The 72,089-nt window shown below is 40.2% G+C and overlaps 1 pseudogene; it reads right to left on the minus strand.

The window, feature by feature from the left end:
* Positions 1-26,292: 26,292 nt before the first annotated feature.
* LOC131352066 (uncharacterized) lies at positions 26,293-50,279 on the minus strand (annotated as a pseudogene).
* Positions 50,280-72,089: the final 21,810 nt, after the last annotated feature.

Consider the following 72,089-nt stretch of genomic DNA (forward strand, 5'->3'; position numbering starts at 1 on the left):
CTGTGACATTTTCTGTACCTGTCATCTCTCAGCCTGCAGTTAGAGACTTTCATCAAACACTCTTGCACGCACGCACACACACACACACACACACACACACACAGGGTTTTGCCTTGAAATATGTCTTCATATGTCCATGTGCTGCAACTAATACCGGTTTCCTCCAAAAACATGCCAGTAACTGGACTGGTTAACACCAATTGTTCCCCCAATTGGTAGTATGTGTACGTTTAACATAAAAATATATTTAACTAGCTAGTTAATTTAGTTGCTCAAAAGTCTTTTTCTTTAGAATTCCTTAAAATTGTAAATTGGACAGATTTTTGGTAAAAGAAATTAACAAAAGCAAGAATATCAAAGTTTAAAGATTACCAAACTAACAAAAATATTTAGCATGTTAAACGTTCAGTAATTAATTTTAAAAATGAATTGCAAATTTGCATTCATGTGCTTAGGCTATGACCAGGCCAGGTCAGCTTTTGTAAAAAGACATTTGAAAGCAAAACATGAAAACTTTAAACCCAAAACCAATCAAAAATTCCATGGCAATGTTGTCATGATTTGAACAGCAGAAAAAAGCACCCTCTTGTCCTATTATGTGGTGTCATGAAAGTGCAACTACAGTGACCATATGCCAAGGTATGCTTGGTGAAAATCAAACAAAGGAAGAAGGTATCTAAACTACAGCTGTTTGATAAAACACTTACTAGGAGAATATCAGAAATGTCACTTGACATGGAATCTAACTGATAAAATAAGAAGAACATATAGTATACATACACTGCAGGTTGATGAGTTGATTCATATGGGGAATCAACCCAACTTTAGTCTTTATTTATTTCAACTGAAAGCATGGGGAACTAAGGCTGTTGAGGATTTTTGATGTTCTTTAGTTTTTCACACAGAACTACAGGGGCAGAGATTTTTGAAACTCTGCCTCAAATGGTCTTCCCTGGGAGAACTGTACTGGCATGTGCGCAGACAGAGCTAAGGCTCTAATAAGAGATTCATTTCAAAAGCAAGAGGCACCTAATATTGTAGCAACAAAAAATGTTTTAGAAACAGAAATATTTATATCAAAATGATTATGCCCAGATCTCAGTTGTTAAGTAAATTCACAGGTTATTATTTTTATGATTTAAAACTTTACACCAAGAGCAATTGTTTGAGATCATTTTACATCTTTATTGTGATATAGCAACAAAGTAAAAAAGTAAAGGAAAGGAAAAAGAAAAAAAAATACAATAATTAACCACTGACATTTAAACACTTGTTTAAAGATCATCTATATGTATTAAATTGATTTTGATTAACCCTGAATAAAGATTAGCTGTTTCTGTTGATTTTCTTGAGATTTTGATTTCATTCACCTTGACTTCATGTGGACAGCAATGCCTTATCTTGATTTCAATTTTTACATAAAAATGCCAAAAGGGGTGTGTAGACTTTTTATATTCACTGTATATATCTGTATAAACATAACATAAACATACAGTTACAGAAAATTAAACACAACTTTCTAACATCAGACTCAGGAATTCAACAGTACTGTCATAAAATTTTACTTGTCATGGGGTGTTCCTGATGTAGTTTATCATTTGTTACAGAGAAGCTACTGTATCAAAAACTTTGCCAAACTAGTGCATATGTAGATTTTGGTAACATATCACTGATATCTCATAATAAATAAAGACATGATGATTAATAATATCATATAATCTGCAATAATATGTTTATGATATAAGGTTCATCGTAAGTGTTCACTGTTTAGTTTATTGGTAGTAGTATTACCTGATTAGAAAATGTCAAATGGCATGGATTTTGAGTATGAGCTGTCTTAACTCTAAAAAAAAAGAAGAAGAAGAAGAAGAAATATTTTCTTTTGACCCAAAAGGAAGATTAATGTCTGAAGTTTATGTCTATTTCAATGTTTGTTTGTTTGTTTATTTATTTATTTATTTATTTATTTATTTATTTACCGACTGTTCTCATTAGTGTGGAGAAGGAGGACTGCTCTGAAGTTGTTGAATGTGGAATGACAAAAAGTTATGTCTTTGTGTCAGTTTTTTGTTTAAAATGGTCCATTCGTGAGTGTACCCTGTGGAAAACATTTTAACCTAAAAGATCATGTCCACTTGGAAATAAGGTGACTGCTCAAACATTTCCTTTAAAAAATCCTGAACGATTGAAGCTGAGGATGCTCACTCTGCACCTGAATATCAACAAATTCATACATTTTTGTTGTACCTTTTTGTAAGCAAAGAGCATTTGACTTATTTGCACTTCCTTGGTCTTTGCACGTTCTCTTTGTATACACTGGGTCTGTAGTTCCAACTATGTCATGTGTGACCTTTTGACATGATTATATAGTACATTGTGTCGCAGACGTGCATCCCAGAGCTAGTGCTAGACGAGTAAAAAGTATACAATTTTTTATCTTTCTAAGAAAATGTCTGATCGTTTCGCTAGATAAGACCCTTCTTCCTTACCTGGGATCATTTAGAGCCCTTTGAAGCTGCATTTAAACTGGATTTTGAAAGTTCAAACTCATGGGCACCATTGAAGTCCACTATATTGAGAAAAATCCTGAAAGGTTTTCCTCAAAAAAACATAATTTCTTTACAACTGAAGAAAAAAAGACATGAACATCTTGGATGACAAGGGTGTGAGTAAATTATTTGTAAATTTTTGTTCTGGAAGTGAACTTCTCCTTTAAGTCAAGGGTTATTGCTTTACATCAGCCAGTGGTATTATATATTCAGTGGTAAAATAACTCATGTGTAATTGTAAAAAAAAAAACTATGGTGGTCTTTAGAACTAAACAGGAAAGCAGCATGAGTCATAAATGGTCAGATGTGTAATGCACAAAAATTATTATTGAAGGCCATGTCCTAAACACCATTCCTGTCAAGGCTCCTTTTCAATTAAAATGTTGGTCCCTTTAAGTGAAACAGGCACCCTCATCGAATGAAGCTATCACTCAGCTGGCATTGTAAATTATTACTTGTCCTTTCTTCAATTGGTGTGTAACTTTGTTGCGCATTGTCCCAACAAAAGAAATTTGCTCTCATGTGGGCTTGACTGAATGGTCGGCTCTGAAAAGTCATTCTGATGAGCTTTACAACATTAATTTGTTATTGTTTTGTAAAGACATTAACTTGGTTACAGTTGCTGTAGTTTAGATGTTATTAATTTGATTATAGGCAACAACAAAGAAAAACAAACCATAGAAGTGGACATGATTCATTAACTTTCTGCTGGAGCTGGTGGGTCAAAATTGGTCAGAATTCTGTCAGGAGTAGGTAGATGTAGGATTAAATGAGTAGCCACATGCAAAATTCTAGTATTCATGATTGCTCAAGGTTACAGTGGAAGCTGTGTGTGTGTGTGGGTGTTACTTCCCTGCTTTGCTTGTCTTTGCAGTCCCTCAAACCTTGATTGTTGTGGAGTGGCCAACTGGCTGTATTTTGATTCCAGTCATGCTTCATGAGTATCATTTTAAATACTAGATAGCAATGCACATATACTGCCACCTACAAGTGACATTTGCTGTTTCCCTTTCTTTCTATTATTCTTTCTCTTCTGGAGAACACTCATCATTCTCCAGGGGAAAAAAAAAGATGATTCTGCTGACTTAAGGCAGGTAATAGATCTGGTTACTGAATGCCATTCCTCTGTGCTATGAGCCCTTCTTTGCTTATTTCTATATATTTCTATATGAAACCACAACTTTTGTTTGTTCATTCTGAGCATAGTCCATGTTGTGAACTCCACCTGATACCAGTAGCACTTGTTTTATTCATGCTAGTAAAACATATATCATCCTTTTTATTGAAAACATTACAGCATACAATGCAGACTATATGGCTAGAAGTATTGAGCATCCCATCATAGAATTAGGCTCCTTTTGCTGAGCTCCACTTTTGTCTAAAAACCTTCTACTAGATTTTAGAATACGGATAGGTACAGGGACTTGTGCCCATTCATCCACAAGAGCGTTACTGAGGAATAGCTCTGTGTCAAAAAAGGCCTGGCATGCATGCCAATTTAACACAAAGGTGTTCAAAGGGTTGCGGTCAGGGCTCTCTACTTAAGACTACTTCAAGCTTGACAAACCATGTGTTTTTGAATTTCAATTTGTGCACAAGAGCATTATCATGCGGAAACATGTATAATAAATGTGATGTAAGGTAGATTACCTTTCTGGAGCACTGGATATAGTCAAGGCATCACATACAGCATTTAAAGGCTATGCATAGTTAGTTTTCAGAACTAACAAGATCAATTAACAAGATGCAAGATAGCGGCACGGCAGTGTCATGCAATGGCCAATCTGGATCCAAAATGCTATTGTGTGTTTTAGTCCAAATTATCAAAGTGCTTGGATACCAAATCCTGCAATTATCAAGCTGCATGATGATGTACTTGAAAAACTTGTTGCAAAGGCCAGGCCTTCAGTCCTCTGCATCGACCTGATGCCAGTGGCTGGGAGAAAGAGCGTCGAAAGTGGTGCTCGAGGAAGCGGAAGCACGGAAAGTGGACGGGTGTCTGTGCTAGGCTTAAAAACAAACCCAAACGTTTGCTCACTGGACAATAAACTGGACTGCATCCGACTCCAGCGAACCACACAGTGAGAGTTCAGAGACTGCTGTGTCTTTGTTTTCACAGAGACGTGGCTCAGCGAGTTCCAGATGCCGCCATTCAGCTAGTCCGGCTCACCTCGTTTCGTGTCAACAAAAATGTAGCTCTGTGCAGTAAGACTCGCAGTGGTGGTGTGTGTGTGTTTACATCAACATGGAATGGTGCAAGAACTCTGTGCTTGTTTCTAGTGACTGTTCATTGCTAGAGGAGTTTGTGACTGTTAGATGCAGGCCATTTTATTTACCACGTAAATTCACCACTGCTTTCATTGTCGGAGCGTACATTCTCCCCAGCGCTAATGCTAAGCAGGCTCTATGTGAACTCTATGGAGCTATTAGCAATCTGCAGAATGCTCACCCTGATGGCCAGAGATTTCAACTATGCAAATCTCAAAACAGTAGTCCCATGTGGACTTTGTGACGAGAGGGACGAACATGCTGGATCTTGTTTACACAACCATTCCTGGCGTGCACCGTGCGGAGCCCCGCCCCCACCTCAGCTACTCTGACCACATCTTTTTTATGCTAATTCCAGCATACAGACCACTCATCAGACACTCCAAACCAGTTATGAAACAAGTTAAAACCTGGCCAGCAGGAGCCACCTCTACTCTTCAGGACTGTTTTGATTGCACTGACTGGCACATGTTCAGGGAGGCTACAACCAATGGTGACTCAATCAACTTGGAGGAGTACATGGCATCAGTGACCAGCTACATTGGCAAGTGCATTGATGATCTGACCGTCTCCAAGACCATCACCACACAACCCAACCAGAAGCCGTGGATGAGTGCAAAAGTGCATGCTCTGAGACTCAAGAGACTCTGCCTTCAGAGCACTGGACAAGATGGCCTTAAAAACAGCAAGGGCCAAGCCATCAAAGAGGCATGTGGCTAGAGAATCCATGGCCAGAGAATCCACTTTCAGGACAGTGGAGACTCCTGTCACATGTGGCAGGGCTATCACAAACTACTAGACCACATCACCTGCCTGTGATAGTGATGCCTCCCTTTCAGATATGCTGGAAGACATCAACACTCAGTTTGAGGTACAGAACAACATAGTGGCAAGGAAGACCATCCCTCCTCCTAATGACCAGGGGCCTCATGTACAAAGACTTGTGTTGAATTAATACTAAAACACTGTGTACAGACAAAGCTGTAAATGTGCATATGCAAAAAAAAAAAAAAAAATCAGATGTATCAAACTCTGCGTATGGAGAATCCCATGCATATTCACTTTGTACATCCCAGTTAACTTGAAATTGAGCGCACATGCATGAGCACCAAACCCCACCCTGTCTCCTCCCTCAAATAAATTCATTTAAATATGTAATGAGTCCACTTTGGCAAAATCAAACAGCAAGAAAATGGCAATAGCAAGCAAGAAACGAAACTTTACAGAAAGTGAATTGGAGGTGCTACTATCAGAGGTAGAAATGAGGAAAAAAATCTTATTTGGAACATTGTCCTCTGGAATTAATAACAAAAGAAAAAAAAATGAGTGGGAGAGTTTGGATGACGCGGTCAACGCGGTGGGATCTGAAAATCGCACTGTACCTGAGCTTAAAAAGAAATGGTCTGACATAAAGGTGGAAGTTAAGCGGAGAACTGCTGCGCACAGACAAAGTGTGGACAGAAAAGGCGGTGGTACAGGGGTCGATGAACTTACACCTTTTGAGCAAAGAGTTGCCTCTATTGTGGGCGACATTTTACTCTCTGGAATAGCTAACCAATTTCTCATTTATTTGCTTAACTTTGGTAAACATAGCTTACCAGTCTGCATTTAATTTTCAAATGCATGCAATGTAGCTGACCAATAGTAGACCAGAGATTATAAGCTACATATCTATTGCATTTATGGAAATGCGTGAACCCATTAATAAGAAACAGACTGAAATCAGTTAGCATGTGCCTGTGTTTATTTGTACTTAGATGGTGCAATAGCAGGAACGTCCACTGGCATGCACGCAGAGTCCGCGCCTCCTGAGCAGCTAGTGCCTATTGTGTCCAGTGTCTCCGGCATTTCTGCTGCGCCCCCCAGTGCTGAGGCCCATCGGTCTGGCCGCATCTTGACCCATGCTGTTCTGGAGTCACAACAGCAAATTGGTACGGCCATTGGGGAAATTAATAGTCACCTGAAAAATATTACTGATGCACTCACAGACATAAGCCACTCATTAAAGGAATTGGTCAAAAAATGAACTTTGCTTACCAATTATATTACCGCAACCACACATTGACGGGCCTGAATGGCTTGTTGGTTGGGCTGCACATACACTGGTTCTGGGTCGGTTCATCTGGCGGTGCCACAGCTTCACCAAGTGGTATGCCGTGTCTGTGCACGACATTGTGCAGCACACCACAGGCCAGCACGATGCGGCACACCTTAGGGCGGTATAGCAGCATCCCCCCAGTCCTATCAAGGCAGCGCCACCGGCATTTCAGCTGCCCAATTGCCCACTCTACAACTGACCGTGTGTGAGAGTGGGCATCATTGTATCTGGTGAGGGGGGTTAACAGCCATATCTTTAATGGATAACCACGGTCTCCTGATAGGCAGTTGAATAATTAAATGCACAAAAAAATAAACACAACACTTAAATAGAACCATCAACACATCACTCACCAAGAAGCCACCCATCATGCACCCTGCCAGCTTGGAGCCTCATCCCAATTATGCTGTTTGTAAGGATGTATGAATCATGCATTGACCCAGGCCACCTTGCCACAATATTTGTTAGGCGCATTTGTGCATCACATATTATTTGCACATGTATTGAATGGAAATGTTTCTGATTCACATATGCATATTCTTCTTCAGATGGCGCCTAGCAATGTGTGTACAGTTGATCGCTCCGATTACATTAAGAAAACTGGCTATCACTGCAAATTGCGCTTTAATGTTAGGCTGGTCAACTGCATCGTACAAGAACCTTATATACCTGGTAGACATGCAGATGATCCCGTCCCATACAGCTGGCATTGAGTGGCTCAAAGACGACTGGCTTATTCCTGAGTGGTCTGCCAGTTCCCTTTGGAAAGAACCAGTTGCCAGGAAACCAAGTGTTCTCAGCACCTGTAAGGTAATGGGTAATGCGTGGCTCCTTGCTGTCTGTCTCTCCAAATTCGGACCCAACTCAGCACAGAGCTCCAAGAGGATAGCCCTTGGAAATCTGAATTGGCTGATAAGCCAGTCATCATTGTGGTCCAGAAAATCACTGTGGTCTCTAAAAACTCGTTCTCTTTGGATTCGGCCACTGATGTCCTCTAATAAGGCCAACACTGCCATTGTCATAGACTAAGGGTTCTTTAAATTTGCACATGCTGTTATATGTTCTTACTTAATTGCATAATTGAAGCATATGATGTCAATTAGCCTATTTTATCAATTAAAAATTAATAGGAATGTTTCTCACAGGTGTTGGTGTGATAGACAGTATATATACATATATATCTGGAAAAAAATAAGAGACCACTGCAAAATAATCCATTTCTTATGTTTTTTTTCTTACAGGTGCATGTATTTGTGAACTGCTGACAATATTTCTCCTAGATTCAAAATATAACTATTGTTATTTAGAGTGTATATTTAAAGGAAATGACAACACATCAAAATAACCCAAGATCATGCAGTATTTGCAGAGCTTAAATAACTCAAATAAAACAAAATGCAAATAATTTCTAAACAAATTGTGTTAATGCTTTGGCTAAATAACATAAAGAAATATTAGTATTTAGTATATAGTATTTGGAATAACCCCAATTTGCATGCATTTTGCCATGCTCTCCAACAGTTTTTCACATTGCTTTTTTGAGGTAACACTCTTTTTGCAAAAAAGCAAACAGCTCAGCTTTGCTTGATCCATCTTCCTCTTGATGACATTCCAGAGGTTTTCAGTAGGGTTCAAATCTGGAGATTGGGCAGTGGTGTCTTATTTTTTTCCAGAGCTGTATATATATATATATATATATATATATATATATATATATTCCCAAAAAGTTAAGGATATTTGGCTTTTGGGTGAGATTTATGGAAAATGTAAAAAGTTCACGCTACAGTGTTTTTATATAATGCAAGTAGGTCATTTAAGTAGTGATTTCCTCATCTCAAACTATTTATTGAAACAACAACAGTGGTGGTTATACCACAATAAAAATGTCAATGTCTCAATAATTTGTCATGTGCCCTTGACCATGTGCTTGACAACGACGTCTCATGCTGTTCACGAGTTGACTTATTGTCTGCTGAGGCTTGGCTCAGGTTCTGAGGTTCTGGGGTGCAGGGTTACAACTCAGCTGATCCCATAGGTTTTCTATGGGATTCAGGTCTGAAGAAAGTGCAGGCCACTCCATTTGAGGTACCCGAGCCTCCAGCAGCCATTCCCTAATGATGCAACCTCGATGAGCTGGAGCATTGTCGTCCATGAAGATGAAAATAGGCATGTGTTGTTCATGCAGGGGCACAATGACTGGATTAATGATGCTATTCAGGTAGTATTGGCTTGTCACTGTACCATTCACAAGATGTAGGACAGTTCTGTATTGAGTTGAGTGGCATACATCATCCGGTTCCACAGGGCACCGTTCACAATGAAGTGGGATCAACGTGGGATGACACTCTGTGACACTCTAAGTTCAGTGGCCACTTCCCTCTGAGAACATCCTGTTTGAAGCCTTGCAATGGCGAGGTATTGTTGATCAATTGTCAGGTGTCGTCATGATGTCAAAATGTGAACAGCTTGATGAAGAGGACTGTTTAAATACCAATTCTAATTGAACCAGAAAATGTATTGGTCGATTCCTGGATCAAACACCAGTTGTGAATTTTGCCGTTAAGCACCTTGTTAGAGAACAGCAAGTTATGCAAAAAGTACTGAAACACTGAACAGTTGGACATGTGCATTCAAAAGTGTAGAGAAGGTCAAATTAAGTTCACCTGTAAAGGTTACAGTGCATTTTAGCTGCATCCTGAAATTCTGAAATTTCACCCGAAAGCCGAATATCCTTAACTTTTTGTGAGTAGTGTATATATATATATATATATATATATATATATATATATATATATATATATATATATATATATATATATATATATATATATATATATATACACTACTCACAAAAAGTTAATATATATACTTTTATACATACATTTTGTTTTGTTGAACTTGTTTTTTCGGCGCTATGTGTCCTGTCTTGTGTTGTTTTTTGTCTTGTCTTTGCACTGTTTGCACCTGGTTGCACATGTTGCACTTTATGTAACTGGACAAATGTCTGTCCCTAGCTCATTGTTGTTGTTTTGTAAAATGGTACATTTTCATTGTTGTTGTTTCAGTAAAATGGTCTTTCTCTATCAATCTATTCAGTCCTTGTCTTGTTTTTAGAAGTGTGTATTCCTTAAGAAAGTCATTGATGCAGACATCCTGTGTTACTGAGAGAACAAAAAATTCACTGAGCTATGAACATTTCTCTGAGAGAGAATTCCTTTGGTGGTTACTTTTATTTCTGACTAATAAAACAGTCAATGAAATTTTACTTAAAATCTTAAAACTCCCCAGGATAATCCTGAGGCTATTTCATTTCCATCTTTAAGGAACCTCCACTGCTCTCCTACAGATGGGACAAAAAGATCAAAGATAACTGTCTTGACTAAATCAAGTAATCGGCCTACTAATAACTTTGGAACATTCAAGATGTTCTCCTTGCAGCTTTGTTAACACAGACATTAAAATCACAATACTCAAGATAGTTGTTTATACTCTATTCTTTAAAAGATGCAATCAGCTACAAATTGGAGAAACCTTTATACCATCAGGTTGAATGAAAGATTTATCCTTTCCAATGGTCAGACACATCAAATCTAACAGACATACTATCAATAAAATGGCATTATTAACATTGCTTCTTATTGCTTTTCAATCACTGAAGGAAACCTAAGGGAGAAAGATCACTTCAAATATAAAAAAGGGATTCCACATAAAACCAAACAGGATTCAGCCAAACCACCAAACAATGCCCAAAACCTGATGTAGAGAAATTAAGACGAATTGATGAAGAGGTTACATTCATGTTGTGAGCTTAATATACTTGCATATGTGTTCCCCTTAATATATACTATAGCTTTTTTGTTGTTCACCACAATAGAGTGACGTTTGTTTTCTAAAGCCGTTTTCCAATTCACAACTTTACATCAACTCTTTAGATGTAAACTCATATTTAACAATCCTAACTTCAAAACAAAGTTGTTGGTTGTGCATTCAATGTGACCTAATTTTATATTAATAAGGTTACCAAAATAAACTTGCTGATAAAAGTGAATGAATAGAAGACAATAAAAAATAGACATGGAAAACAGTGCACTATATAGTCCCTGTACACCTATAAGAACAGCAAGCTCATTATTTGCTTTTTATATGCTTGGCAGTAAATTTACACAATACTTACAATTTCAGAAACAACATGTAGTTACCTTAAACTGAGTGAAGTTTAAGTGAAGTGTTCTGCTATGCTTTCTAATATGTTTCAAACCTTAATGTACATGTAGTATGGGTGGTGGCACAACCTACTGCAGCTATTTCTGTGTGTAATCTTTATCTTTTTGCACCTGGAAATAGTACATTTTGTAATCCAATTCTACAACAGTTCATTGTGCCTGCAAGGTGAGAGTCTGTTATTGCCGAGGTGAGAGTGTGTTATTGCTGAGGTGAGAATTTGTTATTGCAGAGGTGAAAGTGTGTTATTGCAGAGGAGAGAGTATGTTATTGCAAACTGCTTGGAGCTTTTAAAAAAGTGGCCCTAGGTAAATGGGAAATTATGACTATGTCCAATATGCAGTCTGTATGGACATATTCTACTGAATAATGAAAAGAATACCACACTATTTTACACTCTGCAGACTTGATTGTGCATATTTGAAATAACTAAGAAGCTGCTAAAAAGTGTTTACTTATCCAAGCAAATTGTGAGCTAGTGATAGGAGGAATCAATCAAGTTTAACAAAGGGAGTTGAACATCTGGAAGTTGTTGCCTAATTGACAGTGTGGTGCATGTTTGGCATATCAAAAACAGATTGATGCAGCCTCTCTTTCTACCACTGCTTTATCATCCCTACTGCACTTGAAAAATAACACTTCTTAAAAAAGACTTTGTTGTGATGCAAAATGATAATAAATTAAAATTACTGACTCATTACATTTCTGTGGAATTCCACCTGTGCCTAAATTAAATAATAAAATAGTGATTTAATAAGCCAAATGACAAAAATAAAAAGGCAGATTCTAAAATAAACAATCCTATAAAAAGTGCACCAATACAGTACTGAAATATTGCAAGCACCAATTAATGGGATCAATCAGTGTTTTGCCCCCAAAAGACCAGAAGACCTTCAGCACTATTGTGCGTCACAGTGGTCATCCAAATTCTGTGATGACTAGACAACACTCTATGAAGAAGAAGACAAAAAAACCTTTTAGGATACAATAAAAGAAAAAGCCAATATGAAGAAAATTAACATTATGGTATCAGTTGAAAATACCATGAACCAAAAAATCAGTTAAAAATTATATATTGAAATTTGTGAAAACCATTAGTCATGAGTAAAACATTGAACAATATTACCATTAAACATTACATTTATGTTACATTTATATTACATTTATAATTTATATTTATAAGTTATTGTACGGCGGCACAGTGGCTTAGTGGTTAGCACGCTTGCCTCACACCTCCTGGGTTCGAGTCTCGCTCCCACTCACTGTGTGTGTGGAGTTTGCATGTTCTCCCCGTGCTTGGTGGGTTTCCTCTGGGTGCTCCGGTTTTCTCCCACAGTCCAAAGACATGCATCTAGGCTGATTGGAGTCTCTAAATTGCCCGTAGTGTGTGATTGCGTGAGTGAATGAGTGTGTGCCCTGCGATGGGTTGGCACTCCGTCCAGGGTGTATCCTGCCTTGATGCCTCCTGAGAGGCTCCCCGTGACCCGAGTATAGATCGGATAACCGGTAAAATGAAATGAAAAAAAAAGTTAATGTACTACATACATATTGGACGGGTGCTTGTCTAGCAGAAATAGTTGTCATATACATCTATAGAGCAGCAGGGGCTAGCCTCACCGATAGGCACTCTAGAATTCCTCTGGGAATTGCATCACTCCAGGTGGCGCTGTTTGCACCATAATAGGAGGACCTCCTTATCTGTGTAGTTTTCTAGGAATAACCAGAGGGGACAGTGTGTCGATTTCTCTGGGGCAAACAGATCTACTTCTGCTCAGCTGCACCTACAGTCAGGGAGGAAATGTTTCTATTCTAGAAAGCACCACCCTCATTTTCAGGCAGCTTATGTGCCATCAAAGTTAATGGACTTCCCAATGCCATGAGCTGTGCAATTTTCCACACACTAAAGCGCTTGAGACCAGCCCATGAGAAAGGTGGCCATCAGAAGTTAACTGCTATGGCAACATGCTCCATGCATGGGACTCATTGTTAGAACTGGGGTCTTCCACACATGAAGGCCTAGACAATGTAACCATATGCCCTAAAAGGGGAGATTCAGATACTGAAAACCTCTGAGCCTTTCAAAAGGTGAGCCTCTTCCATGCGATGAAAGATGAGGGGTGACCGTTTAACTCATATGAGTGGGGAAAATGTGGCAGCATAATGGTCGAATCTCATACAGCAGGTCCTCGGTTTACAACGTCCTTGACCTACGGCGTTTCGTAGTTATGTCGCCATCTCCCATAAATTTATTAAGAAAGTCTTTTTCCATCATTCTGACGTACAGCGTTTGTGACGTTAAAACAAATTTCGCGCGGGAACTAGTTGGAGCAGATGAATACGTCGTCACGTGGCGCTATACGAGGAGGACGGCTTTGTTTACATTCGCCGGCGTAGGTGAGTGACATAGGTACTTATGTACAGTATGTGAGTTCCAACTTATGATGAAAATCGCGTTACGTTGCGCCGTAGGAACGGAATTCCGACGTAAGTTGAGGACCCCCTGTATTATTCAATTCAATTTCAATTCAATTTTATTTGTATAGCACTTTTAACAATGAACATTGTGTCAAAGCAGCTTTATAGAACATAGGAAACAAAAAAACATACTGTAAAAAGTCCTAGATGTTAGACAAAATCATCCCTAGTGAGCAAGCCTGTGGCGACTGTGGCAAGGAAAAACTCCCTTAGATGGTATGAGGAAGAAACCTTGAGAGGAACCAGACTCAAAAGGGAACCCATCCTCATTTGGGTGACACCGGAGAGTGTGATTATAAATTATTCTAAACACCGAAGAGTGTGATATGAACAATGTCCTTTCTGCAGTTACGTACAGTGTACAGTGTGATGCAGATACAGCATATGTATAATGTTAATGTTTACTAGTTAGGAGGTTGTTGTCATCCTCAAAGTCCACACAGGGCTAGCAGAGTTGCTTTGATATACCCAAATCCTCACGAAGCAGAATCCAGCTGAAGTTGGTCCATCTCTGGATGTCTCAGGATGCTCGCAGGGTTGGCCTCTGTCTACTGGAGCTAGCACAATCTCCTGATGCATCACATGCCCAGGACTACACCGCCTCGTGTTCATATAAATGGTGAGTCCTCCTCCTTTCCGCTTCCCGCAGGCTTTAGTGTCTCTGTCCGCCCTGACCATGCTGAAGCCGGGTAGCTCCACATTTCACAGAAGCACAATAAACTGTACTCTCTGTAGGTTTTGTCGTTTTTCACCAGTGCAGCCAGCTCGTCAATCTTGTTCGGTAGCGAGTTCACGTTTCCCATGATTACAGAAAGTACCAAAGGCTTATATCGCCACTTCTTCTCTAGCCACTTAGCCTTTAGCTTAGCTCCAGCTCTACAGCCGCGATACCGCCTCCTCACCTCATCAGGTAAATGGGGAACCATGCCGGCGGGGGACTTTTTCAGAGGTAGAAGTTGGTGTCTCGAATAAACGAGTTTTGGCTTGTGAAAATCCATATCCATAGGATAGATAATCAGATGCACACACAAAAGAAAAAGAAAATAAAAAAAAATATATGGAAGAAAATAGAAAATAAATAATAAATAGTAAGGCACGCATGGAGCTGCTGGAAAAGCTGCCACTCGCTCTGGCACCGGAAGTCAATACTCTGGCGACACATGATGTCAGCCACTGGCTGAAATATGATTGAATAAATAATCTTATCATAAATATACACTACTGGAAGCAACAACTAACAGAAAAGCTATGAAATGTAGAGAATAGACTACTGGGAATAATTTAATACACATTCATGGAAAAATGTATTAAATATATTAAAATGCAAGTCAGTGATTCAGATCACTGCTGTTTAGGCCAGCAGAGAAGGCCTTGCTGGCCCTGACGGCCCACCACTGATATACAGCTCTGGAAAAAAATAAGAGACCACTGCAAAATAATCAGTTTTTTTCTTACAGGTGCATGTATTGGTGAGATGAACAGTTTTGTTTCTATTTGTATCTGTGAACTGCTGACAAAATTTCTCCTAAATTCAAAATATAACTATTGTTATTTAGAGTGTTTATTTAAATTATAACACATCAAGTATAAGAAATCAGTATTTGGTGGAATAACCCTGATTTGCATGCGTTTTGGCTCCATGCTCTCCACCAGTTTTTCACATTGCTGTTGGGTAACTTTATACCACTCTTTTTGCAAAAAAGCAAACAGCTCAGCTTTACTTGATGGTTTGTGACCATCCATCATCCTCTTGACATTGCAGAGGTTTTCAATAGGGTTCAAATCTGGAGATTGGGCAGTGGTCTTTTATTATTTTCCAGAGCTGTATATATGGTGTGACAGCCTGAAAATTGTGCTGAAATCCGGGTTGTTAAGTTTAGCATGTAGTAACTAAAATCAAATCTTTATTAGGCACAATTAAGTCAGACTAACTACTGAAATGAGTGGACAATACCTTTTTATCCCCAGAGCTGAATATTGGCTTCCACAAAGCACAAAACATTGTGGTTCAAAGCATTATAAAAAGACAATTATCTCTCATTTTCATAACTGTCACCATCCTGTGCATATTTCCACATGCTGTTAGACAAAATATTGAACATTTAAAATTACAGAGAACAATGTGCCACAACAATGTAAAAAACAATTTAAATACAAAATACAAAGATACAATATAAAACAATAAAAAAAATCAAATCAAAACCCTAATCAACAGCTTAATCATGATAAACAATTTTAAAGAGGTGGGTTTTCAAAAGTTTTTTAAAACTACTTAGAGTAGGAGCACTTTGAACATTCAAAGGAAGCTCATTCCATAACCCTGAAGTGGCAGGAGAGAAGGCGGTCGGTCCCATAGTTTTTAATCTGGAGCGGGGCTGATAATTCACAAATATAAGAAGGAGCCAGTTTATGCACAGCTTTATAAGTTAAAACAAGCGTTTTAAACTCAATACACGACTGAACTGGAAGCCAGTGCAAATTACAGAGGACACCACTGATGTGCTGCCATGAGGCTGTGAGTGAGAACACATGCTGCTGAGACTTGAATATATTGTAGTCGTTTGATAGATTTTGCTGGTAGACCAATGTAGAGAGCATTGCAGTAATCAAGTCTTGAAGTAATAAAAGCATGGATGAGCCTTTCCGTATTAGGTGTAGAAAAGAAAGGCCAGATCCAAGCAATATTTCTAAGATGATAAAATGCTGATTTAATAACGCTTACTGTGAGCCTCCAATTTTAAATGATTATCAAATATCACACCAAGGTTATGAGCTTGTGTACATGGCAGTACAAAGCTGTTATCCAGTGACAGTTTAAAGCTGCTACATTTGCTGATGGTTGCTGGTGTGCCAATAAGTAGAACCTCAGCCTTGGAGCTATATAATTTTAGAAAGTTGTGAAGCATCCATACCATTATGTCTTGCAAACATTCAGAAAGGATTGCAGAACTAACTGTAACATCAGACTTTGAACTGACATATATTTGGGTATCGTCAGCATAAAAATGATACCCAAGACCAAATTTCCTAATGATTTGGCCCAGAGGAAGCATATAAATGCTAAATAGTTTGGGCCCAAAAAAACAGAACCCTGGAGGACACCATATTTGACCAACAAATCAGACTAATGTCTGATTTGTTGTTTCCCAGAACAACAAACTGGGTTATATTTGTAAGGTAGGATCTGAACCATTCAAACACAGTGCCAGAGATACTGAGCCCACTCTTTAGTTTATCCAGTAATGTAGAGTGACATACTGTGTCAGATGCTGCACTCAGGTCTAACAAAGCCAAAATGGTAGAGGCACCAGAGTCAGCTGAGACCAGGAGGTCGTTCATAACATGAACCAGAACAGACTCAGTACTGTGCCCCGACCTAAACTCAGATTGGAAAGGCACTAAAAGGTTGTTTAATGACAAGTGAATAAAGATTGTAATTGTGCCATAACAACACGTTCCAGCACTTTAGCCAGAAATGTAATTGAGATGAGATGTATCACATCCAGGCTTTTTAAGTGGGTCACTGTAACTAACTGTGTTACCACACAAAACCAGAATACTAAAATAGTCTGACTCAGCACTTGGACATTTAAGAACATTCCATTTATATGCCTTATGAAGCTCTTGGGTTAATTGTGTAGTATGTTTAGTGCCTTTATATCTATGTACTATGCTGCACCATCCTATACATTTGGCAGCATTTGACTGAAACTGAGTAGAAAGTATAGATCAGAATTCATCCTGCTACTTCTGTCAGTAGTCACATCATAAATAAACATCAATGACACAGCTCCATTAGCATCCATACGTTATCTGCTCTGCTCTTGAGTCTTCATTGTAGACTGTGAGAATGATAGCCCTACCTCTTCAAGGGTGTTCAGAACCATTATTCCACTTTAGTTATGCTCCCTGGTTTTTGAGGCCTTTTGATTTTTGTGCAGTCATATCTTTTTCTGACCACACCTGGTCATGAAAATGCTTATCAATCAATTGCCTAATTATTTTGGAAAATAGAGAAAATATACAAAAAATGGTCTCTTATTGCTCTCCTACCAAAAGTCACTCTATGTGTGAATGCCCCTTAAGGTAACAATACAGCTTTCATTTGAAAAGATCAAAGAAAAAAGAAAAAGGGAGAGAAAGCTAATATGGATTTTCTTTTAATATGTATACCTCATATCACATTTATGTCCACGGTTGTTCACTGCATACAAAATACTGTGTTCAGTGAAAAGTCAAGGCCGGTGTGATCTATAATTTTAGTAAGAATCTCACCTGTAAGTTTCCTACATTTTGTGTATTGCTGAATGTATCTGGACACCTGACTATCACACCTATGTTTGCCCATTTCAAAACCACTGGGATTAGTATTTCATCCAACAAGTGCAATAGTGAGGTTAGGAACCAATGTGAGGAGACCTGATGTGCAGTGAGCATTCTGATTCATCTCAAAGATGTTTGGTGGCATTAGGTTAGGGCTGGGCCACTCAACTTCTTCTACATCAACCTTGGCAAGACATGTCTTTTTGGGCTTTATTTTGTACACAGGATGATTTTCAGGCTGAAACTGGTTTCAGCCTTTCAGTTTAATTAGTGAAGGGAAATCTTAAGGCTACAGCATACAAAATTATTCTTGATAATACTGTGCTTACAACTTTGTGGCAACAGTATGAGGAAGGCCTACATATGGTATGATGGTCACGTGTCCACATACTTTTTGCCATACATTGTAAATGCTAAAATGCTAAGGGTTTTAATCCACTGAGTTTCTGATAATGGAGCAGGAGGTAAATTATCAACTGATACATTATTATAATAACTATATAGAGATCTTTGACCATGTAGTTTTTATTACATTACTGTAAGCAAGTTTTTTTTATGCTATTATATGGTCTTATTTAATATGTACAATCTTTAGGGTTGTAAAAAAATGTTTTAAACAATCTGAAGCAAAAATTCTATATAATAATAGATGCTTGATTATGTCAACATAAAATGAAGAAAAGACACAGAAAACCTATTTTTAAGTACTTATGACTTCTTTTAAAAATATCAGCACAGTAGGTGATAGAACATAGTTGGCTGGGTACAGGATGACATTTATAACACACTCTCATTGCACCCAAGCTCCTAGTCCTTATAACTCTCTCGCCATTTGGCATGTTGACATTTTAACAGGTGAAGCGTGGGCAAACCAATGTGGCTACATAACTGACTTTTTATTTGGTGCTGGAAACACTGTCTCAGTAATGGAGAGAAAAAGGACTTTTTTTATAAAGAAGAAATAACTAATTATAATCATGTTGTTCTCATTACATTCATTCTGATGGAGGTAGTCCTAAGGTTAAGCTATTTATATGACTAAAACTTGTCTTTAATTGTGAATTGAAAAAAAAGAAAATGGCTATTACATTTAGCCTTTTAATTTCCTCTATTTTATGTATGTATCTTCATGAGGGTGGTTTATAAGTGACATATCGTAACACATACCAGAACTAATAAAATGTGTAGTTAATGCCACTTCATGCTTAATTCCGATAAATGACGTTGAATAATATAACATGAAGTGAACAGTACTAATCCTACATTACAGTCTACAGTAGGGTTCTACCACCCTCCTAAATCTCTGTAGCAGCTATTTTGAAACTGTCTCAGGTTATGTATGTAACCGGATTACCTTCGAAGGGAACAAGACTTATGGCCTGATGCTATGGGAACCTACCTCGCAGAGCCAATGCCTGAGGCCTGTGTGAAAACATGGCAGTTTATTTGTCTGAAGAGGATCAGGTGGCATAGCGGTGCATGTCAGCAAGACCATAAAAGGGCATCTATGTCATGTATCCCCACATTCTGATGAGATGTTCTCTTTCGAGGGCTTGATGCTATAGAAATGCCAATACCAATGCCACCACATGAGGGAGATATGCCTGCCCTTCAAGGCCATGTTAATTGGCATGGATGACAGAGGCACAGGTGAAATTCAAGCTCATATTTCCTGAGACCCTGGGGTCATGTCTATATCTAGACTGTAGAACCTAATGAATGTGTGGGGAAGACCAGTCTGAAACAACACAAACAACCAGCAGTGTGATGCCCTTGGCTAGAGCACTGGACGAAACTACAATACAGAATCAGAGTTCGCCCTGATACTAAGAGGTGACGCCATTATGCACACCTCATAGTAGCGGGCAATAGCATCTACATCCCAGTGAGACAGGTGCTGTTTGGTGACAGGATTTCCCCTGTTGTGGCCACCATAGTAGATGAAAAGTTGAGGTGACTTAGGCCACTGGCCTGAGTGGTGGACATAGATCCTGAGTGCCTGAACTGGGCACAGTAAATGCAGCCTATCTTGCCATGAAGATTCATGAGGTGGAGGAAAGAAGGCTTATACAATGGCCAGCTGGCGAATTGCAGAGGGCACCTTTGGGATATAAATATTTTAAACCATCCCAGGATCAAAGTCCAGGCAGGAAGATGCTACTGATAGGGCCTGCAAGTTTCTTACTATCCTGAGAGAGGTTAAGGCCAAAAGGAGAGCTAGTTTTGGGTCAGAAACTTGTCTGAGACTGAAAGATCCAAAAGGGGCTTCTGATATCCCCTCCAGGACCACAGAGAGTTGAGGAGACTTCCACCTGGCCATTCCACCCAGCCATTCTACCAGGGATTGAGAACACAGCCCACCCTGATGATTGATGTACGAGACCACTGTGGTGTTGTCCATGTTAACTGCACATGGTAGCCCTTGAGCTGTAGGAGGACGTTTTTCAGAAACACAACACTTATCTCAAGGCAGCCATAAGAGATGAGGGCTCCCCTTTGCCATGGGCAGAGTAGCCATTGAGAACCACACCCCAGCCTGTGAGAGAAGATCAAGTCAAGCCAAGTCAAGAAGATTTCATTATCATTTCAACCATATATAGCTGATATATAGTTTCTCCAGGACCATGGAGCTACATAAAACAACATAGAGCTACATAAAACAACACAGAGCTAAGGACTTAAAGTAAATTGTCCTAGCCACATAAAGTGCATCATGTGCAACCTAGTGCAAACAAGGACAGTGCAACCAGACAATACAAAACTCTACAGAACAGACAAACACAAAAAAACACAAAATAGCACTGATCAGTATGCATTCTGAATTCAGTACAGTTCAGTTCTAGGTATTGAGAAGGCTTGAGGGAAGAGACTGTTACACAGTCTGTTTTTGAGAGCCCAAATGCCCTGGTACCTCTTTGCAGATGGCAGGAGGGTGAAGTTTATGTGTTCGAGGGTTGTGTAGGGTCATTCACAATGGTGTTGCCTTTACAGATGAATCGTGTGATGTATATGTCTGCAATAGAGGGGGGAGAGACTCCATTGATCTTTTCAGCTGTTTTTACTATCCTGCTCAGGATGCTCTCATTGGTCCCTCAGTAGAACATTGTCAGGATGGTGGGAGGGAGATGGGCTTTCCTCAGCCTTCGTAGGAGCTTATGGGCTGCTGCTGGGCTTTCTTACTGATGGAGCTAATGTTGATCAGGTGAAGTTCTCTGCCAGATGAACACCAAGAAATCTCTGTGCTCTCCTAGTTGTGCAAGTTCCACACTTGCCTTTTGCTCCTCTCTATATGAGCTAGTCTGCAGCAGACATAGAATGGCTGATGACACAGGCAGTTTGCTTGGTGGCATAGAGGGCTAGGTCTATGACTGAGTTCAGCTACCACCTCAGGGTCTAATCCCTTGCTTTTATCCAGGTCCTTCAGCATTTAAGCCTGGCAGGCCTGAAAAAATGCCATGGTATGCAGGGTATGCTCCAGCCTGGTTCACTGACATGTAGACTTTACCCACAAATGCTGAGGTAAGCCTAAACAACTCTGCAATGCTGCAGATGATGGGGGAGATAGCTAGTGAGCATCACTTCCACCTTAGGTAGTGCACCATACTGTGGTCCTGCAACCCCACCACCACTGAGTAATTAGATGCAGCAGGAGAATGGAGGCTGGCCAAGTATGGATTTTTTTTCCACCTCAGTGTGGAGATCCGGGAAAAATGGGAGATGATGGAGCTGAATGAGAACCTATTGCAATGATCACTTATACAAGTTGTCCTCCATAAGATAGCAGCACACACCATCTAAATTGCTTCTTTGCCATTTTGCATTGGAGACATAACAAAAGCACAACAAATATAAAGAGACAAATGACAACATAGACAGACAATTCACACAGACAGACAAATGGCTTCCTGACCACAAGCTGGTGATGTGATGTAGATGCCTTTAATTTCTAAACATTTACAATTACTTTTTTTTTATTTGGTAGACACTTATCCAGGTTGACAAGTGCTTTCAATCAAACAAAAAGCAGAAAAGTAGACATACATGATAAGCTATAGAGAAATGTTGGTAGTTGGTTTAAAGTAGGTTATGGAGGGTGATGATGAAGGATACCATGTGATGATTGGAGATGGGAAATGGGGGAACAGGGGTGGGTAACGTCCAGAACCAGGGCATTGCCTCCTTTGTGCATGGGAGGGCAGCTATTCCCATCCAACAAGGTCCAGTGCTCTTGTCTTCTGTTTTTCCTGAATTCCTTCTCATATAAATTCAATAGCTGCCCTCCCAAGCACAAAGGAGGCAATGGAAGGAAATTGCCAAGGACTATCAGAGTGGTCCGGTCAGGAAGGCTGCCATGTTGTAAGGCTTACTTTTATATTCTATATTTGCAGAATAAACCTTGTCAAACTGACTCCTAGATACTAAACAGCACTCACCAAAGAACTTTTCCTAAACTCTTTCTTAAACTCAGTAATGCTTTTGATAATGTAGATTACAGTATACTAACTTCTAAGCTATTAGTATTATAGTTCTAGCCTGGTACAGATTCTATATTATTACGTCATCATTTTTATGTCTTTGACATAGGCATATCTGCCTCTACTGCTCTGCAGTGTGTTTTCCATGGACTCATCCATACAGCTCTGGAAAGAAATAAGAGACCACTGCAAAATTATCAGTTTCTTATGTTTTTTTCTTACAGGTGCATGCATTGGTGAGATAAACAGTTTTGTTTCATTTTTTGTGAACTGCTGACAATATTTCTCCTAAATTCAAAATATAACTATTGTTATTTAGAGTGTTTATTTAAAGGAAATTACAACACATCAAAATAACCCAAGATCATGCAGTATTTGCAGAGCTTATAACTCAAATAAAACAAAATGCAAATAATTTGTAAACAAATTGTGTTAATGCTTTGGCTAAATAACATTAAGAAATCAGTATTTGCTGGAATAACCCTGATTTGCATGCATTTTGGCTCCATGCTCTCCACCAGTTTTTCACATTGCTACTGGGTAACTTTATACCACTCTTTTTGCAAAAAAGCAAACAGCTCAGCTTTGCTTGATTGTATGTGACCATCCATCTTCCTCTTGATGACATTCCAGAGGTTTTCAATAGGGTTCAAATCTGGAGATTGGGCAGTGGTCTCTTATTTTTTTCCAGAGCTGTATGTTGCATTTTTGGATTTGCACTTTTCTTGTTGTTTGCTGATTGCCTGACCTTTTCTCTGCCCCTGGTTACATCTTATGCCTAATCTGTTTTCCAGTTCTTTTAATAAATTCTAAGCTGCATTTCCATATGTCCCTGTCTCTGTTGCATGATGATGATGATGTTGATGATAATAATGATTATGATGATGATGATTATTATTATTACTGTTATTACTTCTAAGCCACATTGTGTGTTTTTAATGCCTACATTATTGAGACATCATATTCTTTTTTTATGTCAGAAAATGAGAATGTACCTAGTTGCTGAATTCTGGGCTACAATCCAGAGATATGTTGTTATTAATTAAAGTGGACTAAAGTGAATTGTAGTGCTGTCTTTACCCCTTTTTTCAACTACCATAACACCTTTAAAGCTCAGAGCTTACACTAAGCCAGATCAATTTCATTAAAAGCAATAAATTCACTCATTTCTTGTCATTCATGCATCGTTGGAGAAGCGATGGATGTCACACTTTGGTCTAAAGCAGAATGTGCCAGAGGCCAGAACATAGTAATTGGTTTATTTAATTGGATGAAATGGCTTCCATAAATGATTTAACATAATATAGTAGTCAGATACAAACAGATGCTACACCAGTTGCATTATTATTTGCTCAGTCCTTGAATCAGAGTGGTATATATGATTCTAGCATAAATGTATCAAAAATAAATCAGTTGGAGATTATAGTTTTTATGAAACCCACAGTCATCACTACTATATATCCTTTATGTTACCTTATCCTCTATGATACAGATTCCTTTTCCATGTCATGTTTCTGGAAACTGTATCGCTGGCCACAAAGTATTTAGGCTGATTATGACTTCTCATTGTATGTCATCAACACAAAAACACATAATCACTGGTAAAAGAATGCATGTGAACTTTTGGCATGGTCACTGGGCAAAAATGAAAAAACTAAATAAACAGCTAGTGACAAAAACATGTGCATGCAAAAGAAGGATGCAACAACACATTGCTGACGTTTTTAAAAATAATGAATTGGGGGGATCCAAGATGGCGGCTTAAAGAATGGTCGCGTTAATCAGACAGTGCGGACTACTTCATTAAATTATCATTATATTCGATGGAGGAGATCTGTTGTGCTTGCTGAACAGTCTGCCAGTCTAGACTCCTACATTTTGAAGCAGTCGGTCAACATGCCTCAAAGAAACACTAAACACTCGAGCAAATCAGAGATAGAGCATAACCATCAGGGTGAGAATAATGCTAATGTAAAAATGAATCACCGAAACTGATGACCGAATCTCCGCAGTGGAAGATGCTGCTGCCCCGGTCGAAGGTAAATTGTAGACGCTAGAGAGACGAGTTCAGGAGTTAATGGATCGTTTGGATGATTTTGAAAACAGGGGAAGAAGAAAGAATGTACGTATTGTTGGACACCCCAAGAATGCAGAAGGTGATCTCCCTGTTAAGTTTTTTGAATCCTGGCTGCCAAACTCTGTGGGCATTTAAAGATGGCCGTTTAAAGATCGAACGAGCCCATTGCATTCCAGACGGAGCTGTTAAGACAGCTCTGTTAAGTGTCCCCTTATCCAAGGGCAGTCCTGGTGAGATTTCATAACTACGTGGACAAGGATGGGTCATCACAGCAGCGAGAGAGATGGGTAACGGAGAGCAGGCTTTGATGTTCGAAAACTCTAAGGTGAAGATTTTCCAAGATTTCTCTGCTGCAGTTTTGCATAAACGTAAGCAATTTGACGAGGTCAGGAAGTGTCTGAGGGCAGCTGGTGCCACTTATGCAGAGCTTTATCATGCCTCTCTTGAAGTCACACACCTGGGAACTACCAACATGTTGCAAAATCCATCTGAAGGGGACAAATTCTTGTCATCACAGGAGAAAATATCCCCATCTGTTTGATGATGACATTGTTCCCATGCATTTAGCTCCCTTTTACAGTTATGTTTGCAATGAGAATGACTCAGGTACATGTGCGCTTATGTCATCAGATTTTTTTTCAGTTTCTGATTCGTTCTGTTTTATATTAGGCCCTCTGTCATATGGACACGCTGTGTGTGTTTAAGGTCCGCAGGTCTGTCAGCACTATATGTTAACTAACATTGTTTTGTCGTTCTGGAGCCCCTTTACACTGAACTGCGTTATTTGAACCATTTCAGAGTAATGACTGATTCGAGTTTGAGTACAGTTTGCACTGTTCATTGTATTATAGTTACGTGTTCCCTGTTTTCTTTTTGTTTTGCACCTTTCAGCTCACCTTTGATGTTAACATGGAGCTGTATTTTTGCTGTGGGAAACAAGTCAATTCTCACATTCCTTAAAAAGGAGAATGTTGATAGAGCCCTTCTACAAGAAACTCATCTTGATGATAAAGAACATCTGAAATTGCAACAGTTGGGCTTCAGTCATGTTTTTTTCTCTTCATTTACATCAAGGAGCCGATGAGTAGCCATTTTGTTAAAAAAAAAATATTTACCTTTAAAGTTATTAAATTGTATCAAAGTTAAAAATGGACATTATGTTATTGTGAAAGGTGGAGGGGGAGTCTGGGCCTGTAGCCTTGCGGGTGTTCAGACATTTAAACAGCATATTCACATCTTCCTCTTTGATGGTGAGAGGTGTCAGGGGTGAGGGGGTAGTGACGCTGAGGTGTGGTGATGTGTGGGTGTTCCAGGTATGGAAGTGTAGGAGGGGGGGCTACTGCTGATCAATGGCTGGTGCGGGGAGGATTGGGGGAGGTCAGGTCTGTCCCATTGTCTCTCAAAGTGGCAGTAATACTTATTCAGGTTGTTGGCCAGGTGCAGGTCGTTCACAGTGTGGGGGGCTCTAGGCTTGTAGTTGGTGATCGCCTTAAGCCCTTTCCAGACAGAGACAGAGTCGTTGGTTCGGAATTGCTGTTTCATTCTTTCACCATGCTCTTCTCTTCTTCTTCTTCTTCTTTAGCTCTTCTCACCTCCTCGCTAAATCTGTACTTAGCCTCATTTACATTTCTGGCATTTGGCAGACACTCTTATCCAGAGCGACATACAAAAGTGCTTTAAGTCACTATTATTGAAAACATTAACACTGGTTGAATAGGTCACAGACTTAGGATACCATTCGCCTAAAATTGGAATTTTTTTTTTTTTTTTACCATATAACAATACATAAACAGTGAAAGGTAAGAGCTAGTTTAAGTGCCTCAGGAAAAGGTAGGTCTTAAGACATTGTTTGAAGACAGTCAGAGACTCTGCTGTGCGGACATCTAGGGGAAGTTCATTCACCTCACCTCGGTGCCAGAACAGAGAACAGTCTAGATGAATACCTACCTTTTACCCTGAGAGATGGTGGGACCAGTCGGGCAGTGCTAGTGGATCGGATGGAGTGAGGAGCAGTGAGAGGAGTAATAAGATCTTTGAGGTAAGATGGTGCTGGTCCATTCTTGGCTTTGTAGGCAAGCATCAGTGTTTTGAATCTGATGCGTGCAGCTACTGGAAGCCAGTGGAGGGAACGCAGCAGTGGGGTGGTGTGGGAGAACTTAGGCAGGTTGAATACAAGCCATGCAGCTGCATTTTGGATCATTTGCAGTGGACGAGTTGCATTCAGAGGAAGACCTGCCAGTAAACAGTTGCAGTAGTCCAGTCTCGAAATGACCAGAGACTGAACAAGCACTTGAGTAGCCTGTGTGGATAGAAATGGTCAGATCCTTCTGATGTTGTACAGAAGAAACCGACATGACTGTGTCACATTGGCAACATGGGAGGAAAAGGACAGTTGATTGTCAATGGTTACCCCAAGGTTGCAAGCAGTGGCTGAAGGGGAGATCATTGAGTTGTCCAGAGATAATGCAAGATCCTTGTCTGGGGATGAATCACCTGGGATGACCAGCAGTTCAGTTTTGCTGGGATTAAGTTTCAGCTGATGAGCTGTCATCCAGGATGAAATGTCTGCCACACACGCTGAGATTAGAAGCTGTGGTATCTGAGGTAGAAGCTGTGGTATCTGAGGGAGGGAAGGAGAAGATAAGTTGGGTCTCATCAGCATAGCAGTGGTATGAAAAGCCGTGTGAAGATATCACTTTGCCAAGAGTGTGAGTGTAGAGGGAGAAAAGGAGAGGACCAAGTACTGAGCCTTGTGGGACACCAGTAGAGAGTCTGCGTGGGGCAGATGTCAATCCCTTCCATGTTACCTGATATGAGCGACCATCCAGGTAGGAAGCAAACCATTCCCATGCTGTTCCACAAATTCCGAGACTTCTGAGGGTGGACAAGAGAGTCTTGTGGTTAACCGTGTCAAATGCTGCAGTAAGGTCAAGGAGGATGAGGACCGATGACAGCTTGGCTGATCTAGCAGTATGTAGTTTCTCAGTGACCGCCAAAAGGGCAGTCCAGTGGGATTGGATCCAGTGGGCAGGTGGTGGGATTGGAGGAGTGGATGATTTGCAAAACCTCTTCTGCTGCTATGGTTGAGAGGTGCTTCAGTGAAGGAGTAGCTGAGTCCTGGCTGTGTAATGCAGATGAAGTAGGGGCGGACGTGAAGGTCTGGCAGATGTTCTCAATCTTCTCTGTGAAAAAAGTGGCAAATCTTCAGCAGTCAGGGAGGATGGAGCAGGTGGAGTCGGAGGGTTGAGTAGTGCAGAGAAGATGTTGTGGAGCTTTCGGGGATCTTGTGCAGAAGCCTCAAGCTTTTCCTTGTAAAAGGAAGTCTTGGCAGAAGTCACATCCGAAGAGAATCTGGACAGAAGCATACAATAAGAGGTGAGATCTGCGTCCAGTTGAGATTTCTTCCACTTCCTCTCTGCTGTTTGTAGTTCTCTTTGATTGTTGCGAAGCACATCTGACAGCCAAGGAGCAGGACAAGAAGTCTTCCTGTGTTTAGTGGATAAAGGGCAGAGAAGGTCCATGGTTGATGAAAGAGAGGAGATGATAGTGTCTGTAGCTGAGTCTAGGGGTAAGGAGGAAAAGGAGTCATAGTCAGGAAGAGATGAAAGAGTGTAGGAAGCTACAGAGGAAGGAGAGATAGAGTGTAGGTTCCGACGGATGAGAGAGGGATGTTGGGAGTTACATTTGGGTAGTACAGGGAGAATGATAGTGAAGGATACAAAGTGATGATCTGAGATATGAAGTGGAGTAGCAGTCATGTCTGTAGCTGGGGAAGGGCAGGTGAAGACCAAGTCCAAGATGTTTCCTCCTTTGTGTGTTGGAGGGCAGCTGTTAAATAACAAGGAGAACGAATTCAGAAGAGTCAGAAGGCCAGAAGACTGAAGCCTGTCGGATGGGAGGTTGAAATCTCCAAGGACCGTCAGAGGGGTGCTGTCAGAAGGGAAGATGCTGAGGAGTGTGTCCATTTCTTCCATGAAGTATCCAATGGGACCAGGAGGACGGTAGATGACAATGATGGAGAGGTTGATTGGAGATGTAACTGAAACTGCATGGAATTCAAAAGAAGAAATGGTGAGATGAGACAAGGGGAGAGGTGTGAAACACCATCTCCGGGACAACAGCAGACCTGTGCCACCACCCCTGCCTGATTCTCGTGGTGAGTGAGAGAAAGCATAGGCAGAGGATAGAGCAGTCGGTGTAGCAGTGTTTTGTGGTTATATCCAGGTCTCGGTTAGTGCCAGAAAATCAAAGGAATAGTGGGAAGCTAAAGCTGAGATGAAATCAGCCTTCCTTACAGCAGACTGGCAGTACCAGAGCCCACCTACCACTGCTGTTTGAAACTGAGACAACAGGGGAGGGTAGATGAGATTGCTGGAAACACAACCTTTGCTTAGTGGGTAATAATGCCTGTGTCTGTAAGAGGTAAGAACAGAGATGGGTTCGAGGCACATGTCTGGTTTGGTCAAAGTGAGGTTAAGTGCAAGTTAAAGTGTGACAGGACAAGAAAGAAAGTATGTTTCTTGTCCACTTACTATAAACAGGTCTTGATCGGACTAGGTGCAAACTGCTACAGACACTCGAGAGCCTTCAATATAAATTAGCAAGCCCTGCCCACAATTCACACCTTAAGGGAGACTGAAACTACTCTTGATTAATCACCTGAGACAACTAAGCATAGACCAACACTAAAGGATCAACAAGCTATACAATATAACACAGTTCAAATAACTCTAGAACCAATCAAGTTAAACAAATAGTACACAAAGTCAGAATCCTACCTTACCAGATGGAATAGATTCAAATGAAGAGCTAAAGCACATGAAGAGCCTCCTTGTATTGTCCTTTGTCCCCACTTCTGAATGCGGCCTCTTTCTCTGACCTAAGCTGTCTGAGTTTAGCTGTGAACAAGGGTTTGTCATTGTTATAACTTAGCCTGGTGCATGATGGAATGATGCTGTCCTCACAGAGGTAAATGTAGGATGTCACAGTGTCAGTGTACTCATCCAGACTGTTGCTGGCAGATCTAAAAATGTCCCAGTCTGTACAATCCAAACACCCCTGTAGTTCCCCCACAGCCTCACTGGTCCCCTTCTTTGATGTCCTCACAACAGGTTTGCAGAGTTTGAGTTTCTGCCTGTATGCAGGAACAAATGCACCATGATGTGGTCGGAATGGCCCAGTGCAGCATGGGGAACAGCACGATAAGCACAGCTGATGGTAGTGTAGCAATGGTCCAGTATGTTCCCCTCTCTTGTCAGGCACTTAATAAACTGTTTGTATTTGGGCAGTTTGTGGGAGAGATTACCTTTGTTAAAGTGTCCTAGGACAATAACCAAGGCATCCGGGTTTGTCCTTTCCACACGCAGTATCAACATTGTTGCCACACAAGAATAGACTATTTTTTAGACTATTTTTTGTTCCTAAGGGGCTATTACAATTTATAGATCAGAGCACCATTGGAAATATTATAATATTGGATCATGCCACTGTCTTCATATATATAAAGTTACAGGGCCCTTTTAATCAAACTAGGTACTGGAGATTTAACCCCTTTTATTCTTAAGGATAGCAAATTTTGTTCTTACTTTATGTCAGAATTCTGATCATTTTTTGCTATCAATTCTCCTTCTACGGAGGATAAATCTCTGCTATGGGAAACGTTTAAGGCTTTCTCAAGGGGTTATATCATTTCTTATATGTCTAATTAGAGGCAGAGGCAAAGAAAGCAGAAGCATATTCTAGATGCAAAACTTAGGCGGGCAGAGGGGGATTATGTCCAGAATCCAAAGCCAGCTAAATAAAAAGAAATTACTGCTTTACACTCTGCTTTGGAGTCCTGGCATGTAAGATCTGCTGAGAGCAAAGTTAGGTTTGCTAAGCAAAGGCTCTATGAACATGGTGATAAGCCAGGTAAATACCTTACTATCTTACTAAGAAAAAAGCAGATTCTCAAATGATATCTTCAATTAAAGATTTTCAAGGACATCCTTTGTCTGATGTTACAATATTTTACAACACATTTGTTAACTCTTTACAAAGCAGAGTCAAAGGTACAAAGGTATTAACAGCAATCAGGAGTCTGCAGACTGGGAAAGCTCCTGGTCTGGATGGACTGAGTAGTGAATTTCATGCAGAGTTTCAGGATATTTTGGTTTTAGAAATGTTTAATTATTCATTAGAGAATGGTACACTCCATCCTTCCTTATGGGACGCTAATATTTCTTTGTTTCTTAAAAAGGGGAAACAACCAGTGGACTGTGCCTCTTACAGGCCAATATCTCTATTAAATAGTGATTTCAAAATTCTTTCTAAAATCCTTGCTACAAAGCTTGAAGGCTTATTACCTCAACTTATTAAACAAAAATCAAACAGGTTTCATTGAGATGTAGCTCTGGTAACAGCATTCATAGATTATTAAATATTATTTAGTTTTCACACCAGCAGAAGATGGACAGTCTTGTTGTCTCAATGGATGCAGAAAAAGCGTTTGATTGAGTTGAGTGGCCTTACTTGTTTTATACATTATCTAAATTCGGTCTGGGTGAAAATTTTGTTAGCTGGATAAAGTTGTTGTATACTGGCCTCTTACTGCTGTAATAACCAATGACTTGCACTCTCCTAGTTCTGGGGTCAGTAGGGGCACTTGACAAGGCTGTGTATTGTCTCCCCTTCATTTTTGCAGTAGTAATAGAACTTTTGGCTGAGGCAATTAGGTAAAATTTGGGCATACATGGTTTGACTATAGCTAGTAGAAGATAAGATAGATCTCTATGCTGATGATGTCCTTGTTTTCTTAACTAAACCAGAAATATCTGTAACTCATCTGATAAGAGTCATCAAAGATTTTAGTGTCTTCTCAGGTTATAGGATTAATTTTAGTAAATCTGAAGCCATGCCCCTAGGTAACCTACAAGCTGTCTCTTCAAGTTCACTTCCTTTCCCATTTAAGTGGTCCCCACTGGGCTTTGTATATCTGGTAATACATATAACCCCTAACTTCGGCCAGATGTTTAAGTCCAATTTTACTCCCACTTTTTTTTTCGTATTAAACTTGATTTAGAAAGATGAAATACTCTCCCTATTTCTTGGCTGGGGTACATTGCTCTTTTGAAAATGAATGTTCTCCCAAGATTATTATATCTGATTCAGATGATTCCACTTCATTTCTTGCAGAAAACATTTAAAGACCTAGACAGATGATTCAATTCTTTTATATGGGCTTATAAAAGGCCTCACCTTAGGATTAATATATGGGTATATTATTATATTATTATATTATATAATATATGGGTATTATATTAATATATAAGATATGGGTGGTCTTGGTCTCCTAGATATTAGAAGGTATCCACTTGGTGCCCATTTACGTTACATGACTACTTGGATTTCAGAAGACCCAACTTCATTATGGCTGGATATAGAGTCCTTTCAATCACAGTTCCCTCTTCAAAATTTGCTCTTTCTCAAAAGAATGGAGATGGTTAGAGTAGCTTGTAGAAATCCTATTACTTTAAATTCTGTGAAGCCTTGGTGGTCTGTTAGGTGACTTGAAGGAATATCATGCTTAACATTGGTTTATACTCCAATATGTAATAATCTAAATTTTCCCCCAGGTGTCAGTGATTCACATTTTCAACACTGGGCTCTTAAGGGGCTTTCTAAACTAAAAGATCTTTTTGATAATAATGCTCTTATGCCTTTACTCAGATTTCCAAAAATATAACCTTGATGGGCAGGATTTTTTCTGCTATTTACGAATAAGAAATTATATTCAAAAGGATACAACACTTCTTTCTAATGCAACTTCCTCAGAAATTGAGAAGCAGCTTTTTGAGATGCACTCAACTAAATCTATAAGTTCATTTTATAGTGTGATATCAGAGTATGTTGGCACATCCACTCATTTTCCTAAAACAACTTGGGAAAGGGAACTTAATATTCAAGTAGCAGATAAAGTTTATAATACAGTTTGGAAAAATGCAAAGAGTCTGAGTATTTGTAATAAAGTAAGAGCTATTCTGCTCAAGATTCTTCACAGAGCCCACATTTCTCCTTCCCAGCGCAGTAGAGTTCTCTCGTTTCTTTCCTAAATGCAAGACAGAAATAGGTAGTCTTGCACATTGTTTGTGGTTCTGTAACAAGATACAGAGGTTCTGGTAGGGGGAAAACATTGAACAATAAGAAAAACATCTTTTGCATTATCAGTCATATTTTCCATATAAATTACAATGTTTAACAATTTCTTTCAGGGTATGCAAACTTTTTAGCCCAACTGTACATACATACATACATACATACATACATACATACTATAACGCATTGAGCGAGGGACACAGAACAACAGAGCCAGGGAGAAGATTAAACACACACCTTTAGTGAACTCAAAAAGGCAAAGAAATGGATATCAGGCAGTCTCAAACAAAACACACGAAGGAGTAGCTTTGCTTAAATGGTGGCTGGAAGGTGGTGTTCATGGTCCTGGCCAGGGTTGGAGCTTAAGCCAGAAGGGGCTGGAGTCGGTAGTGGTCTGGCATGGTTGGCCCAGGAGTAGGGCAGAGCTTCGCTGGTCCCAAGGTGAGCAGGTTCTATTCAGGGGAATCTATGAATAAACCATACAACCTACATTAATCCTGCAGGGGGCAGACCTTACCCTGTGTAGCTGCCGAAGCCTGGGTCTCTGTTGTGTTCTGCTGCCAGAGGGTGAAGAGTTTAGCAGTGCTCCTGATTGGTCCACCGCATTTTGGTTCATTTTCTCCCACCCCGCCTTGCATTATAATTTAGTGGCATTGGCCATGGTGCTGATCCTCTGCTGCTATCCAGGGTGCTGAATCGATGCTGCTTGTGTTTTGGAGGGAGAGAGGGGGGAGGAGAGTGCTTTTCTTTTGCATGCGTGCAGCAGTGTGTGTTTTGTCCTCACAGCCCCCCCACCCCCAGCTCTGAGGTCCCGTCTGGCAATCTTTGGCTCCAGAAAGTATGGGCGCATGAGAGACCATCTGTGTCCTTGGCCTTCACATCCACAAAGTAAAGTGTTGTCCTGCCAGGTGGTAGCATGGGCTTCTTGCTCAACTGTGGCATAGTTCTTCTCGGTGGGGGTCAGATTTCTTGATACATAGAGGACCGGGTTCTCCTCTCCTTCAAGCTCCTGAGACAGGAAGGCCTCCAGCCCCATCTCAAAGGCGTCAGTATGAAGGGTGACGGGAAGGCTGAAGTCAGGGTTCCAGAGCACAGGATAGCTGGTGAGCACTGTTTTGAGCAGCCAGAAAGCCTGTACTGTATCCTCAGTCCACTGCACTCCGGTTGACCTTTCTTGGTGAGGTTTGAAGTTTTGGAATGAATCTTTGATAATAACCCACCAAATCCTAGGAAGGCATGTACATGCTGCTTGGTGAATGGCTGGGGGTAGTCCCTGATGGCCTCTACTTTCTACTACTGTGGTTGCAACAACCCTCGGCCTATGCAGTAGACCAGGTACTGTGTCTTGGTCATGCCCAAGGTGGCACTTGTGGGGGTTGGCCATCAGTCCGGCCTTCCGGAGGCTGACCCGCCCACTTTTGTTGTTAGCGAATCAATATTGTTTTTTTATATTTGGCCTCATGTGATTGGACCATTCTCAACGAGTCTCATTACCTTTCAGCAGATTGTCAGTTAATGGACAGGGACTGATTAATGTAGAAGCAAGCAAAATATCACAAGATGAAAGAACATTTGGTTATATCTTTACAAACATGCCCTTTCCAAGGTGTCCAGAATGAAGAAAAGAAAAGAATCAAGGAGCTTGGACTAGATCGACCCAATTTGCAAATTCAGCAGCAGTGATTAGGCAACTTTCCAGTGTGTGTGTGTGTGTGTGTGTGTGTGTTTTAATTATTACCTTCATTACTTCATTACTGATAATAAACCCACATTGAACTCATATTCACAGTAGATTTATTGCATGCTTTAAAAGTTGTCTTTTCAATATTTTATCTTAGCAGTTATGATACATAACTGATAAATGGTTATTTACAGTCCTGCATTTTAAGTTTGTTTAACCACTTCACTAACCACATAACTGTTGAAATGATACATTTGGGTATCTGCATGCTTACCTGGCTGTTGAAGGCAATAATTCACAGGTCCCACCCACTCAGGGACTGTATACAGGCCCTGCCATTTGGCCAGGATCTTGCAGGTGGTGTTGTGAACTAGGAGCATTACTTGGTCCCCTGGTTGAAACTCCTGGGGCTGACCTGTAAAAGCCAACAAAGATCAGAAATTAGTCATGAGGTGAAGGGCATACCTTGATCGTTCAGAATGTCCTTAGGCATTCCCACATGACTGAAGAGTGCAAGGAGCTCCCTGGCAACGTTGCAGGAGGTGGCCTTTCGAAGTGTGGGGGATGACTAGCATGTTGCAGGGCTCTTCATGACATTTTGTGTGGTAATACAGCAGCCCCCCCCGATAAGGAAGTACGACATGGGGAGCTGGTTCCCTGGGCTGGTAGTCACTCCCTCTACCTGCAGTACCTGGCCCCAGCAGTGCTTCACCTGGTCGTCCTCTTTCTGCTCCTACCTGAAGCTCCCCTCCCTGGTGACCTGCTGAGACAGAGAAGACATGGCATTAGCCTTTTTATCAGACTCACCTGAAGAGGAGGGTTCCTGTTCCCATTCCCTGTGTGCCATGCAAGCAAGCCTTGCTTGGGCTTTGGGTCTCCATGAGCGCCTTTTCCGGGCTGAAGCCTCCATCACGACAGAGAACCCTGGCCAGTCACAACTGAGTAGCAGGTGGATAGGGAGGTCCTGAATTACCCCTGCAATGATGGGCCACTCTATGGACAGCCCATAGATGTAGAACTGTGCGTAAGGGACTGAACAGACCTCGCCATGAATACATGAGACCTGTATCGTCCCTGCTGGTTTTACTGTCTTGGGAAGACAGCCACATACTACCTTAACCTTTTTAAACTGTGACTTGCAGATGCAGATGCTGTGCCATGAACAATACTTGTTTTGCTAAAGACCATAGTATTGTGTTTATATGTATGTAATTACACTGATTTATTGGCTCAGATATATATATATATATATATATATATATATATATATATATATATATATATATATATATATATATATATATATATATATAGTGTATATATATATATATATATACACTATATTGCCAAAAGTATTCGCTCACCCATCCAAATAATCAGAATCAGGTGTTCCAATCACTTCCATGGCCACAGGTGTATAAAATCAAGCACCTAGGCATGCAGACTGTTTTTACAAACATTTGTGAAAGAATGGGTCGCTCTCAGGAGCTCAGTGAATTCCAGCATGGAACTGTGATAGGATGCCACCTGTGCAACAAATCCAGTCGTGAAATTTCCTCGCTCCTAAATATTCCACAGTCAACTGTCAGCTGTATTATAAGAACGTGGAAGTGTTTGGGAACGACAGCAACTCAGCCACGAAGTGGTAGGCCACATAAACTGACGGAGCGGGGTCAGCGGATGCTGAGGCGCATAGTGCGAAGAGGTCGCCAACTTTCTGCAGAGTCAATCGCTACAGACCTCCAAACTTCATGTGGCCTTCAGATTAGCTCAAGATATCATTCATGGAATGGGTTTCCATGGCCGAGCAGCTGCATCCAAGCCATACATCACCAAGTGCAATGCAAAGCGTCGGATGCAGTGGTGTAAAGCACGCCGCCACTGGACTCTAGAGCAGTGGAGACGCATTCTCTGGAGTGACGAATCGCACTTCTCCATCTGGCAATCTGATGGACGAGTCTGGGTTTGGCAGTTGCCAGGAGAACGGTACTTGTCTGACTGCATTGTGCCAAGTGTAAAGTTTGGTGGAGGGGGGATTATGGTGTGGGATTGTTTTTCAGGAGCTGGGCTTGGCCCCTCAGTTCCAGTGAAAGGAACTCTTACATTTTGGACAATTCCATGCTCCCAACTTTGTGGGAACAGTTTGGAGCTGGCCCCTTCCTCTTCAAACATGACTGTGCACCAGTGCACAAAGCAAGGTCCATAAAGACATGGATGACAGAGTCTGGTGTGGATGAACTTGACTGGCCTGCACAGAGTCCTGACCTCAACCCGATAGAACACCTTTGGGATGAATTAGAGCAGAGACTGAGAGCCAGGCCTTCTCGTCCAACATCAGTGTGTGACCTCACAAATGCACTTCTGGAAGAATGGTCAAAAATTCCCATAAACACACTCCTAAACCTTGTGGACAGCCTTCCCAGAAGAGTTGAAGCTGTTATAGCTGCAAAGGGTGGACCGACGTCATATTGAACCCTATGGATTAGGAATGGGATGTCACTTAAGTTCATATGCGAGTCAAGGCAGGTGAGCGAATACTTTTGGCAATATAGTGTATATATTGGATTCTCACCTGTCGAGAACCCCTGTCTCCAGTGATCTGTAAAAAAATATAGGAGATGGGTTAAGAAATAACAGAAGAACAGACTTAAGAATGAAATGTAGTGGTGGAGTTAGCTAACTGGTTGAGGGTTAGGATTTGGAGATGAGTATGGAGATAAGGGTTTAGAATATGTCAGGAGGGTAAAGTTGACTGGGGAAGTGTGAGTATACCAGATGGATGGACAGGAAGGAATTGCTGATAGATTGCGTGTTAGCCTTGGATGAACTTAGGAAAATACATATTACCTATGCTTAGATCACACATGCGTATCTTCTAATTGTGGTCATTGACATGAGAATTGTCAGAAAAAGTCTTAGAGGTAATGTAACATCCGGACGCCCCCGCCCTGTGTGGGGTGCAAACCCGGATCTCCATGGTGCTTCGTGCTCCGGCATGCCATGGAGATACGCAGGATTCAATTAAGCGCTGCTTTATTAACATAAACATGAGACTGGGGGAAACTAATGTGAACACTAGACATGACACTAATCAAACAAAATGAGAAACATGAAACAATAGCCAACAAAGACAGGTACAAAAGGATCCCTATTTATAGGACACAACATTTGGGCTAATGGAGAACAGGTGATACGGCAGGAACGAGAACAATAGTATAGGAGTGGCACAAGATACACACAATAAAGCAGGCTCCATAGAGTCACCTGCCAGCCCCCTCTCCAGGCCTGGCAGGTAACTGTTCAGCAGTTCCTGACAGGTAATCATGTTAGTGATAAGGTGATTATAAAAGGAAAGTACATTCTCTGCGTTAAAGAAATTAGTTCTATCTGTGAAAGAGTAAGACTGCTGAAAAGAAAATGGGCAGGAAGATGAATAAATCAGAATCAGAATAAGAATAAGAATCAGCTTTATGTACTGTGGGTTGTACAAGGAAATTGCCTTGGTGTATTGGTGCACAACAATAAACGTATAAATATAAAAATATAAAAAAATCTAAGAATTTTCAAGCAATATTAATTATGTAGAAAATATAGAGAACATTTTCTGTGTAATATTGCAGTATTGTAGTGTATAAAAAGTGAACCAGTCTGAACAATTAAGTTACCAGTGGTACAATGAGTGCAGATGAAAACATGTGTGTCAGGAACCTCTTGGACAGGTTCCTGCCAGACCAACAGAGGCAGGTGTTTCATAATAGCCTGCTTTGTTGTTTGTGTGTACACCACATGCCACACCCCTCCTGTTCTGTTTTCTCACCCTGTCACCTGTTCCCCATTAGCCCCAATGTTCAGTCCTTTTGTACCTGTCTTTGTCAGTCATTGTTTGTTGATCCGTTCATCTGTTTGGTGTTTGTATGTTTATTTCTTTGTTTGTTGAGGCGCTGTCATAGGTTTCCATGCTTACATTATGGTTTGATAATCATGTTTATTTGCCCCATGTCTTGTTTTAGTTACATTTGATTCATGTTATTAAAGCAGCACTTTATTTTATTTACTTATTTTTTCCACAACAAAAGACAGTACATTGTAGACAAACAAAACAACAACTACAAGAACAAATGACAAGAAGACAGGACTTAAGTTACCCATGTACAGTGTGAAAAGTAGAAAAGAGAAAGAGAGAAGCAAAGAGGGAGGACACAGAAGAAGGGGAAAAAAGAAAGAGAAAAAAATAGTAATAATAAAAGGAAAGAGAGAAAGAGAGAAAATAGGCTACCCTCACCTTATTGTAATAATAAAGTTGAGGGGGGGTCGTTTATTCAAGGGGGCTCCAGAGTGGTCCACCTAGGTATGGTATACCTTTGTTTTATTACTTCGGTTGAGCCTGACCAACATCCTGCTCTGAGTCACTCTCAACCCCTACAGGTGAAAGCTGGCCCATCGCTTGTTCCCCTCTTAAACAGCTCCCCAACCCTAATGCCTAAACTGCACAACTTTTCAGTCACCGACTAGTTTTGCAAAATCAAGGCAAGTGGGTGCAAGTGAAAATCATGCAGTGTGAATGACCAAAAACTCATTCTGACTAGTCGCCAATGATTCAAAGTCTTGCAGTGTGAAAGGAGCTCTGACTAAAATAATATTATAGTTTAATAGAGCTTAAGGTTTTTATCAGAAAAAAAATGCCTTAAATATGGTTATATCAGAATAAATATGCTTTACAAAAGCATCAAACAGAAATAAAGCAGAAACAGTGCTTGACCAGCCACATCAGCAGCAGCACATTGCAAAATTATTCATTTGTTCAATTATACAGAATGCACAATCCTTGTTCCCCACACTGACCATTTGGCTCGTGAACTTTTTGTGGGGTAATATTTCCAGTCTCACGCGAGAACTCTGACATCACGCATGATCTTGCGTTATTTCCTTATTTCTTTACTTCGTTATTATTTCTGGCATGCATTCGGTTGTGAAACGCAGTTTGCGGACCAGACTGAGTTGTCAGAGATTCTTCCTATTGTGAAGTCATGCAGTGTGAAAGCTCCTGTCGCCGATCTATCATGCAGTGTAAACACAGCAGCGACTGAATGCTACCCTAGATAGCTGTGCAGTGTGAAAGCAACAGTGATCCGATGACTTTGAAAGTTGTGCAGTGTGAACCCGGCATAAGGAGGAAGCTTGTTTATTTGAGCAAAACAGTCAAGAAATGCAGTAGTGGCCAACACTAAAACCCCTCCTGTTCCACCCAGAGTGATACCCCAGGGCACCCAGGCCCAAAGACAGGCCAGAGCATCAACACCAACCCCCTCCAAGTTATACAAAGTAGAAGATGAAGAAGTAGGAGAAGTAGAAGGAAAGGAAGAAAAGAAAAAACAATATTTATACACACACACACACACATAATATATATATGCAGGAAAAATTAAAGCACTGCTTTATTAACATGAATCAAACGAAACTAACACAAGACATGGGACAAAAAAAACATGATTAACAAAATACAATGAGAGCATGGAAACCTAGAACATGCAAGTGCCACAATAAACAAACACCAAACAATGACTGACAGAAGATTAGGGTAAATGGGGACCAGGTAACATAGCTGGAAAGCAGAAAAATAGGAGGGGCATGGCACAAAACATTTGGGGAATACACAAACAAAAAAGCAGGCAACGATAAATCACCTGCCAGCACCCCTTCTAGTGGTCTGACAACTGCAGTCTTCTGCAGGAGTGGAGTGCCTCAAAAAGATTGCGTCCACGGTGAAAGGGGTCAGCCACAATCTTAACTGCCCGCTTCAGGGACCTGGATATGTAGAGGTTCTGAAGTGGTGGTAAATTTCAGCCAATCACCTTCTCAGCAGAGTGAATGACACTCTGCAGTCTGTTTTTGTCCCTGGTAGTGGCAACAGCATACCAGGTTGTGATGGAGGCGGTGAGAATAGACTCAATAATAGAGGTGAGGAAGTGCACCAGCATTGTCTTTGGTAAGCTGAACTTCTTTAGCTGCCGCAGGAAGTACAACTGCTGGTGCACTTTTTTAATTAAACAGTCTATATTTAGTGTCATGATATAATCTGAAAGTTCTACTAAAGCAGTAGAGCATACATGTTAAAATTCCTAAGCAATTATAGCATTGCTTACTGAAATATCTAAGGTAAACAGCTCACAATGTTCAGATAGAAAAAAAAATTATAACAGTTTTGTGGGTCAATAAATATGATTACTAGAGCAGATGGACAAGTGATTTTTATAGCTACTTCACATCATGACAATGTCCTTAATGCTCCTAGTGCTGTGGTGGGTAGGAGCTAGCCTGCCAACTCTTCCCTGCTACTTTGGTTTAGTGATGTGACATTACTCAAATGGGACTAGTGCACTCAGATGCCTAAGATGTCACCAAATAATAAAAAACATGTCTTAGTTCTTATCCCCAAGTAAAATGTTTGCATTTGCCACAGTACATTTATACAGTGTATACTGTGCTCATAGTTACTATCCTGCACAGTGTTCTGGCGTTTTTGACTCAGCATTATTAGGTTGATGCCTATTTGACCAGATGGTTGGAGCAATGTAAATAATGTAAAAGCGAATGCTGGGTGATATTCAATGACCGACAGCACTGGTATTTTGCAGTATCCAGATGGGTACAAGTGCAGCAAAACTAAGATGGGTAATAGCTATATGACATTACAGAGCCACAATCAATGTAGGGAGTTCATTCAACTAAAAATGCCAGCAGAATGTAAATCAACCTTGCGTAGCTTTGTAAACTAATGCCTGTGAGTGCACATATGTGTGAGGGCATCCTGCATATACTGACTGGTCACAGCTAATAAGATTACCTTACTAACTAGCCCATACTGGCATGGCAGAGGGTTCAAAGAATGCTTGCAACAGTCAAGAGGTTATATTTCAGAGTGCACCATACCTCCTTTTCAGGGGGTAAAAAGGTCATGGGTAAGTAAAAAGCAAAATTAGGCAAGTGCAAACACCAGAGAGGTCTATGCACAGTGTTCCCTCGATCAGAATTCAACTACCCTATTGCTCTAGATTTATTTCTGATCCAGTAATAAAACAAAATTGTTTTAAATGGCATGCATCTAAAGAACCGTTTCTAATACTTTCCACTTCCACTGTCCAGCACTTCATCACCCCTTTCAGTCCCTTCATAAACTTGTCATATCTCAATTCTGTGTGATGTATGTGTACTTTTATGTAACTGAGACCAGGTCTGTTTTCTTTTATTTTCAGTAAATTTCTCTTATCATTTCTCAGAGGCTGAACTGGCCTCTTTAAGTTCTCATTTAGTTTTGCTGCTTGTGCTTTCTGCATTAATCGAATGTTTCTTATATCTATAATTCAGAACACAACCATATCTGTAATGCCAGAGGAAAATCTGTTTTTTTCTTTTGCTTGGTTTTGTTCTTTCTTTTTGTATGGTTTTCTCTAATTTTTTAATTGGATTCATACTTTTTTCCAATAAAACATTTTGGTTTGTGAAACACTGGTCTAATCTGACAAAATTCTTTTTTTCCCACAATATTTGCTTCAAAGAATTCGATTACAAATAATAAGTAAGGGTGATTCAATTATCACAAATGTCATAATATAAATCAATTAGTTGTTAAGCTCCTTAACTCAACCAGGAATAGTCCATTTTACTTATATATTTGGATATTGTCTACCTCCATAGATGTATTACAAGTGAGACGTATGTGTTTATGTTTTCATGCTTTTTATGTTTTATTGACTGCTAGCCATGCTTTGCTTCACCACCCTTGCAGCCATACACTCTCACTATTCGCAACAACAGTGCTAAAGTAGCACTGTCCCTTCAGCATCCAAGCTGAAGTTGTGTGAGAAGCGTACTGAGTTTTATGTGCAAGAGTCCAGCCCAGCATCATATGGTGTGTATGAAAATCCTACAGAAACAGCTGATCTTATATTTGGGGTTAATTTGAATAATTTCATTGATGACAGTGGTATGATAATTACTTCAAACTTCATTTGTTCATTCTGAACACAGCCACCATCCAATTATAAAAGGTTGTGCACACATGCAAACAGGCAACTGTAACTGTAATACCGGGGGGATGGGATAATCAGATTTTTTAATTTCTTTCTTTTTTTTTGCTTAAATTGAGTGAATGAGCAAATGCATTATCAATATACATGTCTTCTATAATCACAATTAACTGTCCATTTTTCATGTGTTTTTCTTTTTACAGTAAAAGAAAATGACTTTTTGTTTAATGGCTGTAGGAGTCAGAGTTTTATAAAATTATCATTTATTTATTTTTATTTATTTATTTCATTGTAAATTTGCTATGTGTCTATATATTTGATCAACTTAGAAAGGCCACCTTTAATAATATTTTTTTAAGTTGTCAGTAAATTTTCATTTCCATTTAATTTGGTCTAGTTGAAGTGAAAAAATATAATCCTTATATAAACCATATTTAAATTAGCATTAACTTGTGATCAGTGTTCAAGTTAGTGAGTCTCTTTCATACATAAATTTACATAAACTTTTCTTTACATAAGCTTTCATAGGACACCAATCATTTTTCCCCCTAAACCAACTGGATTTCAATGAATATCCCATTCTCTGTGGAAATGCTCTTGTGGATTATTTTTCCAGCTTGATAAATGAGGCCCATTATCAGTATGCAGAGAGGTATGATGATCCACACCATCTTCACTGGGGTTACTAAGTGTTTTATGGATATTTAATTTTTCTTCTGCCAAATGCAAAAATTTTGAGAGCTCTTCAGAGCTACCATGGCTATACAATTCTTGATAAAATAGCCTGACTTATTTAGTGATCAATTCAGCTGATGTTGATTCGATTTTTTATATAGCTTTACTTGCAAAAATAGATATAAGCCACTAGGATCATATACTAGAACAGGATTTGGAATAGGCTAAATTGTTTGATTACATGTGCACCACTGATACAGCAAATGGTTCATTTAATTTTTGCAATAAACATTGAACAGAATATGACATTTTTTGTATACACAATGATTAAATAGAAAACAAAATGACAGTTGCTGTTGATGAAAGTGCTTAATGGATTTCATGCTAATGATAGTGGAGATTCCTGAAAATATTGAGCAGGGAACTTTGTGCATTTTGCATTAGAACAACTTCTAACACTCATTGGTGTGAACATTTTAGTGCTGTGTTTCAGGCACATAAAGACAAAGACTTTGTAATAGCCCATAAATCATAATCATAAACTAGAACTATTTATTACTTTTACTAAAGATGCTAGGCTTACTAGAAATATTGCCTAAAATATTTAATATCACAGAACTTGCCATATTAATCATTTTAGTGTATAAAAAATCAATATAACTCTTTTTTTTTTTCCAACTTTACTGCAGAAGGACTTTTTCAAGAATAGTGCTCCATCTATATAACTGACACAGTGAAGATGTCTATGGCTCAGTCTTTTAGGAAACCCTCAAAGCTGTCCTTGGATCCCAAATAGTAGCTTAAGCTCTATTAGAAAGGCAGAGGCACAAAACTCTCTATGAGACTGAGATGCAACTATCAATGTATTGACAATGTATTGGGTATATTATAATCTTAATGATCTAACCAATCATCTCAAAACAACAAAATAGGGAAATCTATGAAGAAAATCACAGGACTCACATTCACATTATTATAATAAAAAGTTTATCAAGCCTCAGTACTTAGATCCCACAGATAAGGGCCATGTCCATGTAATTTTTTTCATCATTCAACAAAATTCACCCTGAACTGATGAGTCAATTCAATATACATACTGTAGACAACTCCCAAAATGTAACTGATGTAACTGATTTATTTACAAAAAGGTAGCAGTGTTTAAAAAGTGTTGTGATAGTAAGCTCATAAGATAGTGTGCAGCTAATATAGTTCAATCCTTAGCAGGTATTAATTTTATTTTGATAAAATTATTCCATTCCATTGTCTGTACTGCTTAGCTGATCTATTCTCAGGTCACGGGGAGCCTGTGCCTATCTCAGGCATCATCGGGCATCAAGGCAGGATACACCCTGGACAGAGTGCCAACCCATCGCAGGGCACACACACTAATTCACTCATGCAATCACACACTACAGGCAATTTAGAGACTCCAATCAGCCTAGTAGCATGTCTTTGGACTTTGGGAGCAAGACTCGGACCCAGGACGCTGGAGGTGTGAGGCACATAATGTAACCCCTCAGATTCTAACTGTCTGAAGGAAAACGCTGGACATGGCCAATGTGTGTCAAGTGACACAGCATCTCATTATCGTCTCAGGCAACAGAGTTACACATGTAAGCTGAGACATTAATGCTTGATGTCATTGCTTGACACAGCATTTCCTGATGCAAAGATTCATGTGGCAGAGAACAGAAGACATGTAAGATGACTGGTTGACCAGGCACCACAGGCACCTAAAAAAAATGACCCGATCCAGGGTGAAACAATAACTTTAATCCTCCCAGCAGCAAACTTGTTGCGGAGGATACTGATGGGACCTGCAAATGTCCTACAAGGTTAAGGCTAACAGAAGAACCATTTGAAGGTCAGAACTGAGGTTAACTCAGAGGGCTCAGAGAGACCCCAATGGGGAACTTGTGGTCTGCAAAAAGGCCTCGGCCATCTGGCACTGCACATGAGGCAAGAGACCAAAGAGCACCTCCCACAGGGGTCCCAAGGATGGGTGCTTGGCTAACAGAAATAGCCATCATATACATCATATACAGCAGGGTAGAAGGGGCTAGGCCCACTGAGAATCGCTTGTGGGGGAATTCCAGCACTGTACCGCTATTCACGCCATGATAGGAGGACCTCCTTATCAGAGGGCACAGTAGCTCAAATCTGCGGAAATGAACAGATCCACTTCCACTCAATTGTGCCTACAGACAGAGAGGAAGTGTTTCTTTCTAGAAAACATTGCTCTGACTTCCAGGCAGCTTATGTGCCATCAAATTTGAGGGGCTCCCCAAGGCCATGGGTTGGGTGATTTTCTGCACCCCAGCCTATGAGAAAGGTAATCTAGCCATGGGGTCACAGACCAGTGACTTCTGTGCTGGTCCCAAGCCCAGATAAATAGAGAGGGTTGCGTCAGGAAGGGCATCCAGCGTAAAACATTGCCAAATTTAACTATGCGAATCGTCAGTACTCTAAATTTCATACCGGATCAGTCGAGGCCCGGGTTAACAACGACCGCCATCGGCGCTGTTGACCTACAGGGCGCTGGTGGAAATTGGGCTACTGTTGGTCGAAGAAGTAGAGGAGGAAGGAGATTGCGTAGACAGAGAGAAAAGAGGAAAAGTAAGAGTGTAGGACTGAGAATAGTAACTCTGAATGTTGGTACTATGACAGGGAAAGGTAGAGAGCTGGCTGATATGATTTAGAGAAGGAAGGTGGATATACTTTGTGTGCGGGAGACCAGGTGGAAGGGTAGCAAGGCTTGTAGTATAGGAGCAGGAATCAAGCTGTTTTATAATGGTGTGGATAGTAAGAGAAATGGGGTAGGTGTGGTCCTGAAGGAGGAGTTTGTGAGGAATGTTCTGGAGGTGATGAGAGTGTCAGACAGGGTGATGAGTCTGAAGTTGGAGATTGAAGGGGTGATGTTGAATGTTGTTAGTGGTTATGCCCCACAGGTAGGTTGTGAGTTAGAGGAGAAAGAGAGATTCTGGAGTAAATTAGATGAGGTGATAGAAAGTATTCCCACGGGTGAGAGAGTGGTGATAGGGGCAGATTTTAATGGACATGTTGGTGAGGGGAACACAGGTGATGAGGAGGTGATGGGCAGGTTTGGAGTTAAGGAAAGGAACCTTGAAGGACAGATGGTAGTGGACTTTGCTAAGAGGATGGACATGGCTGTGGTTAACACTTATTTTCAGAAGAGGGAGGAGCATAGATTGACTTACAAGAGTGGAGGTAGGAGCACACAGGTAGACTACATCCTATGTAGAAGAGGCAATCTGAAAGAGATTAGTGACTGTAAAGTGGTAGTGGGAGAGAGTGTAGCCAGACAGCATAGGATGGTGGTGTGTAGGATGAATTTGATGGTCTGTAAGCAGAGGTCAAAGATAGAGATGGAGAAGAAAACCAAGTGGTGGAAGCTGAAAAAGAAGGAATGTTGTGAGGAATTTAGACAGAAGTTGAAGCAGGCTCTGGGTGGTCAGGTAGTGCTGCCAGATGACTGGAAAACTACAGCAGAAGTGATCAGGGAGGCAGGAAGAAAGGTGCTGGGTGTGTCATCTGGAAGTAGGAAAGAAGATAAGGAGACTTGGTGGTGGAATGAGGAAGTTCTGGATAGTATTCAAAGGAAGAGGTTAGCCAAGAAGAAGTGGGACATGGACAGGACTGAAGAGAATAGACAGGAATACAAGCACAGCACAGAGTGAAGAGGGAGGTGTCTAAGGCCAAGCAGAAGGCGTATGATGAGTTGTACACTAGGTTAGTCACTAGAGATTGAGAGAAGGACTTGTACAGGTTAATTAGGCAGAGGGATCCAGATGGGAAGGATGTGCGGCAAGTTAGAGTTATTAAGGATAGAGATGGAAAGGTGCTCACAAGTGAGGAGGGTGTACAGAGGAGATGGAAGGAGTACTTTGAAGAGCTGATGAATGAGGAAAATGAGAGGGAAAAAAGAGTAGAAGGGGTGAACTCTGTGGAACAGAAAATAGATAAGATTAGAAAGGATGAAGTCAGGAAGGCTTTGAAGAGGATGAAAAGTGGAAAGGCAGTTGGTCCTGATGACATCCCGGTGGAGGTCTGGAAGTGTCTAGGAGAGGTGGCAGTGGAGTTTTTAACTAGTCTGTTTAACAGGGTTTTAGAGAGTGAGAAGATGCCTGAGGAATGGAGAAGTGTATTAGTGCTGATCTTTAAGAATAAGGGTGACGTGCAGAGTTGCAGCAAATATAGGGGGATAAAGTTGATGAGCCATACAATGAAGCTATGGGAAAGAGTAGTGGAAGCTAGGTTAAGGAAGGTAGTGGAAATTTGTGAGCAGCAGTATGCCTTCATGCCCAGAAAGAGCACAACAGATGCAATTTTTGCTCTGAGAATGTTGATGGAGAAGTATAGGGATGGTCAGAGAGAGTTGCACTGTGTGTTTGTAGACTTGGAGAAAGCGTATGACAGGGTGCCAAGAGAAGAGCTGTGGTACTGTATGAGGAAGTCAGGAGTAGCAGAGAAGTATGTCAGAGTGGTGCAGGACATGTATGAGAGGAGCAGGACAGTGGTGAGGTATGCTGTAGGGCAGACAGAGGAGTTTAGAGTGGAGGTGGGACTGCATCAGGGATCGGCTCTGAGCCCCTTCCTGTTTGCTATGGTGATGGACCAGTTGTCAGAGGAGGCCAGACAGGAGTCTTCTTGGACAATGATGTTTGCAGATGACATTGTGATCTGTAGTGAGAGCAGGGAGCAGGTGGAGGAAAGCCTGGAGAGGTGGAGGTTTGCGCTGGAGAGAAGAGGAATGAAAGTCAGTTGTAGTAAGACTGAGTACATGTGTGTGAATGACAAGGAGGGAAGTGGAACAGTAAGATTACAGGGTGAAGAGGTGAAGAAGGTACAGGAGTTTAAGTACTTGGGGTCAACAGTCCAGAGTAACGGAGATTGTGGGAAAGAGGTAAAGAAGCGAGTGCAAGCAGGTTGGAATGGGTGGAGAAAGGTGTCAGGAGTTCTGTATGATAGAAAAATTTCTATACATAGGGCCCCAGCCAAGGGTAGCAGGCTTGAAAATAAAGCCGGGTGGGAGCATAGCCTCTTAGAAGAAAAACTCTTGAAAAGCACATGGTCAGCTCTCAATCTTTGCAATGCAAAATCTTTTGTAAAAGAACAAGGGCACGTATCTTTTAAAGCGCATCTTTGCTTGCCATTTCAGTATTAGATGCAACAAAATAGACAATACAAATGAGAAAATAGACAAACAATTCACATAAAAAGCAAAAGCTGGGGGTTATGTGATGTAGATGCTTTTGTATGGTCTTGCTGATGGATGTCGCTACATCATCTGACTCCATTTTTAATATTGGTGTGAGTTCACACATGTTGCAGACACTAGTTCACTGGTGTGGGGTCCCTTGAAAGGGAACTGAGGTAGATCTAGAAGAATGAATGTTAGCCTTTCAGAGTATCAGTACTTTATTCATTTAGTTTTTTCATTTGACACCTTATGACAGAGAGTGATACAAGCAAAATCAGCTAGATAGTTTACCGTTTATGCTGTAGCTTCCTCTTGATGTAATGCTAATCAACTGGTTATGTTTCATATCTTATTTCATGGTTAATTTTGTTAGCTAGCTATGTATTTAAGAAAACCATATGGGAACAGCGTTTGGTGGACCAGCACAGCCATACAGTGAGGGAAAAAATTATTTGATCCCCTGCTGATTTTGTACGTTTGCCCACTGACAAAGAAATGATCAGTCTGTAATTTTAATGGTAGGTTTATCTGAACAGTGAGAGACAGAATAACAACAAAAAAAAATCCAGAAAAACAAATTTCAAAAAAGTTATACATTGATTTGCATTTTATTGAGTGAAATAAGTATTTGACCCCTTTGCAAAACATGACTTAGTACTTGGTGGCAAACCCTTGCTGGCAATCACAGACGTCAGACATTTCTTGTAGTTGGCCACCAGGTTTGCACACATCTCACATCTCAAGGAATTTGGGCCCACTCCTCTTTGCATCCACGACCCATTTTCAATGCCCTGGCTGAGGGAAGGAGGTTCTCACTCAAGATTTGACGGTACATGGCTCCGTCCATTGTCCCTTTGATGCGGTGCGGTTGTCCTGTCCCCTTAGCAGAAAAACACCCCCAAAGCATGTTTCCACCTCCATGTTTGACAGTGGGGATGGTCTTCTTGGAGTCATAGGCAGCATTCCTCCTCCTCCAAACACGGCGAGTTGAGTTGATGCCAAAGAGCTGGATTTTGGTCTCATTTGACCACAACACTTTCACCCAGTTCTCCTCTGAATCATTCAGATGTTCACTGGCAAACTTAAGATGAGCCTGTACCTGTGCTTTCTTTAGCAGGGGGACCTTTCACGGTGTAGTGTGTTATCAATTGTTTTCTTGGTGACTATGGTCCCAACTGCCTTGAGATCATTGACAAAATCCTCCAGTGTAATTCTGGGCTGAATCCTCACCATTCTCATGATCATTGAAACTCCATGAGGTGAGATCTTGCATGGAGCCCCAGACCGATGAAGATTGACAGTCCTTTTGTGTTTCTTCCATTTGGGAATAATCGCACCAACTGTTGTCACCTTCTCACCAAGCTGCTTGGCGATGTTCTTGTAGCTCATTCTAGCCTTGTGTAAGTCTACAGTCTTGTCCCTGACATCCATGGACAGCTCTTTGGTCTTGGCCATGATGGAGAGTTTGGAATCTGATTGATTGCTTCCTTCTGTGGACAGGTGTCTTTCAGACAGTTAACGAGCTGAGATTAAGAGCACTCCCCGAGAGTGCCCCTACTGTAATTTCAGCTCGTTACCTGTATAAAAGACACCTGGGAGCCAGAAATCTTTCTGATTGATAGGGGATCAAATACTTATTTCACTCATTAAAATGCAAATCAGTGTATAACTTTTCTGAAATGCGTTTTTCTGGATTTTTTTGTTGTTATTCTGCCTCTCACTGTTCAAATACACTTACCATTAAAATTACAGACTGATCATTTCTTTGTCAGTGGGCAAACGTACAAAATCAGCAGGGGATCAAATAATTTTTTCCCTCACTGTACTTCTTCAGTGATATATATATATATATATATATATACTACCGTACCATGGCACGTATTATGGTTATTATGATGGCTTTGTTTTTACAGCGTAACCGATTGGGGGGAACGTGATGCAACTGGCTGCTTGCCCAGTACCTGCCGCTGACGGGAGGAGCCAAGTCGTGTGAACGCCGTTCCAGAAGATTAACCGGAAGAAGAGTCAGACTATAAAAGCGAGACACTGGCGCCATATTGGGCACGTTTTCTTTTCTACTTTTGTGTGCTATCGCGTGTTTTTTTGTGTTCGAGTACATGGTGTATTGTAGTGTGTGTACAGCTGTGTGTTTGTCATACTGTGCTGACGGGGCTCAGACAGGTAAGAAATAGCGCGCTCATACACTGTGCAACGTGTAGGATGTCACTTTGTCTAGAAAAAGGGCGGGTGCCACCCCCTATATTTAAGTTTGTGAGGGAAGCGCAGTGTAGGCAGGTTTTTGGTTTCACTTTTGTTTGTAGTCTGTATTAAAAAAAGTGGCGTAGGGAGGTATCATTTTGTTTTACTTGGTTTCTTTTCTTTAGCACCGCCGTTGTCTAGCCCCGTGTTTGGTCTGTTCTTCCGAAATTTGTAAATATTGTAAATATGTGTGTTTTCTGTTGTACAGCACAGTAAAATGAACTAAGCACTACGCGTTGTGTCGAGAAATTTGTTTTTGTGTCAGCTTACAGTATTTATCATTGTTTAAACCCGGTTGGTCTCTTTCACCCACTGTCAGTTTGGTAAACCATATATATATATATATATATATAATGTGTATGTATAATATTCCTTTGAGTTGTGTACATTACACAACTCAAAGGAACAAGCAACAGGTAAACACAATCAGCAGAGGAACCAAACAGGGAGAATCTGCTGTGAATCAGTGATCATACAAGGAAAGTGTAACTAAATTAAGCTAAAGTGTATCTCAAAAGAAAGAAGTACACATTTTGAAAGTTTTGAAGTGTTGGACGTGCATCTGGATGTTTGAGTGAATTTTAGCTCTCAACTCCTGAAAGATGTATATACATGCCTGTGTAGGAGGCAATGTTGTGACACACACATACACAACGAAATGACAGCAGTGGATGCATGGATCATGACAAACTGTCAGAAAGATAGCTTCATTTAGTCTTTCCCCACAGCTGTGCAATGAAAATGATCTTGCATCACTTCCAGGAAACAATCCAGCACATTGGAAGTCAATAGGCTTGGAAATAACAGAGAGTGTGATTGCATGATCCGACACCTGCACAAGTCATAATATCAAACCCTGTGTTTCAGTGAATACAGTTATTCAACTTTCAAGCTGTCACATTCTTTGTGTTTAACTGTGAGATGCATTTACATGTTGTGTAATTCTTGGTAGGAGCTACTGACTGCATTTAGAACAAAGCTCACTTTTATCATGCTGAAAAGTACATCAGTGCAATACCAAGGACATCATTAAGCCTGGATGTGTTAATGCATATTTTTGTCATTGTGTCACAATGCAGAAAGGGGAATCAAGGCATGCACAACACAGAGGCATGCTGGCACTCAGGCTTTCCATGTAGTAACCAAGATCTAGCATGTTGTGTCTTTTGTACTTTGTAACCACCCTTGGGTATATCCGCTTGCAAAAATTTATCTTTTTTTTTGCTGTAAAACAGTGAAGGCAGAAGAGAAGATAAGAGACGACAGCAGTCTATTGCCAACATTGGAGGACAGGATACCTATTGCTCCAATCATAATAACAAGCTGTTATCCAGCTCTATGTGGAATACATAAGAATTGAAGCCCTGAAAAAATACATTAGCAAGTAAATATATGGACAAATTCATCCAAAATTTGGGACTATCATAAACTAAATCTACTTAATAACTAAATAAACTAAAGTTTATTTTATTAAAAGTAACATGAAATGCTAGATGAATATGAATAATTTTGATGAATATGATAATTTAAATTGTTAAAATTTATTTGTTTGTTTTGTACTGTTTGTATGACTTTTTTATTGGGAATACAGTGTTATAGGTTATTTTGTGAATTTGGCAAAAAATGTGTGTACAAACCAAATTGAACTAGTATGCAACATTTGAAACACATGCATTTAACTGGGTTTGTTTTACATCAGGTTTTCAAAGGGAATCCCCGAGGAAGCATTCTCTATAAGCACAGAGAGGCTGCACTCATTCCTCATATGCATGTGTTTTTTTTTTTGTCTATGGAAGTATGAAAGAGCAATACATTTGAAAGCGCATCTCTTGAAGTACTCTGTAGTTTCTTCACCCTTGTCTATATGTCGGACATCTCTAATGGTGAAGTACTCATCTTAAGGGCACTTTTCCAAAGCTTGTGAATTCAGGGCAACATCTATAAAAGTGAAGTGCACACTTTGGATCTATTGGGCATCACTACTCAATTTGTCTTCAGAAAATGAACAGCATCTCATGATGAAATGAACGCTGATAGTGCTCTTCCCACATACTCGGTTCACAGACTTACATTTTGAATATTATTTTTATATTAGATGAAACAGATATGGCTCTTATGTTTTGAGGACTCAGTTAAATGGTATTGTACAGTCACAGGATGTGTCCAGAACTCTAGTGTTCCTCTGTCAGAGCTCAACAATACTTAAATGAACATGTGGTTTGAGACAATGTACGTAAACAATGCACTTCAAAAAAGATGTGTTGAACAGAGTATAGCACACCGTTGAACAGCCTGCACTCTTTAAAAAAAGGGTTAAATCTAAAACACTTTGTGTTCTTATAACACTTCTGTTATCTATCTTTATTTTAATTTACTTTAATTCTTTCATCTTTCATCTGAAGGGTTGTAGTGGACCTAGATCACATACTGGGTATGATGTGGAAATGCACTGTCCATTGCAGAGCACAATGCACACAGACTTTCACACACTTTCATTTCCTCTTAGAGCAGTTTAGTTTACTTCCACATCTTCAGCCTTTATCAAAAGATAAGCTAAGAATGGAAATAAAATAAATTTGTTTGAAGAAGAGGTTTTTTTTTTTATATATATATTTATAACTATATAAATATACATAACATTTTACAGACCTTGCTTGAAATAAATAAATATTTTACACTGAATTATGACCACTAGTTACAACATACCGTAAGTGATTGTGGTGCAAAATTCTATGAAATGCTTTAAAATTGAGTACTCTCACTGTGTGGTTTAGGACTGAGCTTATGTTGTACAGGTGCAGCTGAAATCAGATTATTGAAAAACACAACCAGCCACATTCTTTTCACAAAAAAGTGATGACATGTAGAGCTTTTTACCTTGTTAATATATTTAATATATTTTTCCATGAATGTGTATTAAATTATTCCCAGTAGTCTATTCTCTACATTTTATAGCTTTTCTCTTGGTTGTGCTGCTTCCAGTAGTGTATATTTATGATAAGAGTATTTATCCAATCATATTTCAGCTAGTGGCTGACATCATGTTTTGCCTGGCTCTAAGGCCTTCAGAATTAATAGTGCAGGCACCCATAGCTTAAAATAAGTGGCAATGAATCTGTTCCATTAACCAATCAGATTTTGAGTTTCTGGGGCCATTTTTGGCGTCACTGGAGCCATCTAGCAGGCATACGATTACGTCAGCAATTTCACGTCTTTTGATTGGATAATTGGAGTAGTCAGAGGCAGTGAACCGCACAAACTAAATAAAATATATATATTTTAACTCACAATGGCTGACAGAGGAGAAGAAATCGATTTGGTTGCGGACATCCTTACAAATGCATTTTCAACGAAAATCCTTTAAAATCTTTAAAATAATTGGTAAGCTTTTTCATGATTTTTTTTTCATGCTTTTGGGTTTTCTTTTTTTCTGGATTTTCAGTTTGCCTTCATTCTAGATCCCCGGGGTGGACTGTGGTGGGGTTTTTTTTTTTTTTTTTTGCTGCAGTGAAAGGAAACTTGTGAGACTGAATTGTGTTCATTTGTTTATTTTTGCTAAATGTAATGTAATTTTATTCATGTTCATTATAAGAGCCTGTGACACAATGCACTGTTATACAGTGTTTCTATAGTCGCTGCATCTCATTTCGGATGCTTCGTCCTCTGGAGATTGCAGTTTGCTGCATACGTAATCAAGAATGTCTTTTTTGAGAAAAGTAACTGTAATAAAATTGACTATTCCTTGTGAGGTGTGAAATACCGTAGCGGAATTTCTTTTTTACTTCGCTATTTAATGGTTGATTAGTATCTATTGCCTTGGCCTGATGGATAGCTTTATTGTTCAAACACTTCTTTTGATCTTTGGCCTTGTATAGGCCACTCAAGTCATCAATATATTTCCGACAATTTTGACACCAATGATCGTAGCCTGTCATGGGATTGCCTCCTTCTATAATATGTCCCATTCAAATGCATATGTTTTTTTTATTTCAATTCCGAGGCCTGTAGCTCGCGAACCAAAGCACTGAATCGCACCAAATTTTGCATGCACGTCCAGGGGAATGGCCCGCGTTGAAAGAGACCTACTATGATCTTCTGGGACTGTGGGGGCCCGAGATAGAGGCCCTGGAACCCGCCAGCATTCACGGCCGCGTAACTTCCGCCCGCGACGTCCTATCTGGACAAGATTTTACACACACCTAGAGGATGGCAAGGCAAGACAAAGCATATCACATAGACATAATACAAAATAAACACAGGAATCCCTTGATCCAAACACACAACATACAATAAAGACTGACAAAGACAGATACAAAAGGATCAGTATAAATAGAGGAACACATTAGGAGGCAACGAGAAACAGGTGACAAAACTCATGACATCGTCACATGACAAACAAGGAAAAACAATCCATCTGCCAACACCCACTCTGGTGGATTGGCCGTGAATTGTCCCAGTAGTTCCTTACAATATCATCTCAACTGTGCAGTCAATAAGAACACATTGTCCTGGATTTGTATAATGACACATGATGGACCTTTGTTGAAGAACCACAATAATAAAAAGAGTATTAATCATTTTCCAATGTTATTAGGTTATTGTGATGAGATGATATGTAACAACAGCTGTTTTACAAAGAAAAATGTATAAACCTCAATATTTATTTAGACACCAATTTGCTCTGTTCAAGTTCCTTCATTTAGTTAGTCTGTCCTTATCTAGGTCCTAGTCTGAATATAAATGAATATAATATAACTTGAATGTCAAGTGAATTTCATATGAAAATATGCAAACACACACACAGGCACAGAGAGGTTGATGGAAAATACACACACAAAAAAAAAGATTACGAAAGGGGGAAAAAGCATAAAAGAGAAAGGGAGAGAATTTAATAGTAAATAAGCAAAGAAAGAGAGACTGCAGAAAAGGAGTGCAATCAGTCTCGTCTGACTTCATGAGGAGTAGAGATGTCCAGATGATGCAATTTAATGACAGTCACACCATGTCTCAATCTCTTTTGGGTACTTTAATTTTTTTCAGAATGAAAAGATGCATTTAACTTGTATCTAGATCAATTAGTCTGTTGGAACTTGTCTTGCTCAAATGCATTTACACACATACAAGCACACACACACAAATCATCATCAGCATCAAAACTTGTATGTGTAATCTCTGCCTGAAGACCATTTTTCTTATCCATTTCACTGATGCTGCATAATACATACTATTTGTAGTACAGCACATGAGAATGCAACTGAATATGCATCACATCAAAAAATTATGCACAAATTTTAATGAAAATTAATGTACTCATCACCTGTTTTACAAAACAAGATAAAACAATGCTTTAACACCAGCATAATTTGCCAATTTGAACATCCTGCCAGTATTCTGGAAACCTACTTCCACCTTGCAAACACAATAGCAGAATTGACATTGTACAACCCTGCATGTACAAACTGGCCTTATTATTGTGTTATCACAATATGGATCATATTCACAGAAAAGTGTGTAAGTAAGTAGTGTATGTAGTAAGTAGTAATGTGTTGGGAAATGGATTTCGTTGACTGGGTTGGTCTGATAGGTCTCATAACAAATTTAAAGTAAAAAGTCTACCCTGAAGTGTGCTTTGTGATTCTGGTGTTAATTTTAGGTTGATGCTGTATTTTCATTATTCATGTGAGAAGCCATCAGATTTGTGCTGCTTTGATGTTAGTGGGGGACATTACTAGTACAGTTACAATAGAATTTACAAGGAGATATTACAGTATTGTCAAGGAAGTAGGAAGGAGTGTAGGTGTAGAGCTGTTGATGTTGTGTTCTGTTGTCGTTCTTCAGCTGCTTCCTGTTCATGGTCACCACAGCAGATCATATGCATTTTTTTTTTTGGCATAACTTTTATGCTTTTTTCTGCCCTTCCTGGCACAACCCTACCATTTTATCCTGGCTTGGAACCGGCACTGACAGTTAACCCCTGGCTGACTTGGTTCTCTGTCTAGGAATTAAACCCAAACCATGACGGTGAGGGCGTGGGATCCTGCCAAAAATTAAAATGGCATGAAATAGTTTAATGGCATTGTCAGAATTGTAAGAAACCATTAAACAAAATGCAAAACAGACCAACATTTTAAGTAAGAGGAAAAAAAAAATATATATATACATGTATATATATATATATACATATATACATATATATATATATATATATATATATATATATATATATATATATATATATTGTACATTACATATATATATTGTACATTACATATATATATTTATTTATTTATTTTATTTTTATATATATATATATATATATATATATATATATATATATATATATAATCTCACTACCAGTCAAAAGTTTGGACACACCTTTTAATTCAGTGTTTTTTGTTTAGGGATTTATTTTCTACATTTTAGAACAATACTGGAGATTTCAACACTATGAAATAACACACATGGACATAAGTAATGACAAAAAACAACAGTCAGTTGATATTTTAAGACACGAAGGTCAGGTGTTCTGGAATAGTTCTTGCAAGAACAGTATTGTCAAGTGCATTTGCAAAACCCATCAAGCACCATGATGAAACTGGCTCACATGAAGACCATCCCAGTAAAGAAAGACCAAAACTTACTTCTGCTGCAGAGGAGAAGTCCATTTAGAGTTACCAGCCTCAGAAATCACCAATTAACAGCACCTCAGATTAGAGCCATTATGAAGGCTTTACAGAGCATAAGTAGCAGACATATCTCAATATCAACTGTTCAAAGGACATTATTATGTATTTCGGCTGCCTTCAGCATTGTTTTACAATGTAGAAAGAAATAAACATCAGGAAAGACCATGGAATTAGAAGGTTTGTCCAAACTTTTGACTGGTAGTGTCACACATTAATTATTCATATAGCTGTGAATGCCAATCACGGTAAGTTTTCTTATGAGGGTAAAGATAAGTGCTTAGTTTATAAGGGTTTGGTCTAGACACTAGTAAAACAATTCCAAGAGAGCACTATACAAAAAAAGCTGGTGGTTTCAGAGGCATGGACTGTGGCTCTGACTTTGAAGAACATTCCCATGTGTATTTTGATTGGTGAAGGTAAAGCTTACACAATACCCAAAATTAAACTGGGTGAAATTCAAGGACAAGCATACATTAAAAATCACCAATTAAGTACTGCATATTGTACTAACGAAAACAACCTCAACCTCATTAAAAAGACATCATGATTTTCTGATCCCTGTGGCTTTAAATGAAGAAATGCTAATTTTAATGCCAATTTGCCATTGGGGTTTTGGTATTTATAACTTTTGTTGGACCATTAGATACCACAGCCACAAAATCAGATTTATGTAATCTGCATTTAACTGAAAAACTATTGTTTATTACAGCATTTTCTGTGAAGATCTAAATTAACAATAAAATTGTTAATTTTTTAAGTCTCAGTGACCGCATAAAACATATACATTACAGATTCTGTGTGCAATATGAATATTACACTGATTGTAATATGATAATATATTGGGTTTGTATACCTTACTATTGGGTTTCTATCAGTGTATTACAACAGTATTTGGTGCACATCATATGCTTTAGTGTATGCCAAATACTTTTATTTCTGTTCTAGTCCTGTTTATGTCTGTCCTGTTATGATGTGTTACCAACTGTGTCCAGCTGTTCCGTGCCTCATACTTGAATAGTTGTTCATTTTGTACTTTTGTGAAGGCTGTGTATTGAAAGCCTTCTTTCCCCAATGTTTTCATTTTTGCTGTTGACCATCATTTACCCCCTTTGGTTTTGCATTTCTTTGCTGATATAATAATTATCATTGTTTAGTATTGTTTGCCTTCATTTTGACACCCATCAAGTCTTGAATGACTAAACAATTATTAAACTTGCACTTTCTTAGTGGTTGCCATACCACAGCAATGTGCGCTCTCTGCTGAAGGCGAGAGACATTGCCAATAGGTCAGAGGACAGACTGGGTTATAGTAATGCCCGGAGAGAGCTGAAAAAGGGCATCAAAGAGGCCAAGCTGAGATATCAGCAGCGGATCTAGGGCCACTTCATAAACAACAATCCCTGCAGCATGTGGAAGGGTATTATAGCCATAACGGACTATAAAAGCAGCACCCCACTGACCAGCCATGACACCACACTTCCTGACACCCTGAATGAGGTTTTAGCATGCTTTGATATTCAGACCAGCCAAGTGGAAACTCAGACAACACCACTGCCCAGAGATGAGCAGCACTCGTCCTCGAGAGCCACCAGGTGAGATCCACACTGAGAAAGTTCGACATTACCAAAGCAGCAGGACCAGACAGGGTGCCAGGCCGTACAGTGAAGTCATGTGCCTACCGACTTGCAGGGGTGTTTACCAATATATTCAACCTGTCTCTGCAACAGGCTGTAGTCCCCACATGCCTCAAATCCACCACCATCATCCCTGTGCCCAAGAAACAAGTCAGGTGTCTCAATGACGATTGTCCAGTCGCCTGACACCAATTATCATGAAGTGCTTTGAGAGGCTGGTTGTTCCCCACATCAAGGCCTGCATCTCAACTGATTTGGACATGGAGGATGCAATCTCAACCACATCCAACTGATATCAGGAAACGACGAGACACACTACAGAGAGGAGGTTCAACATTTGGTTGAATGGTGTGTAGCACAAGAAAGCTAGCAACATCCTTAGGGATCCAACCTATCCAGGACACAAACTGTTTGTGCCCCTCCCTTTGGGCAAAAGATACACTACAATCAAGACACGCACAAACAGTCTAAGGAACAGCTTCTTCCCCACACACAGAATTATAACGACTATTAGTTAAGCTGATGCCCCCCCCCCCCTCTCCACCAAGTTGCTGCTAATGCACTAAACACTTTGCAACCAGAACTGTACTGCTGTTATTATAATCTGTGCAATACTTCCCCACTCTCATTAATACCTGTTTTCACTGTTACTGTTTTTGCACTAATATTCGTCTCCCGCTGTATTCATTCATTCATTCATTCATTCACCCACTCACTCTGTATTTATTTAGCTTTGGTATTTCTCTGTATATTTTTATTCTTATATTGTATTTTTTTTTTATTTTATATGTTTTATATTGTTATAATGTAAATTTTACACTCCTTTTTGCTGCTGGTCTCTGAGAGCTACCAACCAAATTTCGTTGTATCCCTACAATGGCATGGCATGACATGACATGACATGACATCAAAATGTCTGCAACTGCAGACTCAAGATAAGGGAAACAGTGGACAACAGAGAAACACTGAATATTTTAATAGGAAGGGCATCCCACACTCACTGCCATGGCCTGGGCCTGGTTTTAATTCTGGCCAAGCAACCAACCCAGCCACTGGTGGGTTAACATTTAGTGCTGGTCCCAAACCAAAATAAAATGGGAAGGTTTTGTCACGAGGGCCATCCTGCGTAAAATGTGCAAAATCAAAATATGTGGATCAGATGATCCGCTGTGATGGCCCTGAACAGGGAACAGCCGAAGGACAACAACACTGGCTTTTGTTCTAGACTACATTATCTTTCCCTAAGCATGAGAAACATGTTGACTGGTGTAGCATCTCCAGGTCGGCTCACTTGCTCATGGGGTCCATTGCATCCTTCTCAAAAACTCAATTAACTATTACACAGCTCACAACTGAGCTATCACTACTTATAGTCATTTCATTATACCTCAACCGACATGCTGTAACTCATGGGAGCCAGGCTCCGGGACATCCTGACCCCCACACGCACACACATAAGGAGAGTTCCTTGATTCAAGTTTCAATAAAACAATAGTAAAACCCTACCTGACCCATGCCTAAAACACCTGTATATGTATTCCCCTTTTGCCTTTATATTTTCATGGTTGTACTACCACTCATAACCTGTTGTTCTGTGTTTTTCATGAAACAGAACCATGTTTTATAATATAAGATTGTATGTTTTAATTGCCTATACCCAGTTTCCTTTCCTCTCATACTGTCTCTTTCGTGTCTACTATCAAAATGATCCTCTTTTACTTTTATAAGCAATAGTGTATGCCATATGGTCATCCAAGTACATAATATGAGACTACGTTACTTTAATTGAAACTGTATCCATTCCTGACTTCACCATAAAGTATGCAAATGAGTGACCGAGCGGAGACAAAGAAACAAAGACAAAGAAAGTTTCAGGTATTGGATTGGTCACTCCAAATCCTGGGCGTGACCAAGGGATCAATAAAAACCCTAAGCACCAATCTATCACGGCTTTTTGGCTTTTTGTCCAGCTTTAGCTTTTTGCTCAGCTTTTGCTCTGCTCAGCTCGGCTTGGCCCCACGGGGGCCAACCCCATCTCTGCTCTGCGGTCGGGGGGGCCCCCATGCGCCTTTTCTTCCCGGCACGACCTCTTCTATCGTCGCCCGACTCGACGCCGATCTTTCTTCGGGACAAGACTTTCACTTTCTCTTGAGACTTTGCCGGCAGCTTCAATCGAGGAACTTTGCACCACCGAAACCATTTTCGTTCCAACAGAATCTCTCGCTTACTCCGAGGACTTCGCATCTCCGAACCTCCTTGATCCACTACATCAAGATGCTTTGTCAACGAACCAATGCAAGTAAAAGCTACTAATTATTTTAGAGCCGCAATTTTAAGCTGAAGCCCCTTTATTAAGGCGAATCCTAATTACCTTGACGATTCTCACACGTGGTAATCAAAACTCGATCTGAAACTTGCCATATTTGATCTCTTCTCTAGTTCCTTATCTCTTTCTCTCTCTCACTCTCCCTCTCGTTCTGATTTCCTCCGTATTCCCCTCCTTAATCTCAATCTCTCTTTGCCTACTTATCCCCTCTCTATAATCCCTATCCTGTCTTTTATGTATGTGTGTCGTAGTTAGTATGTGTTGTGTGTTTTTGTTTTATTAAATGCATTTTATTCACGAGTGATTGTCTCTGTGCTTTGCTCACAATTTCGGGGTCCCTGAACATGGCTCTTGCTACGTGCTAAATTACAGCTAGTACTTTATAAAGTAGTTATTCTTTCTTGGCCAGGAAGATAACTTTCCCTGGAATTAATGCATAATTATACTGTCTGTTCGGTGGACGAACAAATCAAATAATTGTGTTATTGATTCTCTGACCGTTAGTTCTAAGAACCCCCATTTGAATATTTATAATTAATTATAACCAGTTATAATTACACTTAAATATTTAAATTTTGAGCTAAATTCGCTACACCGGCTATTAATGAGCCCTATGCCTTTTGCATAGTGAAAGACAAGATTTTAATATAAAGAAGTGACAGTTAGACAAACTTTTCTGTTCTTAATAATGTTATTTATATTGCATTTTAAGTAAACCAATGTCATGCCCTCACTGTTGCATTCATCACAAAGAGGAAATTAACTTAAACTGATAGTGCCTTGCAAAAGTATTTATACCCCTTGAGTTTTTCCACATTTTGTCATGTTACAACCACAAACCTAAATATATTTTATTTGATAGACCAACACAAAGTGGCACATAATTATGTGAATTAAGTGAATGGAAAATGATAAATTTCTGGTATCTCATTTTATACAACTGGGCAAGTGAGGGTTAAAGGCTTTGCTCAGGGGCCCAGCAGTGGTGGACTTGGTGGACCTGGAATTCAAACTCAGAATCTCCCAATCAGTATTTCAAAACCTTCACCACTAAGCTACCACATACGATGGAATGGTTTTCAACTTTCTTTCTTTTTTTTTTTTACAAATAAAAAAGTGTGACATGCCACTGGATCCAATATCCTCCAGAAATCACCTAATTAGTAAATCTAGTAGTAAATCTAGAGTCTGTGTGTAATCTCAGTGTAAATACAGCTGTTCTGTGAAGCATTCAGGGGTTTGTTAGAGAACATCAGTGAACAAACAGCATCATGAAGCCCAAGGACAGGGATAAAGTTGTGGAGAAGTTTAAAGCAGGGTTAGGGTTAAATCCCAAGCTTTGAACATCTCACAGAGCACTGTTCAATCAATCAATCAAAAATGGAAAGAGTATGGCAACAAGACATGGCTGTCCACCTAATCAGAGAAGCATGGTAACTATGTAGCAGCTGCAGAGATCCACTTCTCATGTGGAAGAATCTGTTCTCAGGACAACTATGAGTAGTGCACTCCACAAATATGGCCTTTATGGAAGCATGGCAAGAAGAAAGCCATTGTTGAAAGAAAGCCATAAGAAGTCACGTTTTCAGTTTGTGAGAAGCCATGTGGGGGACACAGCAAACATGTGGAAGAAAGTGCTTTGGTCAGATTACATCAAAATGGAACTTTTTGGCCTAAATCCAAAACACTATGTGTGATGGAAAACTAACACTGCACATCACTCTGAACACACCATCCCTACCAGGAAACATGGTGGTGGCAGCATCTTCCTGTGAGTATGCTTCTCTTCAGCAGGGACAGGGAAGCTGGACAGAGTTGGTGGGAAGATGGATGGAGCCATATAAAGGGCAATCTTAGAAAGAACCTATTAGAGTCTGCAAAAGACTTGAGACTGTGGTGAAGGTTCACCTTCCAGCAGAACAATGAACCTAAACATACAGCTAAAGCTACAATGGAATGGTTTAGATCATGTCATATTCATGTGTTAGAATGGCCCAGTCAAAGTAAATCCAATTGAGAATCTGTTGTTTCTCACTTTGGGTCCCACTCTTAGAGCGTGTCCTTGTGCAGGACTCTTTCAACAGATGCCCCCCCCTGGGCTGGGGAGCGGCCCTAGACGGCAGCCCTGCCTATGGCAATTAGGAGGCCTTTCTGCCCTCCACCCCACGAGTTGGAGAAGCAGGAGAGACTGCATCTGCTGTGCCCAGTTCGGGTTCTTGGGACTTATGCCTATTGCTTGTGAGCAAAGGCAGAAGTCATCCCCATTTTCTTCTGCTTTGGCAGCCGCAACAAAAGCAGTCCAGTCTCCAAGCAGCACCTTGTTCTGGGTAGTGGTAGTGATCTCCTAGGCCTATGAGGTGCGCTGTGTGGCTTCACCTCTAGGGATTAAAGCTAGTTCCACTAGGTGTATCACCTTGTCCAGCACCCTGGCTAAGGGCGTTCCCCCCAGGATGTTTGTGCTGTGGTAGGTTGGTCCTCTCCACACACCTTTCTCAAGTTCTATAACCTGGACTCTACTCCTGTGTCCTGGATAATGATGCTCTGCTAGTTTGTGCTTTTTCATGAACTCCAGGACAGACATCTCTCGGCATGTGTCGGTGTTAGCATTGGTGGTCCCATAGCGTCAGCCGTGATGCAGCATCAAATTACCTCATAAGGGACCTACACCAGGTTGCGTATGTAACCTGGTTCCCTGAGAAGGGAACGAGACCCTGCATCGCCAGCCACACACCAGGCATCCACTCGCACTTCTTTCAAACAAGTAGAAGCTGTACGTATGTGACATAGATGCCCTTTTATGGTCTTGCTAGCACACTTCACTTCGTCACATGACCTACCCGAGCCAATAAATCGGCATGATTTCACACAGAGCTTCAGACATAACTTCCACATGGAAGCGTTCCCATAGCATCAGCCATGATGCTGCATCACGTTCCCTTCTCAGGGAACCGGGTTACATATGTAGTTCTACAAAATATTTGTTTATTGTTGTAAATAAGTTTTCTTCTGCAAGGCACCATATGTATTTATGTAGTATCTCGTTCCCTTCTCAGGGAACTGGGTTACATATGTAGTTCTACAAAATATTTGTTTGTGGTTGTAAATAAATTTTCTTTTGCAAGGCACTGTGTTTATTTATGTACAGTGCCCTCCACAATTATTGGCACCCTGGTTAAGATGTATTCTTAGACTTCTACTAAATTCATTTTTTTTAAAACAATATAGAACCACAAAGCAAAAAAAGAGAAAAAACTATCCTTTAACTGAAATACAATTATTCAGTGGAAAAAAATATCCCACATTAAGAAATATTTTTTTTACATGAAATCATGTGTGCCACAATTATTGGCACCCCTGATGTTACTACTTCATACAACCCCCTTTTGCCAACAAGACAGCACTTAATTTAATCTAGTCCTGGGTCGTCTCTTATGCACTCTCCTCTTCAGCTCACCCCACAGGTTTTCAATTGGGTTGAGGTCTGGGGACTGAGATGGCCATGGGAGGAGCTTGATTTCGTGTCTGCTGAACCACGTTTTGGGTCATTATCCTGCTGACGATCCTGCTGACATTATCCATTGACGACTCTTCTTCAGATTTCTGACAGAGGCCATCAGGTTTTGATTTAAAATGTCTTGGTATTTCAAACAGTTCATGATGCCATGTACTCTAACAAGGTTCCCAGGGTCTTTGAAAGAGAAACAGGCCCATAGCGTCACAGATACTCCACCATACTTCACAGTGGGCATGAGGTGCTTTCCTGCATACATATCTTTTATTTTACGCCAGACCCACTTAGTGTTTGTTACCTAAAAGCTCTATCTTAGTCTCATCTGACCAAAGCACATGGTCCCAGATGAAGTCCCAGTACCGCATAGCAAACTTCAGATGTTTACATTTGAAGGTGAGAAAAGGCTTTTTCCTTGCATGCCTCCCAAACAGCTTGTTGGCATGTAGATAGGGTCTGAAGGTTGTTATGGAGACTTTGTGACCCCAAGATGCCACTCTTTGATGCAGTTCTCTAACAGTGAGCTTTGGAGATTTTTTTTTACTTCTCTTACCATCCTCCTCACTGTGCCTGGTGGCAAGATAAACTTGGGTCCTCATCCAGCCTTGTTTGTCACTGTCCAGTTGTTTTAAACTTCTTAATGATTCCTCTGACTGTAGATATCGGTAAGTTTAGGCAAGTGGCTATTTTCTTGTAGCCATTGCCTGACGTATAAAGGTTGACATACATCTGCCTTACTTGAATGGGGCGTTCACTTGTCTTTCCCATGTTGAAGAGTGGATAAGAGAAATAGGCCTCTGTGTCACGTCATATTTATACCCCAGGGAAACAAGAAGAAAATTACAAAAATGCTTCAATTACATTTATTTTATAGGAACTGTTAGGGGTGCCAATAATTGTGGAACAAGTGATTTTATAAAAGACAATTATTTTTTAGTCATGGATTTTTTTGTATTTTTTTTTTTTAATTCACTTGAGTTAAAGGTTAGGTTTTTCTACAATTTTCAGTGTGAAATTATGCTTCTGCAATAAAAAATGAATTTATTAGAAGCCTAAGAACACATCTTAACCAGGGGTGCTGTGTGTGTGTGTGTGTATATACACACACATATATATATATATGTGTATATATATACAGATATACACTATATATAGCCAATTTGAGCAACTACGTTCATGTACAAAACAAAACATTAAACCTTAAACACATTACAGTAATTAAATCTGGAATCTACTGCTACTATTGTCTAGCAGAACAGGAATGTTAAATATAAATGGGACAATTAAAGAAATATCTATTAGGACTATGAGTGATCCTGTTAAATCTGGCCTTCTCTTAGAAGGGTTTCTATAGCTTAATTGTGTTTCGTTATCTTCCCCCTCCACAGTCCATTAATCTTATACGGTGGACAAGCCATCATTACACATTTAACCCTGATCTATTCCTGTTTAATGCTGATAGGACAGATCGTTTCTAGCAGTGACACCAGGGCTGCACTCATCCGTCATGTAATTATTCAGTCCTCTAGTTTTCCATCCAGACATTGCAGTGGGAATGCAAAATCTGACCTTTCTGAAGTGAATCTTTCAGCTCAGGACTCATGTCTAATATTATTAGCCTCTGAGTTGTCATTAGATAAATTTCAACCTTTAAAATAAATGATGTTGGGAGAAGTGAAGTGTGTGTGTGTGTGTCTCAAGGCTATGAGATAGCAAGAGTATTGGACTAGTACTCATTATTCTGAAGAGTATACACTAAAAGAGTTAGGAATCAGGAACTTTTTTTCTCATAATATTTGCATATCACATAAATGAGAATATTAATTCCGCTATTATTGTGTGATAGCTGTTACATGCCCATTATCATTGTTGTTTTAGGATTATAGTCCTCTCATGTCTCATCTCTATCACAGTCACAATGTGCTTCAGGGTATTTTTTTTTCTTGTGTTTTTATTTTCGTATTATGCCCACCCCTTCATAGTTTTTCATATTATGTCCACCCCTTTATAGTTTTGTTACTCATTGTGTTCATCTGTTTTATGTTAGTCCATAATGTTTTATAGACATTCATCAACACAGTGTACTGGTTTGTGTTCTAGTACTCTATGTCTATCTGGCCTTGCAAGACTTGTTCATTTCTTATTCATGATTTCCTGCTGTTTCTTGGATTCTTAGTTCCCATATTTGTAGTTTATCATTGTTTTGATTTCTGCCTGTGAAAGTTGCTAATATTAATTACCTCTGAATTACTCTGCTTGCCTTCACATTGGCACCTGCTACAAACTAAACACACAAAAGATACACACTTGCATACTCACATTCCTCAGATTTTTTTTTTAATTTTAATACATATATTTTTTATTTCACCCTACTGAGATCACAAACAGATCATAAAACTCTGGACTTCTGGTAGTTCCTATAATATCAAAGTCCACTAAAGGTAGTAGAATGTTTTTGTACCTAGCTCCTAAACTTTGAAATAGCCTTCCAGACAGTGTTTGGGGCTCACACTCTCCCAGTTTAAATGTAGATTAAAAACATATGTATGGTGGCTGAGAGGTGCAAAACACTAACAAATCAGAAAACAAAATGACAAATCCAAAAACAGAATAACAAAACATAAACACAATAACAAATTCGAAAACAACATAATTCAGAAAGCACAATAACAAATTAGAAAAAAAATAACAAATCAGAAAACACAAAGAGAATTTAGACAAACTGGAAAAATGTAGGTATAGTTTGCAAATGGAATTCTTACTGCTGATTAGGATAAGGGATTGAGATGCTGTGTCATGACTTGATGCTATTGGAATGCCCCTTCACAGAAGAGGTGTCTGAAGCTCTGTGTGCAAACATGCCAATCTACTGGCTAAAGAGGTCAAGTGACAAAGTGAAGCGTGCCAGCAAGACCATATAAGGGAAGTTTCATCGCAGTACTCCAGCTTCTACTTGTCTGAAGGAAGCAAAGCATGGCAAGTGATGCAGTGTCTTGTTCCATTCTCAGGGAAATAGGTTACATACTGTTGAAAAAAATTTAGGCAGGTTTGAAAGTAAATTAAAGTAAATATGTTTTGAAAAATACAAGTGTTAAAAGTTTATTTCCACAAATTAACAAAATAGAAAGTAAATAAACAGAAGAGAAATCCAAATCAAATCAATCTTTGGTGAAATCACCCTTTACCTGCAAAACAGCATCAATTCTTCCAAGTACACTTGCACAAAGTTTTTGAAGGAGCTCGGCAGGTAGGTTGTTCTATCTTGGAAAACTAACTACAGAAATTTTGTGGATGTAGGCTGCCTCAAAACCTTCTGTCTCTTCATGTAATCAAAGACAGACTTGATAAATTTGAGATCAAGGCTCTGTGGAGGCCAAACCATCACTTTCAGCACTCCTTGCTCTTCTCTATGCTGAAGATAGTTAATGACATTAACATAATGACATTGGCTGTTTGTTTGGGGTCATTATACTGTAGCAAAATTTGGGGCCAATCAGAAGCCTCTCTGATTAAATGATGGGTTGCATGTTGAATAAATATCTGCCTGCATTTCTCAGCATTTAGGACACCATTAATCCTGACCAAATCTCCAACAACATTTGCAGAAATACAGCCCCAAACCTGCAAGAAATCTCCACCATGCTTCATTGATACCTGCAGACACTCATTATTATTGTACCGCTTTCCAGGCCTTCTGCAAACAACCTGCCTGCTGCCAAATGTATCAGATTTTGACTCATCAGTCCGGAGCACCTGCTACCATTTTTCTGAACCCCAGTTGCTAAGTTTTTGTGTATAGTTGAGTCACTTAGCTTTGTTTCCAAGTCAGAGTATGTCCAAGTATAGCTTTTTAGCCACAATTCTTTCATGATGACCACTTCTGGCCACACTTCTCTATAGACTAGATGGGTGTACCTGGGTCCCACTGTTTCCCATCAGTTCTTTGGTGTGGGCTTCTGATGTCAAAGGGAAATGAGTATGATGTGTCTTTTACCTGCTCCATTAGGTTTCCTTGCCCAACCTTGCATCTATAGACCTCAACATTACCCATTTCTTTGTACTTCTTCAAAAAAGAAATCCCAGTGTGCTTCAAAATTGTTGCCTTTGAGAGACATTTCTGATGCAATATATCTACTTTGTGTCTTGTTGCTGTGCAAAGGGGGTTTGAGGAAGCACCTCCAGGACCACTTAGAGGTCCTAGGAGGGGAGACATGATCTACAGGAAAGCCTTAGCTGCCTGGCACCATGCAGGAGGTGAGGGACCAGAGAACAGGCACGTGACTTGCAGCAATAGCTGCCACATATACCTTAATGTAGAAGGTGATAGGCCATCAAAGAGGCATGTCTGCAGGAACTCTATCAATGTACTAATAGGGCAGAGAACTAGATCCTGGTGATGCCGATTACACCAGAGGCAAAAGTTCAAAATAGTCTCCACAACCTCAGACTCAGGAGTCTATGAACTGGTCCACCTCAGGAGGTTCTAAATCTCAGGGTAGGGATGAGAATCACCCATACACCTGAATACACCCATACACTGTATACACCCATACACCTGTGCTCTGGCTCTTCCTGACAGGAATCTCCCAAAAAGCACCATCCAGAAGGGAAAAGAGAAAAGCACAGGGCACAGTGGGTCAACACCTCAGATTTTTGCCCGGCCAAAAATTGCCATATGCATTCCATCACCTACAGGTGGAAATGCCATTCCCTGAACCTCAGCCCCTGCCTCAACAGGAAGCCTGCTTCCTGATCACGTGCCCTGGCATGTAAAAAGCTCTCAGCAAGAGAAATTTGGTCTCTACCTAGGGCCAGATCTGGTGCACCAACCTGAACAGGGGGCACAAACACAGATCGCCCTAATGATTGAATAAGGGTTGAATAAGGGGAACTCCAAGGGTAGCCCCTGAGTTTTAGGAGAAAGTATTTCATCACTAGAAACATAGCCCCCATCTTCAGGCAATCTGAGAGCCATGAGAGACAGGAGCCCTCCTAAATGCCATGGGCAGGGCAGCCATCTAGGGCCATTCCCCACCCCGGGAGGTGCCCTAAGAGTGGGACCCAAGGTGAGAAATCAGTGTCTGTCCACATAAGAAGGGTACAAAGCCTGTGGTGTGTAACCCTTGTGACACTGAAAATGGTGTCTGCGGGGGTAAAAACCCCTGCTCCTGAGCCAGAGTTGAAACAGTCTCATGTGTAGCAGATCCAAAGGAATAGCTTTGGATGCTACAGTCATGAGCCAAGCACCCTCTAAGCCTGAGATGCAGAGAGGCACTGGCCTAGCCAGATTTTAAAGTCAGTCCTTTACGGCAGAAAGGATGGAATTCCCCAGAGCAGGAGACAGACATGCCTGCACCATGGCTGAATCCCAAACTATACCCCAGAAGGTGGTTCTCAGGGAGGGAGAAAGCACACATTTCAATGGTTTGAGGCCTAGACACCTCATGTGGGCAAGCATGGCATCTCATTGCCTGGTTACCACTCCCCTCGACTGAGCCAAGATGAACTGGCTCATCTGGATAATTGAGTACATGGATGTCCTGAGGTGCAATGATGCCAGAGCAGTCTCCATGCACTCTGTGAGCAATAAGACTAGCCTAAAAGGAGAACCCAGCACTGGTACACTTCCCCCCAAAGTGAACCGGAGGAGTCTCCTGTGCTCTGGCGAGATGTGAGTATGTGAAGATATGCACCCTTCAGGATTATCATCTCAAATCAGTCCTCGGACCTGGTCTGCAACACAGTGACCTTGAGTGTTACCATCCCAGATGTGTATGTTTCAGCATACAATTCGGAGCACATGGGTCTAAAATTGTGTGTAGCCCCCATCCATCTTGATAACCAAAACATGCCAGCTCGATCTGGGAGGGGAATGCACTCTACCGCCCCTTTCTCAGATGCAAGAGAGGTTCTTCATGGTGGAACAAGGTTTGTTCTGTGACAACAACAGTGGGAAGCACTGTTTTTTGTGGGAATAAAGGTTTTTCCCTTTCTTTTATTTCTGTCAGATTGCCTCTCTGTTGCAACTAAATGCAGTCATGAAATGGCCAATGGCATGGGCCATCTGCTTTGTGGCACAGAGGGCTAAATCTGTGGCCTGGCAGAGTTCAAATCTCATTGATGAGCCCCTTCCCGCACATGAGCTCCTTTAGCAGGTCAGCTCGGTACGACTGCAAAACTGCCATTGTGTTCAGCACTGCAATGGCTTAACCTGCAGGATTGTAGGCCTTTTCTATAAGGCAGATGTGGCCTATAAGTGGGAATGCAGACTTTCTCCATGCAGCCAGTGAAGAGGAGAGATGCCTGCAATTATCTCTTCAACCCTAGGCATCGCTACATACCCCAGTTCATCAAAGTCCACAATAGCTGAATAGTCAGCAGTGGCTGAGGAGAACAGTCAGGCAGAATAAGGATTATTCCACAACCTCAACACCTCATTGTGGACGTATGGAAAAATAAAAATAAATGGAGGTGAAATGTGGTGTGAAGTTAGAGATTTTGAAGCTTATAGCAGACAACACTAACCTTTCATCATGCCAAACTAAGTTAAGCTTAGCAACAGCATGTGTGATCACCTCCATGAACTTTTGAACACCACAGAATGCAGTAGCAATTTGAATGCTGTTCGCTCCTTGTTGCCCACATCAAGCTCCTCAGAGTTCAATGCAGATAGCATTGTATCTTGAGTTCCCAGAGCTGAGGCGGAGGTATTCAATGCAGCACAAGTGCTTGGCTGGAAACACAAGCAAGCAAACGCGGAAGGAGCTTAGCGACAGCGCGTGAAACTCACCAGCATGAATGCCACTGATTGCTCTTCCCTCAAGAAGCAATTCAGTCCCAAACAAGCTCCTGGAGCCAAAGTGGGGAAATCCGAGTTGGGAGAGAGAGAAAGAGGAAGGGGATCACCTGTCTCTTGTTCTGCCTCCACTAACTCGAACTGCGAGACCCATGATCCAAGTCAGCATGTTTCCTCAGCAAATGCAGGACCAGAGTCACGATGTGCAGGCACTTAGCTGGAGAAAATAGGCACGTGAGAGCAGAGATTACAGAGAGGAAAAGTTTCACAGCACATGCAGCCAGCTCCCTCAAGAGCAACGCATGCATGCTCCACTGTCAAACAAACAACGCAGAAAAAGTGCGAGTCATCCCCCCAAATATTCCATTTATGAATTTAAACAATTAAGTATTTGTCATGTGTAGAAAATCCATTTGATAAAAAAAAAAATCAGAATAAAGAAAAAGTGTGATCTCTCCCTACCGCTAAAGCTAGATTCAGTAAAGGCCTCCACACAGCAGACCAAATACCACACCAAGTGACACTTCATTAGCACTGAAGCAGCCTTCCAGAGAAATGCAACATCTCATTCCTAGATCTGGCAGTATGATGATGATCATATAAACAAAAGAGCTAGCTACCATTACATTTTCTCCCTAATTTTCATTCAACAATATA

Source organism: Hemibagrus wyckioides, linkage group LG04 (genome assembly GCF_019097595.1).
Source record: "Hemibagrus wyckioides isolate EC202008001 linkage group LG04, SWU_Hwy_1.0, whole genome shotgun sequence".
NCBI classification, from domain to species: Eukaryota; Metazoa; Chordata; class Actinopteri; order Siluriformes; family Bagridae; genus Hemibagrus; species Hemibagrus wyckioides.